This window comes from Piliocolobus tephrosceles, chromosome 5, assembly GCF_002776525.5.
Source record: "Piliocolobus tephrosceles isolate RC106 chromosome 5, ASM277652v3, whole genome shotgun sequence".
NCBI classification, from domain to species: Eukaryota; Metazoa; Chordata; class Mammalia; order Primates; family Cercopithecidae; genus Piliocolobus; species Piliocolobus tephrosceles.
In genome coordinates this window covers 58,702,217-58,773,973 of record NC_045438.1, presented here as the reverse complement: position 1 = coordinate 58,773,973, position 71,757 = coordinate 58,702,217, and the positions used below count along the sequence as shown (strand labels likewise).

Genomic DNA, 71,757 nt, shown 5'->3' with positions numbered 1-71,757 from the left:
GACCAGCCAGGCCAGCATAGTGAAACCCCATCTCTACTAAAAAATACAAAAATTAGCCGGGCGTGATGGTGCGTGCCTGTAATCCCAGCTACTTGGGAGGCTGAGACATGAGAATCGCTTGAACCCAGGAGGCAGAGGTTGCAGTGAGCTGAGATCGCATCATTGCACTCCAATCTGGGCGACAGAGAAAGACTCCATCTAGGAAACAAACAAATAAACAAAGAAAGAAACTTCTGCTGAACCAGCTGAGGGGTTTTCTATTTCCTGATAAGCCCCTGGCAACAGATGTAGTGATAATAAACTTCAATATTTTCCCATGCATCCTACTTTGCTATCAGTCATGCTCTTAGTTTAACAAAATATTTTCCTTCATTAAAAAAGAAATTCTGGAGAAGTTCCAGCTGACACATGTGGCTTTTGCGAGGTCATGATGGTAATTGCCATAAAGGAAATAATCATTTTTAGGATTTAGTATTTCAGTGAAATTGAGAAATACAGCAAAGGAAATGTAATTCTTGCTCATGGCTTGATGGATTCAGAAATGTGAAAAATGTTAAGTTAGAAGTCGTTAGCACAGGAGTTGGCAGAATCGAGCTACCAAAGGATCGTATTGTTCTTGGTCATTTGCCTTCTCATTACTTTTAAGGCAAAGACTAATTACCTGCCTATGGGAATCCAACACTTATCTCTCAGCCAAAATTTAGGGGCTATCATGAGGCATACTCTCATCCCTCCCTCTCCACAAAAATCTTGGAAATAAGAGAAATAAGATACTCCCTGAGAGTTAAGTTTCAAATCACTTGGACGGAATAACAAAGAAATACAAAGTCACCTTAAAAACAGAAGTACCCTCAGCCTGAGCAACATGCCAAAAACCCATCTCTACAAAAAAACACAAAAATTAGCCAGGTGTGGTGGCTCATGCCTGTAGTGCCAGCTACTTGGGAGGCTGAGGTGGGAGGATTGCTTGAGCCTGGGAGGGGGAGGTTGCAGTGAGCCCAAGTTGCATCACTGTACTCTAACCTGGGTGACAGAGGGAGACCCTGTCTCAAAACAAAAACGCAAAACAAAGCAAAACCCAGAAGTATTGTGAAAGCTGTAGGACTTGTCTTTGGCTGGACTGAGTATATCAAACTATCTGAAGCAAAATGCACTCATCAGAAAAGGCCACCAAAGCTCATCATCAAAGCAGACGTCAACAGTGCTCAATGAATTTCCTTGCAGAAGAACAAGCTTGAATTGCTTGGAAAGTTTCAATATCCTTACTGTGAAACAAACACCTCAGCTTATCTCAGCCTGATGCCATTAAATAATCAATTCTAATTCCCCATGTTTCAATTCTGTATTTACCAAGAAATATTTTTATAGTAATAATTTTCTTTTTTTTTTTTTCTTTGTGGTTTCTGGAAACTGTCTTTTTTTTTTAATTTAATTTTATTTTATTTTTATTATACTTTAATTTCTAGGGTACATGTGCATAACGTGCAGGTTACATATGTATACATGTGCCATGTTGGTGTGCTGCACCCATCAATTCATCTCGTCAGCACCCATCAATTCATCATTTATATCAGGTATAACTCCCCAGTGCAATCCCTCCCCCCTCCCCCCTCCCCATGATAGGCCCCAGTGTGTGATGTTCCCCTTCCCGAGTCCAAGTGAGCTCATTGTTCAGTTCCCACCTATGAGTGAGAACATGCGGTGTTTGGTTTTCTCTTCTTGTGATAGTTTGCTAAGAATGATGGTTTCCAGCTGCATCCATGTCCCTACAAAGGACACAAACTCATCCTTTTTTATGGCTGCATAGTATTCCATGGTGTATATGTGCCACATTTTCTTAATCCAGTCTGTCACTGATGGACATTTGGGTTGATTCCAAGTCTTTGCTATTGTGAATAGTGCCGCAATAAACATCTTATTTCAAAAGTAATACATGTTTATAACAGAAATAATCAGAAAATATGGGCCAAGCCCAGGGATAACATTAATGCCTTGATATATTTTCTTCCGTGCCATTTTTCATGCACATAAATATACAAATACATTAACAAAAATAGAAATGTTTCATCCTTACTGGGAGGTTTTTCAATTTGCTATTCACTTAGTAATGAATAATGAACAACTTTGTATATCAGTAAATATACCTCTATGACAACAGGTTCATAAATACATATTATTTTTGTATGGGGTCAATCCTATAATTTATTTAACAAAGCTCTCATGCACATTTCTTTCATTTCCATCCTTCTGCAATTATTAACAGCATTGTTGGAGACATCCTTGTAGCAAATCTTTGCAACTCCTTAACCATTTCCCTGCACAGATTCTCAAAGGGCATGGACATTCCAAAACTTCTGATAAATTTTGCCAGACTGCTTTCCAGAAAATAATGTGGTAATTGTTCCAATGTTTGCCAGTTTTATAGGTGATGAATCATTAGGCTATTGTTTTAATTTGTCGTGAGGTTGAAATGCTTTCATGAATTTATTAGACACTTGAATTTCTTATTTTTAAAATCTTCCTACTCCGTAATCTTTGCCTCCTTTTTAAACAATGGAATATCTATAGCTTTCTTGCTTATTTACAGAGGTCTTTATACAAATAAGAATATGAACTTTTGTGATCCATCGTACAAATATTTTTATTATTTGCCTTTTGCTGTGATATGGTGTTTTGCCTTAAGCTCAGAATCAGTTAGGAATGAATTTAACTTCAGGAAATAGAAAACCCAGCTCCACTGTCTTAAAGGGGACTTATTATCTCATGTAACAAGCATCTCATAGAGAGGCAGCTATTGGACCTGATTCAGACAGTTGACAACATGATGGCTCACATCCCTGTCCTCTCGTGGCCCTCCCGTTTGTCACCTTATCATCATTAAATGACCACCAGGTCTGTGTTCCAGGCAGAAGGAAGAAGAGTGGAGGAAGGGACAAGACCAGCCGACCCTTGCTTATGTCTCATTGGCCAAAACCGATTTCATGGCCACTCCCAACAGTTAGGAAGAGGCTGGCAAGGGCGAAGAAGGCATAGGATTAGGTGAGCAAACTTACTCTGTCTGCTGTAGAGCAGTGTTAAGACTTTATGTAGTCAAACTGACCTACATTTATTTCTTGGTTTCATGCTTTAAAAGTTCTTCCCAACTTATTTATTAACCTGTTTCAGTAGATATTTATCTATATTTTTTCTATTACTTTTATTGTTTCGTTTTGTCCCCAAATCATTTTTGAACTTTCTCCTCTGATTTGAAATACTCCACTTGTTCACTAAGTTATGAGATGCATTTAAGTGCGTTTTGGCCCTTAGTATTCTGTTATGCAGATCTAGATTCCTATTCTGGGCTATAGCTAGTACTTTAATTAATGCAAAGTACCATGCACTTTAACTTTGTGGGGCAAGTCCCTCTCATCATAGCGCTTTCTCAACAAAATGTTGACCTTTCTTGGATGTTTATTATTCAGATGAATTTTGAATCATTCTGATAAGGTTTAAAAATGATCTTATTTGAGGCAGGGCATGGTGGCTCATGCCTGTAATCTCACCACTTTGGGAAGCCTAGGCAGGTGGATCACCTGAGGTCAGGAGTTCAAGACCAGCCTGGACAATATGGTGAAACCTGTCTCTACTAAAAGATACAAAAATTAGCTGGGTGTGGTGGCCTGCACCTGTAGTCCCAGCTACTCGGGAGGCTGAGGCAGGAGAATCGCTTGAATCCGGGAGGTGGAGGTTGTAGTGAGCCTAGATGGCGCCATTGCACTTCAGCCTGGCTGGCAAGAGTGAAACTTCATCTCAAACAAAACAAAACAACAACAACAATAACAAAAGAAGATCTTATTTGGATTTCAACAGGAATTGCATTACATTTATAACATAAAGGAGAATAATTAACAACCTGTGTGACTAAGACTTCTAGGCCAGGTGCGGTGGCTCACGCCAGTGATCCCAACACTTTGGGAGGCCAAGGTGGGCGGATCATGAGGTCAGGAGTTCGAGACCTGCCTGACCAACACAGTGAAACCGTCTAGACTAAAAATACAAAAAAATTAGCCGGGCGTGGTGGCAGGCGCCTGTAATCCCAGCTACTCAGGAGGCTGAGGCAGGAGAATCGCTTGAACCTGGAAGGTAGAGGTTGCAGTGAGCCAAGATCGCACCACTGCACTCCAGCCTGGGCAACAGAGCGACACTCCGTCTCAAAAAAGAAAAAAAGAGACTTCCAGGGCAGAAGCATGATGGAGTCAAGTCTTCTTGTTTGTGTCAGAAAGTGTTGTGATCACCACATAGTGGATTTCTTCCCCTCTGTTTTGTATTTTAATGGGGTATAGCTAATGTATAGAAAAGTTAAAACATTTATTAAGATTTATTTTACAGCTGGAAACTTCACTGAATCCTCAATCATTCTAAAGGTTTTTCCTTACTTATTATTTGTCTAATTAATCTGCCAGAACCTCAAAGAAGGGTGTCCCCTGCAACTTTCTGATTGTTATCTGGCTTCCCATTACGGTTCTTTTGCCATACTTTTCATTACACTATATTAAGTTGGCATTCACTCATGAGCCTAATTAACGTAATTTTTCCCCTGAGAGATAAATCTACTCTTGCTCTGCTGACAAAAGAAAGTTTCAGAGACAGCGGAGCTGAGCTGGCCCATGTTGTGTGGCATAAGCCATCTTGCAAGTTCTAACCTGTCCCTCAGTGGAGAAATGTCTTCTACATCGCTTTGGACATATTAATACAAAAAATGGATTTATGAACCTGCTGTTGCAGAGGTATATTTGTTGACATACAAAGATGTTCACTTTTTGCTCAGAAAGTACCTAATTCCATTTTGGGGACGTTTCAAATTTTTAAATTTTAAATGTGTAGAGACATGGTCTACCCAATATAACTTCTCTCTGTGCCTCCTGAGAGAAGTACCAGTCTCTCCAACCTAAATATACCTCCTTCAATGATTTCTTCTTAGATAAGCTGGCTAAGGCTTCTCGCCTTCCTTGTCACTCCCTTCGCCTGCCTGCTCTTGGAGGACACTTCCTCCACAGTGGCCCCAGAACAGATGGGAATGAGCGGGAGAGACTTCTAGGCAGGCGCACAATGACCTCCGCTGTTTCAGCATTATCGCCAACTAAATTGTCCATGTCTTTGTCTCGGGAAGTGCTGCAGGTCAAATCTCTCCCATCCTGCACTGGTGTATTTTCTGAAAATTGGATTTATCCCTGTTAAAGTTCATTTTATGTGTGATTGACTTTTGTTCTTGTCTAGCTAAGTAATCTTGAGACATTTCTCTCATTCATCAAATAAGCAAACCTTCTTGTTTTGTGCCTTACAAAAAATTTAATAGCCTGCCTTCCAGCTCTAGCTCTAAGTTGCCTATAAATACATTGAAATGGCCAGGGCTGAGGAGAGACCTGTGGTGTGACCTCAGGTGTCTCCTTCCAGGTGATACGTAAATCACTCTTCTTCGGGCATAGGTGGTCAACCAGCTTCAAATGTAACCAATCTTATTGATAAGGTGATGAAAGGAAGGACTTTGTCAAAGATCGGCTGAGAGAACATTGTCCAGAGTTCCATGTGACCCATCTGTGATGTGGTCAGTTATGGGTGCAGCCACTACAATAGAGCAGCATACACCAGAAAAAACCAGGGCCTAGAATTAGATCTGACTCCTGGAGTGGAACACACAGTGGGCTGGGGTGAGACTGGGGTTTCAGAACGAACCATTATATTAGTAATATTAGGAAGTATAGCCAGCCACTCAGCTCATGGCACCCTATGGGCTTTTGCTTCTAGAGGGTGTGAGTGGCACATGTGGTTATGGGAACGGCATGTACTGCACAGGCCGCTGTGTGTGCAGGTGTGCATTGAGGTTAATGCATTACATAAAACTATTTTACATGAGAGAGGTGTGTTTCTCCAATTCTAGCAAAGACACCATACAGGCTTTCATGATATCCCCATGAAAGACAGTGTGGGAGCCAGAGAAAGCAAGCCTGGATAGTACCTTGAAGGATGGCTGTGAGGGCATTAGGAGAGGGAAGAGCAGATAGAGTTCCAGGAGAGAGGAAGTCATCAGGACATCGTGTGTTGCAGATTGGGTGAACCATCGATAAATGTGGTTCCCACTAGGCAGAGCTGCTGGCCTATACATTGGCTGTCTTTGGGTCTGGTGGTGACTGTGGTTCAACTCGTTTTGGTCAGGTAAGTGGGCCATGTGAGATGAAACACAGCCACTCCTGCAAATGGAACCATGCCTGGCCATTTTTCTGAGGATATGACTAGCATTCAACACATCAAATTTCTCTAGTACATGCTACTACCACAACCACAACACAATGGGTACCAGGTTACTGTAAGAGAAACTGTGTGTAAGGCAGAATGCACTCTAAAATCAGGAGTCACAATAGACCCGCTGCTGAATCTGTAATTAGGAGAACTTGAGAGAAATCCTTCTTGGATACAAGATGATCAGCTACATGACCCAAGGTCACTCTCATTTCCATAGTCATGCAACTCTGCAAAAGACAACCAAATAAGGATAAATATATAGCAGGGCTTGAAATAGTAAATCTAATTCTACTGTGTGCCAGTCTATTTTGGTCTCTCAACTATACCAATTCAGAATATGCTTTGCGGACTGCGTTTTTCTTCCTAATTGATTGGAATGAAGTAGATTATTCATGAACATTTTGGCTTTTCCCCGTAGCAAATAGCTCTCTTTATTCTCTCTCTCAATGTGAAGAAAAGCTCTGAATTTGACATGGGAAAGTGAGATATTATGTTTGGCTTAAGTAGAAGGAAAGCTTCAACCCCATCATGAAATTTGGTCTTTGCTATTTTGACCACTCTTCTGGTTCAGACAAATTTTCTGAGTGGAGACATCACTAACTGTTAGATCTTACCATGAGCAGCAAGAGAGAGGGGGCATTGCTCTCTGTCCTCAACAGGAAACAGTCTCATTTCTCCAAACTTAACTAGAAGCACAGAGTTTGGGAACTAGGAAGAATCCTAGTGACCAAGTAGGTCAGTATTTTCTCAATCTATATTCTAAGATGTATGAGCCACAAGATGTTCCTAAACAAAGAGTTGTTGGTCAAATAAGTTACAGAATCAATGCTTACTGTGCCCTCCTCTTGAAGACTCTGAGAGGCTCTGAAGCAAACAATTCTGTGAGATTTTGTTTTCCAAACTTATTTGATCACAGAATCTGTTTTTTTGGTTTTTGGTCCAGGTAATACCTAACAGCTTCTGGAACTGGCATGCCGTGAAATATACTTGGATAAAGTGCGGATCTATTCAATCCCTCCCTCACTTTACAGAGGAAGGAAATGAAGCCCATATTAAGAAACATGGTTGGGAGGCCAAGGCGTGGATCACCTGAGGTCAGGAGTTTATGACCAGTCTGGCCAACATGGTGAAACCCCACCTCTACTAAAAATACAAAAATTACCCTGGTGTGGTGGTACGCACCTGTAATCCCAGCTTCTCTGGAGGCTGAGACAGGAGAATCACTTGAACCCGGGAGGTGGAGGTTGCAGTGAGCCAAGATCATGTCAATGCACTCCAGCCTGGGCAACAAAGACCAAAACTCCATCTCAAAAAAAGGAAAAAGAAACATGGAGACAATCCTTCCTCGTCACTGACAGGGCTGGAAACTAGACCCTGGCTTCCAGACAACTGACAAGTCCAGACTCTTTCTATCACCTTGAAAGAGGCATTGTTAACAGCAGCTCTGATATATCCCCTAGCACATGTTCATTGTCTGGAATTTGAGGTAGCATTTATTTATAGTGCACTCAGCAATGAATCCATCAAATGCTTTGACTGTTTTAAAAGGGCATTGGGCCCTGAACAGTTGACCTAAATAAAACACTATCATCTAAATGATATGTAATTTACTAGATAGTAAATATTTTATCAGGCTGTATAATAACATTCTAAGAGGTTATTACTTTTATAAGCAAGATTAAATCAAAGGGGTCAAATCCCAATAAAGTGTTCCTAAAATATAAGTATACTACCCAATGGGAAGTAACTGTAGACAATTCTCTTGCAATGCAGAGAGGAAGAGTTGGTGAAGACAAAAATTATAAAAATGTGTCCAAGGGTCGTGTATATATTTTTCCAGAATAATGTAAATTCAAGTAACTTGAGCATGCTTGCACCTCTCAGAAGCAATATTTATCTGCCCCATTCTCTGAATCGTAAAGACACTTTGAATCTACACACATTTTCTCACTTCTTTAACCATACCATGGTTTCTAAGACTGCAGCCTTGGGTACTTTGGAAGCCTGTTAATTTTTTTTTTTTTTTTTTCTGACTTACTACACTTGAGATATGAGATACACTCCCAGCAGCTGGGATATTTTAAATTGGTTTCTAGCATCTAAATACAAGGTTTCCAAAGCCAATATTGGCCCATGTGGTACTTTTGTGTGTGTGAACCAGAAAGGTGCACCTTCCCCAGGGCTGCTGGATTCCAGCACCAGAGCACAAGGTTTTGGTGAACAAAATGCGGGCTGGATTCCCGACTCAACCTGTTCCATACCCCCCAAGATGGAGGCCCTCATGCAGATGAACAAGTTGCACCACTAAAGGCAAGATCCCTGTTTCTTTCCCTCCCTTTCCTTGAGCCTCCCACCCCTGTAAGGTTGAACTCCCATTCCTACCTGCAGACCCAGCCATCATCCTGACCTCAATCAGCACGTACTTCTGGACCTGAGCCTCTCAATTTGCCTTGCTGACTCAACATCAGAGTATGTCTGACTCTATCACAGTGATCCAGGTCTGATAACTGGGCTCCTGACAAACGGTCTCTTTTTCATTTCCTTGCTATTTTAGCTGGTTTTGTGTCTTGCACAATTACCAGTTACTATCTCTAGGTCTTCAGTTCTGCCTAGGGGCTGTGACTCTGCTACCCATGGACAAATTTCTTGGTGACACCAGTCTTCCTGCCTGAAGTTCTGAACTCCCTCCCTGCCCTGGATTCCAGGATGTCCTGTTACCTACTTAAAAATCCTTCCACTTCATCTCACAACTAGGTCACCTGGACTTAAAAACTCTCTTGCCATGACCCCCTGCGTTGTGTTTTGTCCCCCAGGGACAGCTGCATCTTGCTTTTGAGTTTTTTGTCTAGGCCTCAGTTGCTGAACCTACTTCTAGGAACTAGTCCCTTCCCCACAGGCCCCCTCTGAATTCCAAGACAGGACAGTCTGGGTTTGGTATATATGCAGACCAACCTCTTAAGCCCTCTATATCAACATTTACAGTAACAGTTGATATTCAGAGAAGTGACTTAAAGCACTGCATAGTTTTTAAGAAAGAAGTAAACCTTATTTTACTTATTAAGGCAGAAAATAGAAGACCAAGAAAGAATATCAACTGCAAAGGTTCAAACAAAAAGATGTTTTGATGAAATTCTGAGAAAATTAAGGGCTATGGAACTCTAAGCTTCAATGAGCCAAGGACTGTGCCTCTTTACTTCACTAGAGTGAAACAGCACTTAAGACCATAAGAAGTGCTCAGTAAATACTTGCTGTGTCAATAAAAAATAAAGTCAATCTAAACACAGTATTTGGTCAGAAAAGGTCTTACTACTTTATGTGGTCACTCTCATCATACATGTGATAGTACTTGTGTTTAAATCATTTTATAATTTATAGTCTTTAATATATCAAAATAGGATAGATTATTAACAATAAATACAATAAGCATAAGATGCCTTTAATGACACAAGTGGTTATCGCAGATTTTAATAGTAAATGTGAGTGTAACATATGTCCTTGTATATGAAATACTGGCAAAATGATAATGCATAGATGGAAATGTATTTGGCTTTTAGGAATGCTAAGAGTCTTTTCTATAACTGGGACATACACAGGACTAAAAATAACAATGCTTTACATTGCCAGAATACTCGACAGTTTACAAAATGCTTGAACATCCGTGATCTTATTTGATCCTCACAAGAAGATAGAGAAACATAGCTAAAGGAAATTATATGCATCACTCTTTTATAATATCTAGTGGCTTATGAAATATAACAGCTCTCGAAAAGATCTCTAGTCTTTCATTAACAGTAACAATTCAACTGATAGCACAGAAAGAGATACGAAAGATATACTCCACAATAAGAAAAATTGAATGGAGGAATATATAATGGCAACTCTCATTTACTGTAGTAAAAACAGACATATTATTCAGCCTGAGGCAGTTACAGAATATGATTCTAAAAGATAAGTAATGAGAAACTGGAAATGAGTAATGAGACTCAAGCTAGTTTCAGCTCACTCAAGAGGAGTTATTACCATACTTACCATTTCCACTGCACAGTATTGATTGTACTAATGCCATTTCGAAGGAGCTGTAGCTCTGGGGATTCAGAGCAGATATTGGGAAGAATTCAAGAAGCCTGAGAGCAGCAAACTCGAGGGTGCAGATACCACGGGGGCTCTCAGGCCAGCCCAGAGCTTCTCCTTATGACATAATGCATCTTGCTCTTATTCCCTCACTTTCCAAGAATGTTATCACTGGGTATCCTGCTGGAGAGTTTGATGAGTTACCCTGGAAACCTACATACCATTTCTATTTAAACGAAAATTCATCCTTTAAACAAGGTGATACATATTTAAACTATTTTGTTTTCCTTCCATTTTTCCCTTCTCACAAAAGTAATACATGTCCCTTATTAAAAATTTTGCAGACATTATGGAAATATGTAAAAACGTGGCTTTGGTCAGCATTTTACTTACTAAGGCAGAAAGTAGAAGAGATACAGATAGAACACTCACCTCCTCCTGTCAAAGTAACCTCTGTTAATAATTCAGTGTAAAGTCCAGATCTTTTCTTCTGTGCACACACTTAATTTGGCAATAACTTTTAAAGATCTCTGCTATATATATGAATATATAATATATGTATTATATATTTATATATATAATATGTTATATATGTACACATATATATATATACACACACACACACACACACATGTATATATAATTTTTTGAGACAGTCTTGCTCGGTCACCCAGGCTGGAGTACAATGGCATGATCTTGGCTCATTGCACCCTCCGTCTCCTGGGTTCAAGAGATTTTGATGCCTCAGACTCCTGAGTAGCTGGGATTACAGGTGCCTGCCACCATGGCCAGCTAATTTTTGTATTTTTAGTAGAGATGGGGTTTCACCATGTTGGTGAGGCTGGTCTCAAACTCCTGCCCTCAGGTGATATGCCTGCCTCAGCCTCCCAAAGTGCTGGGATTACAGTCATGAGCCACTACATGTGGCCTATATTTGTGACAACTATCTTATATCAAGTAGCAGTAACAATGATGTGACTCTTTTCAGATTTTTAAAATAATTCAGCCTCATACATTAAACATGGAGAGATTGGAGCTCTGAAGAAATGTTTTAAAAAGTGATGGGGAAAAAAGTCCATCAGAATTCAAAACCAGCTAGAGCTAGGGCTATCCAAATTCCGGGAACTGTAGAGCTAACAGGTTTCTAGCTGTCAACATCTGAAATAGGATCTACAGGAGCCGAAACGTTTGAAATAAGAATGTGGTCAAATGTGTCCCTGGCATGAACTTTCAGCTCACTAAAACAAACACTGAAATAGCAACAGCATCCGTCTCAGATAAACCTGCTTTCCCAGTAGCCTCCTCAGCTTGCAAGAGATTTCCATTACCTTTTTCTAGCAGGGTACCGTACTTCCATTGAAATATCAGTCCTGCTGGTGCTGCATGAAGCAAAAAAGCTCTGTGACTTTCTAATCTCTGGTTTCCACACTTGGAAATGCTGCCCTGCTATTTCAGAACTCAAGTCCCCACTCTGCAAAGAAACTGGGCTTGGACACGTATACATATGTAACAAACGTGCACATTGTGCACATGTACCCTAGAACTTAAAAGTATAATAATAATAAAAAAAGAAAAAGAAACTGTGCTTGGAATGTCTACAACTCATTTGTTTGGAGCTTGTGTCATATCTTCCCATAGTAACAAGTCTGGGTGGGATTGTGGAATTCTTAGAGCAGTGCAGTTAATCAAATTGTACCCAAAGTACCCAACTGAGTGTCCTGTAGAGATATGAGACCTTGGGGAACAATGTCTTTTAAAAATGTTTTCTTTCAGCATTCCAACTTGGGATGCCTGGAATTTGGTCTTATCCCAGGGCCAGGGACTTCCCGTCCTAGTGCGTGGCAGGTTTCCAAGGCTCTGGAAACACCATCTCCCAGGATCTGGCACACAGCAGTCACAGGGCAGGTGCCCGGGCTAGTGAGAAATGGGGCCACAGTACTCTCCACAAACAGGCCTTGACCGAGGAACTCACAGCTCCTCCTCTCCTTCATGTGTACCCCACAAAGATCCTCAAAATGCAAATTGCTCATCTAAGGCTGAAGTGTAAACCATTGGTTTGTGTCAATTGCCTTTTCAGCCCTGTGTATATTGGGAAAACAAGTTTTCAAGTAGAAAAAAGGAAGAGTGTCTTTTACTTTGGGGATTTGGAAAGAAGGTAGAGGTTTGTGAGCTGCAACATCCAGAACAAAGCAGACACCAGTTTCCTAGGATGTGCAGTTACTTTCAATGGAGGCAGGCTCTGGAATGCAGGACTCTGTAACTTCCCTAGATTTCAAGATCTATTATCTCCCTTCTGTTCCTTACAGTAAGTAGTGATATAAATCTTAAATTATTATTATTATCATCATCTTGAGACAGAGTCTGCTCTGTCACCCAGGCTGGAGTGCAGCAGCGTGATCTTGGCTCACTGAAACCTCTGCCTCCTGGGTTCAAGGGATTCTCCTGCCTCAGCCTCCCGAGTAGCTGAAATTACAGGTGCCGCCATCGCACTCAGCTAATTGTATTTTTAGTAGAGACGGGGTTTTGCCATATTGGCCAGGCTGATCTCAAACTCCTGACCTTAAGTGATCTGCACTTAACCTCCCAAAGTGCTAGGATTACAGGTTTGAGCCACTATACCCAGCTTAATCCTTAAAATAAAATAAAATAAAATAAAATAAAATAAAATAAAATAAAAGTTTCTGCCCTTTTTTAAGGGGACAGCAAAGAAGAGAGTGGAGGAGTCTGCACTTTTTCTCCCTAAGCAGTCTTGGGAAAACAGATTTCCAAGCGTTAAAGTGTATGGTGTGGGTTTTAAGAGGTGTAATCCATAAGGGGAAGGCACAGAGAAGACGTTCTCAAAGTGGAACCAGTGGCAACAGCATCACCTGGAAACTTAGACATACACGTTCTCAGCCCCCACTGAGTCACAGACTCTGGGAATGGGGCCCAGAAAGCTGAGTGCATAAGCCTTCCAGGTGATTCCAATATTCTCGTTCACACTTGAGGACCACTGGCACAGTGGATAAGGAAGGACCTGCTTTTAAGCCCTGTCTCTGCCACTTAACAGCTGTGTGAGCTTGAGCAAGTTAGTCTTTCTGAGTTTATGGAGAGAAATAAATGAGATAATGTACTTGAAGCACTTAGTGCAATGTCAGATATATAGAAAGCACTCAATACACGTTAGCAGCTATGGTCACTGTTATGTATGAGGGGAAGGAAAAAGGATAGGTCCTTCAACAAATTAGCACAGCATTTACCAGCTTAAAAGCCCTTTCAGATACTGACATTGTATTTCCAGGAAATCCAAAGGTCACATACATTCTGTGTGATCTCATCCACACAAAAATTTAAACAGAGCAGTAGTTTTTTTATCCTCAGAACCCCCACGGAGCTTTTACATTCTGTCCTGCCACCCGCGGGCCTTCAGAGCAGTAATCCATGGCAGACCTCGGTAATCCATCATTTTAAAAAATCCCCATAGGCAATGCAGCAAAATAGCTACTGGAATCACAGGTGGTAATAGTTAGAGGTAACATGTATTGAATATTTATGTGTGCCAGGTACTGTGCTAACTTCTTTATCGATGTTGCTTCATTTAATTCTCACAGCAATCCTGAGTTAGGTACTATCAATTTTTTTTTTTTTTTTTTTTTTTTGGAGGCGGGGGATGGAGGGCAGAGTTTTGCTCTTGTCGCCCAGGCTGGAGTGCAATGGCTCGATCTCAGCTCACTGCAAACTCTCCCTCCCGGGTTCAAGCGATTCTCCTGCCTCAGCCTTCCGAGTAGCTGGGATTACAGGCCCACACCATTAGGCCCCGCTAATTTTTGTATTTTTAGTAGAAACGGGGTTTCACCATGTTGGCCAGGCTGATCTCGAACTTCTGACCTCAGGTGATCCACCTGCCTCAGCCTCCCAAAGTGCTAGGATTACAGGCGTGAACCACCGCGCCTGGCCTACTATCAGTTTTTAAATTTTACAGGTGAGGAAACTGAGGTATAGAGGGGGGCTAAGTTACCCCAAGTTCACAAACCTGAGAAGCGGTTTAGGACCCGAGCCCAGGTTTGAGTTATTAACTGCACTTCACTGATGCAAAAATAGATGCATTCATTTGCTCATTCATCCAACATGCATTTGTTGTTGGTAACCAGGTAATACCTGAAAGCTGGGGGATATAAACTGAACATAGAGTCCTATCTCCATCCTCAGGAAGCTCATGCCCTCCAGTGCTGGGGGGCAGGACAAATGGCAGAGAGACCGCCGTATTTTACAAGATGTCATTGTTCTCTGAGAGGCTGAAAAGATTTTCTATCACCACTAGCCTCCGCCTGTCCATGGATATTTACAGAATGGGCAAACCAGCCTTCCAGCAGAAGACCAAACCTGCTAGCTGTCAACGTTCCCGGCAGCTCTGCAAGGCCTTCGAGAGGGCCTCGCTCTCCTCTCGGGGGTGGTACCTTCATTCGGTCATCCTGTAAGTGTTCCACTTCCCCAGGGAGGCCAAGCACTCACACCGCGGCGAGGGGACCCGTCACCGCAGAGCCGGGTGGCTGGCTCTCCTCCAGGGAGAAAGCCTGTCACTTACACCTTTCCTTACCACTGTTAGGAAGTTAACTAGAAAAGTACAAACAGAAGACCAAGGCCTGCGTTTTAGAATCGTGGAGTATTAGCGTTGGCCAAATCGTTGGACACAATGTAAGCATGATCAGGAAAATGAGCTCCAACGTCTCACAGCAGGCGGGGCCTGGAATCCTGGCGCAATCTGCGACCCTCACTGCCTCCTACAGTCGGGGCTGAGCGTTCCTTCAAACAGCCAAAGTAATCACTTAAGTCCAGCAATGATCTCCTTGGAGAAATAAAGTGATCCTCCCTAGGAGACGGCCTTGGAGGGCATCGCCCTCGGCGCTAGGCACAGCACGTCTTCCCTGCCTGGGCGCGGGAGGAGGGTTTGGCGACAGCGGCCGCACTCCGGACCCTTCTTCAGATTGCACAGGAGGAGGCGGCAGCGGAACCTTTCTCCTCCGCCTCGCTCTCGCTTCCACCCGTGCCCAGTTGGGGACGGACGCACTAGAGGCGACCTAAGCATGGAGACAGCGGGCGCTGGAACTGGGCAGCCGGCCTCTGGGCTGGAGGCTCCGCGGTCCACGGATGACCGGCTTTTCCTGGTTAAAGGTAAGGTGTGCTGTGGTGAGGTGCGGGCGTCGGGGCGAGCTAACCCCGGACCCTGGCTTGCGCTGGGGCGGGTATTCACACACACATCCCGCTTTGGGAGCCCTTAGCTTGGGCTTGCCCCTGAGTTTAGCCCGCGGAGTCTGGCGGCCCCAGGGCGGGTAGGTAGCTTGCTGGGTGGAGTCTCCCCTTGGGCGGGGCGGGGGGCAGATCCCGCCAACTATTCTTCCGGGCGTGCCATATTTCCCCATCACCTCTGCAGCTGTTCTCGAGCCTTGCCTTTTCTGATTGCCATCGTCTCTATCTCCCCGTGAGAAACTTCACGCCGTGGTCCCAGGGGAGAGGGGGAAGGGAAGCTGAGCCTATTCTCTGCGCTCGGGAATAATAACTCGGAATGACTCAAGGAACCGGAGGTCGTGAGGTCACGCGAGTTTCTCAGCCACTGGCATTTACTGTTAGCAAGAGCTGCTTAGCCATGGTTTCTTGAATTTCAAAAGTGATTTTGATTGTAACTCGAATAGTATCTTAAACTTACTTTTGTACGTCTTTTTAACCTCTTTTTATTTAATTTTTGAAATATCCCCCCTCCTCCCTGAAACTCTTGGCAGGTGGAATTTTCCTTGGTACTGTTGCTGCAGCGGGAATGCTAGCTGGATTTATTACAACATTATCATTGGCTAAAAAGAAAAGCCCTGAATGGTTCAATAAGGTTGGTGACACTGAAATCCATTCATAGCATCGTTATTGTTTTTGTTTACAATATGCAGCAGCTTTTGCATAGAAAAAATAAAGAAAATATTGATGGCTTTCCACATTGCTTTAAGATGTGAATTTACATACGCTCATGGATTCTAGAAATGTACAAATTAACCAACGGTCTTTATTTTCATTTAGAAAGATGTGCTTATGTGCTCTCTTAAATTTTAGCAGAACAAGACTTTGAAAGCTTGTCTGGTACATTTCCTATTCACAACATGACTTTAAATCTAAATTTGGGCCAGGTGTTGTGGCTCACGCCAGTAATCCCAGCACTTTGGGAAGCCCAGAGGGGTGGATCACCTGAGGTCAGGAGTTTGAGACCAGCCTGGCCAACATGGCAAAAACCCATCTCTACTAAAAATACAAAAATTAGCTGGGTAGCCTGGCATGGTGGTGCACTCCTGTAGTCCCAGCTACTCAGGAGGCTGAGGCAGGAGAATCACTTGAACCCAGGAGGCTGAGGTTGTAGTGAGCCCAGATCGCACCACTGCACTTCAGCCTGGGTGACAGAGCAAGACTCTGTCTCAAAAATAAATAAATATTCACACAAATAACTGTGTAATTACAATTTGATGTGTGCTATGGAGGAAAAGTGTTATGTAAAACATCATAAAAAGTTTCCTTTCCAACTTACATTTATGTTTAATAATCATACTTAAGCCTTATTGATACCATAATGGCAAGAGACCACATTTAAAGTGTGCTTGGATCCCCTCTGAATACTTATATGGAGCTTCCTAAATCACTGCTATGGACCTTGTGGGTCATTTTCTCTCTATGTTACAGAATGTTTTCAGAGCAGAAATATATTTTGTGGTAGAAACCAAAGTAGTGCCTTAACAGTAGAGTTTTGGTTGATTTCTAAATCTAAGTTATGTTAATCCTTGGCTCACTGATCATTTTAATAATCTAATGAAAACTAGGGATTCTCTGGGGCTGGGGGGAGCACGTACACATATTCACAACTTTCCATCCTATTTTGTTGTTCTGAGATTTGATCATCACAAATGCCCTTCAGGGTCTAACAGTATTTCAAACTGTGGTCCACAGAACCCTGCTGATCCTTGATCCTTGGGTCCATGAAGTCAGAACTATTTTCATAATGATAGTAAGATGCTTGTACTAATGGTACAGAGGCAGTGGAGAGTAAAACTACTGATACCCTGATCTAACTAAGGCAGTAGCACCAAACTGTGCTGAAAGTCGTTGTGTTCTTCATTACAAAGTACCTGTATTTTTTAAAGCCAGCATTACTTAAGAATGCCCTTGTTGAAGAAATAAAATAATTTTATTAAATCATGACCCTCGAATAAACCTCTTTTTAATATTCTGTGTAAAGAAATGAGAAATACAAGGCCAGGTGCAGTGGCTCATACTTGTAATCCCAGCACTTTGAGAGGCCGAGACGGGCAGATCACAAGGTCAGGAGATCAAGACCATCCTGGTTAACATGTTGAAACCCCGTCTCTACCAAAAATACAAAAAATTAGCCGGGTGTGGTGGCGGGCGCCTGTAGTCCCAGCTACTCTGGAGGCTGAGGCAGGAGAATGGCATGAACCCGGGAGGTGGAGCTTGCAGTGAGATCATGCCACTGCACTCCAGCCTGGGCGACAGAGCGAGACTATCTCAAAAAAAAAAGAAAAAAGAAAAAAAAAAAAAAGGCAAGAAATGGGAAATACATAAAGCATTTCTATTTTATACTGAAGTAGGATTTTTTTCTCTAGAAAAGCAATTGAATTGCAAGCTGAACTAGCCACTTTTTTCTTATAGAATATCATTTTTCCTTGAAAGAACAACTGACAAACTATGCTTATTCAGAAGTGGGTATTTGGCAGACATCTTAATAATAAAATGAGCTTGTCTTTTCAAGCAAACAGTTGTCAGTATTTATTGCCACTGATAAAATTCAAGCTTTTGAGTGAAAAATTAGATTTTAGAAAACTTTCATCTGTCATCATGAGCTTAACAGTTGCTCAATATTTAATGGTTTTTCCAATGAGATTTTATGGTGATATTAATGATGTGTTTTTTAAAATATTATTTTAATAAATGGTGTCAACAATTGAAAATCTGTATAACTTGAAAGATCTATATAACCAGTATCTTCTGAATGAGCATGATACCTGGGCTTAAAGTCCATTCAAAGTGGAAAATAGACTAATGGATTTTAATAAGAAATTACAAAAAAATTTATTGTTATGACTCCAGGTTCCATGTTGCAACTAATCCTTCATAAGTTATTTGTTTTGGTGTATTATCAGAGAAGGAAAAGCTATTACAATATTCTTCCCTTTTCCAAAAATGTGACCATATATCTGTGTGAGGCCACATTTTATTTGTTTATTTTCACCAAAGATAATATCTTACAACAGACTGAATACAAAAGCAGATGTGAAAATTCATCTATCTTTTATTAAGCTAGACATTTAAAGGAGTAACAGGCCGGGTGCACTGGCTTACGCCTGTAGTCCCAGCACTTTGGGCAGATCACTCTAGGCCAGGAGTTTGAGACCTGCCTGGGCAACATGGTGAAACCCTGTCTCTACTAAAAATACAAAAATTAGCTGGGCATGGTGGCATGCACCTGTAATCCCAGCTACTTGGGAGGCTGAGGCACGAGAATTGCTTGAACCCAGGAGGTAGAGGTTGCAGTGAGCTAAGATCATGCCACTACACTGCAGCCTGGGTGACAGAGCGAGACTCTGTCTCAAATAATAAAAAATAAAAATGTAAAACATTGTCTCTCTTTGCACCGTTTTGTTTTGGAAAAGTAATTTTTCCTAAAAACTAGACTTGTATTAATCTAGAACGATTTACTATTTTTAAATGACTAATACAAATTAAGAATTTCTTAATTTTAATTTCTGATATATTAAATATTGATAAATACAACCCACCTAATTGAAAGTCTTTAGGGCCCAAGTGTAAAGGGATCCTGAGACCGGGAAGTTTGAGAACCCCTGTTTTAGATGGTTCTATCTTCCTCTGGGAAAACACTGGAATTAGAGTATGACCACTTACCCAGACTCTGTTTCAGAGGTAAAATGGTTTGTAGAAGAACTCAGAGATTTTGGAGCACACAGTTAATGCGTGTATACTGAGCAAGCACCAGTCTAAGAATGTCACTTAGTATACTTCACAGTTGCCACCCGGAGGTCTCTTCTAACATGAATGATATCTAACATTTGAGTGCTTAGCATGTGGTGGCTGCTCTTCTGTGGGCTTTACTCACTGAACTCCCCTCACAGCCCTAGGCAGCACTGTTACGTGTGGTCCCCATTAAAGGGCAGGAAACTGAGGCACAGATGAATTAAGCAACTTGCCCAACCTGGTACTCTTCCCATCTTTGGATACTTCTAGGGAAGAAATGTTACAATTTTTAGTAATATTGCTATTTAAATAGACTTCTGTCCATTAGCCTGGGATTCTAGATATTAAAACAGATTCAAATTGTAACCCCAGAGGACTTTAAAATGATAAACTTGTCAGTTGGGGACTGCCTACACCGCTTTTATTTTGGGATGATAGCTATCCTTTTAATGTCCTGTTTTCATCGTCTTAGCTGTGTCTCATGCAAAACGACTGGGAGTTGAAAAGCAATAATAGATGCTGAATGGACTTTCATTTTTCTTTGTAATTTCCTGAATAAACAGAAAGAGGAAGGTGCAAGATGAAAGTGGCCAAGTAATCTGCTCTTGAGCTTCTTTGGTCGATCTATTAAAATAGATCAACATTTTTGTTAACTAGTATATCTTGCATTTGTACATCGGTCTCATAATTGGTAGACTAAATGAGGTGCCATAAGAGAAACTAACGTGTATTATATGTCTATTTGGTTAAAATAACCGAAGAAAATACATAATCACATGCAAAGTCTATTTATCTGAAATATCTGGTGTCCCTGCTTATCTTAACATTATGGCAGGAAAAAAATTCATAAAATAACTGAGTTATTTTAATACCCACTTATGTAATGAGTAGATAAAAAGGGCAAGTCGTTCATCTTTCTGATACAGTTACAACTTCTGGAAAGTTATAAAAGTCGATATTTTAAAAAATGTATTGCACAATATGAAAACACAGCCAAGGCCGGGGGCAGTGGCTCACGCCTGTAATCCCAGCACTTTGGGAGGGGGAGGCGGGCGGATCACAAGGTCAGGAGATCGAGACCATCCTGGCTAACATGATGAAACCCTGTCTCTATTAAAAATACAAAAAATTAGCCGGCAAGGTGCCGGGCGCCTGTAGTCCCAGCTACTCAGGAGGCTGAGGCAGGAGAATGGCATGAACCCGGGGCGGGGCGGAGCCTGCAGTGAGCCGAGATGGCGCCATTGCACTCCAGTCTGGGCAACAAGAATGAAACTCCATCTCAAAAAAAAAAAAAGAAAAAAGAATTCATTTGATTTACATAAAATTCATCCCAGGATTAGACTGAAGAAAAGCTAAAACTGCGAACCGTATTTGTAAGTATGTCGCCGACCTTCTGACAGACTGAACACTTTGCTCGTGGTAGTGCCACACATGTCAATAATAGGTTAATTTTATCACCTGCTTTTTCAAGGGTTCTGGTAAGTGGTAGACGATAAGGGGCACCCGTATCTTCAGGCACAAGAGGTATTATAAATACAGAGTTCTCATTTAGAAAATAATTTTTCTGTTTCATCTTGGGGATTCTGTATACCCTAATTGCAATATGATTTGTTAATTTCAACTTCCATATACAAATGCCTTAATTTTAATTTAAGAAAAATAATGTGTTAGTGAGGAATAGTGTAGCCATATCTACATATGTACACATGTATGGCTCGCACATGTGGCTATATCTAAAGATCCTTTAACACAGTGTTATCTTTTGGCAAGTCAGTGTTTTCCTATAGCAAGTCAGCCAGTGTCCATTTTGAAAATTTTGAACCATGGTGTCTGAATGTCATGTGACATTCTTCCCCAGAGAATAAAGCTTGTGATTAGATTGTTTGAAAGTGAATAATTAAACTTAATAAAATAATTTAGAAAAAATCTTAATAATGACAGATCAACGTCTAACAATCAAGTTTCCACTAAGATTCATTTTTGGATACAGGCAACTAGTAATAACTCATTTCAGGCTGAGATGGGAGGATTGCTTTAGGCCAGGAGTTGGTACAAGAAAAAAAAAATTAGCCAGATGTGATGTCGCACACCTGTAGTCCTAGCAACTCGAGAGGCTGAGGTAGGGGGTGGGGTTGGACGGGGGAATTGCTGGAGCCAGGGAGTTTGAGGCTACAGTGAGCTGTGATCATGCTGCTGCAGTCTAGCCTGGGTGACAGAGTGAGACTCAAAATAAATAAATAAGAAATAGATTGAACAATATAAAGGAAGTTATTGTAAAAAAGGAAAAGGACTCTAGTAAAGGGAAATGTATTTCCAGATGGAAGACAGGATGTTAAAAATTTGCTGTCTCTTATCAGATTAGGTTTAATGTCATTCTGTGAAAATGCCAATGAATGGGGGATAGAGAAATCTTGACAAAATGGTCTAGGATTTTTCTAGAAGAATTAACAGGCCTGGTGCCTTACATACTCAAATATTTGTGAGTCAGAGAAGGCATGCAATCATTAAGTAGCAAAGCTAGAATTAGAACTTGGATTAACCTAGCTTCCTAATATCATGTTGCTTGCACAGAGAGAAATTTGCAAACACCCCCAGAGTGCTTATTCTTTCTGCACTGATTGTTTTTACTTCAACTTTTCTGTCTCATTTCAGGGAAGTATGGCCACGGCTGCATTACCGGAAAGTGGGTCTTCCCTTGCCTTGCGAGCTCTGGGCTGGGGCTCACTGTATGCATGGTGTGGGGTTGGTGTGATTAGCTTCGCAGTCTGGAAAGCTTTAGGAGTTCACAGTGTAAGTAACTACAGTCTTGTCACTGGTATCTAGATGTTTATTCTGCTGACTGTGTTCTAAATTCTCCTGGTTTTCAAATTTATTTGCATGTAGTTTGGTCACTGTCTAGGGAAATGATGACAGAGTACGTGACTAAATTCTTACTAATAACTAGACAGCTTCTTATTACTAATAAATAAAATTTTTGAAGGTGGTAAAACTTCAAATAAATTAAGTCATGACTAATTTATAGCTAATGTTCTATATGAATTGACATTAGGGCAGGTGCAGTGGGTTATGCCCATAACCCCAGCACCTTGGGAGCCTGCGGCAGGCAAATCACTTGAACTCCAAAGTCCAAGACCAGCCTGGGCAATGTGATGAAATCCTGTCTCTACAAAAAAGTCAACCGGGTGTGGTGGCATGCACCTATAGTCCCAGCTACTCGGAAGGCTGAGGCAGGAGGATCACCTGAGCCTCACAGGCTGAGGCTGCAGTGAGCCAAGATCACTGCACTTCAGCCTTGGCAATAGAGTGAGACCCTGTCTCAAAAACAAAATAGAATAAATAAATAAATTGACATTAGCTGTTTGTTCAATAAAATTATTAATTTGGAACAACTTTCTATGCTGTTTGACATCATATATATATAATCTTTGTAAAAGAGTTAAAGCATTTTAAAATTAATTATTTAAATTATTAATGTGTTATTTACATATTTTTGGAAAAAATCCTAAAAGCTTGTGTGTGTGTGTGTGTCTATGTTTGTATATATATATAAAATTTATACCGGCCGGGCGCGGTGGCTCAAGCTTGTAATCCCAGCACTTTGGGAGGCCGAGACGGGCGGATCACAAGGTCAGGAGGTCGAGACCATCCTGGCTAACCCGGTGAAACCCCGTCTCTACTAAAAAATACAAAAAAACTAGCCGGGTGAGGTGGCGGGCACCTGTAGTCCCAGCTACTCGGGAGGCTGAGGCAGGAGAATGGCGTAAACCCAAAAGGCGGAGCTTGCAGTGAGCTGAGATCCGGCCACTGCACTCCAGTTTGGGCAACCGAGCGAGACTCTGTCTCAAAAAAAAAAAAAAAAAAAATTTATACCTCAAGCTACAGAGCATTACATTAAGAATGACTGCCTTCTTTTTTTTTTTTTTTTTTTTTTTTTTTTAAACAACTGATCAAAAGTTCTGTGGACCGGACCCTTCATGACCGGTGAGAATTGGCAGTAGTTTGAGATAGGTGGCAGTGGTAAAGTTGATAAAAACAGATTCTTGATATATTTTGAAGGTCAAGTCAGCAAAGATTTGTTGTTGATTGGATGTGGGGTGTGAGAAAGAGTGAAGTTGGATGTCATCAAGACTTTTGGCCTGAGCAACTGAAGGATGGGTGGGGAGCAGTGTGAGAAGAGGAGGCATTGGGAGATAATGTCAGGAGCTCGATCTGTGACTTGTGAGGTTGACACATCTGTTTGATAGCGAGATAGAGAGCAAGTAAGCAGTTAGATATAGAAGTTGAGAGTTAGGGGAGAAGTACAAGGTGAAGATTTGAATTTGAGATTCATCAGTATATGGGTAGCATATAAAGCCATGAGACTAGATTAACTCACCAAGGCAGTAAAGGTTGAAAGAGAAGAGAAGAGGTCTGAGGAAGGAACTCTTGGGGACTCCTAAGGTTAAGAGGTTGAGGAATGAGGGGAAAGTACCCTGCTGAAGAGGGAAATCTCCTTGGCCTGGTGACTCAGACACCAGGTGAAGAAAACATTTCAAGGAGAAGCGACTGCCTGTTGTATGCTGGTGAGAAGTTAGGTAAGATTAGGCCGGGCGCGGTGGCTCAAGCCTGTAATCCCAGCACTTTGGGAGGCCGAGACGGGCGGATCACGAGGTCAGGAGATCGAGACCATCCTGGCTAACACGGTGAAACCCCGTCTCTAATAGAAAATACAAAAAACTAGCCGGGCGAGGTGGCGGGCGCCTGTAGTCCCAGCTACTCGGGAGGCTGAGGCAGGAGAATGGCGGGAACCCGGGAGGCGGAGCTTGCAGTGAGCTGAGATCCGGCCACTGCGCTTCAGCCTGGGCGACAGAGCGAGACTCCGTCTCAAAGAAAAAAAAAAAAAGAGAGAGAAGTTACGTAAGATGAGGACTGATAATTCACCGGGTTTGGCAGTGTGACAGCCATTGGTGAAATGGTGGAGTAAAGTCTGAGTGATTCAAAAGGGAATGGAGGAGAATCAGAGGCAGTGTGTCTAGGTGAGTCTTGAGTTTTGCCACAAAGTGAAGGAAGGAAATGGAGTCATAGCTGGAAAAAAGAATGGGATCAAGAGATAGTTTTTTACTTGTTGTATTTTACATTGGGAGAATTAACAGCATGTATATGCTGATGAGAATGATTCAGCAGGGAGGAAGAAACTGGGGCAAGTTGGCAGGGTTGCAGGAACAACCTCATAGGCATTATTGAGCTTTTCATATTTAGTTTAATCTTAAACAAACATAAACATTGCTGTGCTTTTCACTCAGAATACACTGATAGACAGATGATGGTGCTTTTCTCCTAGTCTAACCTTTGTTTTTAAATTTTATTTTTATTTTTGACTTTTTGGAGACAGGGTCCTCCTCTGTCGCCCAGGATGGAGTGCAATGGTGCTATCTCAGCTCACTGCAGCCTCCTGGGCTCAAGCAACCCTCCCACCTCAGCCTCCTGAGTAACTGGGACCGCAGGTGCGTATGCCACTATGCCTGGGTACTTTTTTTTAAATTTTTTGTGGAGATGAGGTCTCACTATGTTGCCCAGGCTTGTTGCGAACTCCTAGACTCAAGTGATTTTCTGCCTCAGCCTCCTGAGTAGCTGGGACCGCAGGTGCATATGCCACCATGCCTGGCTACTTCTGAAAATTTTTTGTAGAGATGAGGTCTCACTATGTTGCCCAGGCTGGTTGCGAACTCCCTGGACTCAAGTGATCTTCTGCCTCAGTCTCCCGAAGTGCTGGGATTAAAGGTGTGAGCCACTGCACCCGGCCCTCACCTTGATTTTCGAGTTGACTTTGCTGGCTAGTCATTGTTTGTAATACTAAATTAGAGATTGCTTGAAAAGACAGAAAATCTGTGACTGAAGATTTTTCATGATTTTTGCTCTTAACCTCAATTTTGCTTTTGACCAATATAAAACCGCTTTTTCCATTTTAGGCATTGTACAGACATTTTAGACGTAGCAGATTATTTAATCTTCATAATAACTATCTAGCAGATATTAATATCCCCCATTTTATAAATGAGGAAATTGAGGCTCAAAGAGGTTAAATCACTTGCCCAAGGTCACATAGCTTGTAACTGGCAGTGTCAAGATTTAAACCCAGGTCTGAATCTTCAGATTATTAAGTAGTACTTAGTAATAAAGTTATTAAGCTTCTAGTTTCTATAAAAATGACAGTCTGCTAGCACTTTACATGAACTGTGTGGAACTGATGTGTGATGTTTGCAGTGCTGAGTAATGTGGGTCACAAACTTAGTAAAATGTTAAGGTGTTTGAAAATACGAATAGTCTCACTTAGAACAGTCAATCCCAGTTTTCATAAACCAATAAAATTAGATTATCTGAATTATACACTTGATAATTCAATGTTTATGGGCTAAAATAATCCAACCGTGCTAGAGTAATCCAATTTTTTATTCATAATTATTATGGAATTTCATTTCACATAGAACACATCATTAAATATAAACATACATTTGTATTTCACACAGTGGTATATCATTTAATCAGAGGTTCCAAAGAAGGAGAGGTATTGGAAGCTATGTTGTTACCAAACAAAGTAGATACGTTTGCCCAGCATTGAAGATGGGTAGAATGTGAACTTCTTTGTTTTTTGGCATTAATACAAGGATTGCTGCCTAAATAGGATATTTTGGGGAGAAAAAATATTTTCTGGTTGGTACTACTGAATATAAGAATATGTGGAATCCTTTTATATTGCATCTTTATGTCATCCAGTGATAAGTAGGAAATATCTACTCAGTCTCTGCTGGGTACCTGGGATTGGGTTAGGTGCTGAGACCACAAAGAAAGACAGAGTTCCTGACATCTTTATGTCTAACTAAGAAGAGAGACTGCATATACACTCTCTCTACATATAGATCATTAGGCATATCAGTTTGATCTCCATGTCTGAGAAGGCCCACAGAAAAATGAACCCACTGATACCTTTTCAAGGACACATCTTTTAAAGGCAGTAGTGTTTGCTAATTTGCTGGTTTGTTCATTCTAAAGTCATTTGTGGGCTTCCCCTGAGCCATACACTGTGCTAAGACAGGGCTACCCTGTAAAGTTGTAAGCATTTCCTGTTGACTTTCTAAGCAAATTCTTATGGTATGACCCTGCTCTGAGGCTTGCAGACAGCAATGTGGTATATTCAGCTCAGCATTTAGAGAGTTTTGATGATAATTATGAGGTTACCCTGAGTCAAGTAAGAACTTCTCTCACTGTGTATGTACTGTCTCATCTTTGTATGACTAAGAACAGTCTCAGAATATGTTGAACAGAGATGGTCCAAGTCTTTGCACTCAATAAATAATTGAGATGATCATTCTAGATAAATGCACGTAAATCAAAATCAACTCCAGTGTTCAATAATTGTAAGTAGCTAGCTTGAATTGTATTAAATCTCTGATAGAAACCCAGTTCCAATACAAAAGAGTGCCATCTAATGGCTAACCTAGAGCATCTTGATGAAAGTCCTTGTAGTTCCTATTTTAATTCACAGCTACATCTGCTGGCCTAAAAGGGAACATGTTTAAAATGCTTAAAGTGAAAATTCAGTTTCTTAGAAGTATTTTGGTTTTATTGTTTGTTTATTCATAATTATTCTGCAATTTCATTTCACATAGAACACATATAATAACATTAAATATAAACACATGTGTATTTTACACAGTGGTATATCATTTAATCAGAGGTTCTAAAGAAGGAGTGATAGGAGAAGATGTCGTGTTAGACCAAGGCAGGTAAGTTTGCCCAGCATTGACAATGGGGAGAAATCAGTGCCAGTTCAATATCTACCCTGCTCCCCTGCCCAGCCTGGCCAGCAAGCACAGCCTGACTATCAGTTTGTGTTCATCAATTAATTTCAAATATGCTGTTTTATTATTTGATTATAATTAAGATAGCACTAATTTTATCACAATAACTTAATTGTGGAAAAAAAGATGAATGTTTCCTTTGGGTTTATTGTCTCCTAAATCAGCTGTGTACATGATCATGAGAATGCACGCTGGGGCACTACGATGAGGCCGAGTGAGTGCATGCTGGGGTACTATGATTCGGTTGTTTTTCAGGACAGATAGTTTAAGTTTGGAGAATAGTTGAGGCAAATGCTCTAAGGAACTCTTGTACTAAGTGGTAATTCCCAAACTATCAAAGAAGAAAAAGAAACCTTGCTGTTTACGTATAGTTATTTACATGTAACTCAAGAGCAGTGACTTTTAAACTTTTTTACCTTTTATTATTTATAGTAGGTGTTGATACTTGAAGGATTCTGAAGAGGTTTCCGTTATTTATAGGTAGACTACCTTGACTTTTTTCCTCCCCTTAGAAGGAGAAACATGAAATATCTAAATAATTCCTAGTTGGTATGATTAGAACTTTTATCAAGGGAGTATGCTCTATGTCTGTGGACCTGTGCTTATGTTTGTAGGGAGGTGGTTATCTCAAAGGACTGGCAGAATTACCATTGCTAACCTTTACTGGGGCTTCTAGAGAATGCATTCATGATGCCTAGTATAGCAGGAATTTACAGATAATTTATAGTTCTTGTCCTCACAGGAGCTGAAACCTCAATTGTAATAAAAACTATCAGCAAAAATGTTCTTAGTTATTGTGAAATACTTTAAATTGTCCAGTTATTTAACTTTTAAAATTAATGTATAAATGAAGGGAGTTTTTGATTTGTTTTTTACCCCTTTACTATGGGATAAGAAGTATTTGTTAGCTGGGCGGTGGCTCATGCCTGCAGTCTCAGCACTTTGGGAGGCTGAGGCAGGAGGATTGCTTGAGTCTAGGAGTTTGAGACCAGCCTAGGCAACATAGCGAGACCCTGTTTTTACAAAAAAAAGTTTAAAAAATTAGCCAGGCATGGTGGCACGTGCCCGTAGACCCAGCTACTCAGGAGACTGAGGTGTGGGAGGAGCACTTGAACCTGGCTGGGAGGTTGAGAGTGTAGCAAGCCAAGATCACACCACTGCACTCCAGTCTGGGTGACAGAGACCCTGTTTAAAAACAAAGAAAGAAACAAAAAACAGTATTTATCTTTATATATATTGAGGACCTTTTTATTCAAAAAAGAAAAAAAAGACAGCCTTGGGTATTTTTTGTAAAAATATGTACTCGTTTAAAAAAAAAAATCAATGTGGAAAAGTACAAAAAAAAAGCAAAAATCACCAGAAATTCTACTAAGTTGTAATCATAATTACAGTAGAAACATCATTTTGGACAATCTTGTGTAGGCATATTCATAGAATTGTATAGAAATGCTGTTTTACTGCCTGCTACTCTAGAATCTTTTTTCACTAAACAGTCACAGGAACATCTTTGCACAGCAGAGTATATAAATCTCCATCACTTTTAATCACTGTATGGAACGCTATTGTGTATTATAATCTGTTTAATCAGTCTCCTGCCAATGGCATTTAGATTGTAATTTTTCACTATTAAATACCATGGGGAATCAGTAGGCATACATCTTCTTGCACAAAAGATATTATTGTTTGTTGAGTCAAAGTGCATTTTTTAAATGTTTTTGATAGTTGTTGCTAACCAGCCCTCCAGAAAAGTTTATACCAAATGCATAAAAGTTTCCTGGCATCCTTGCCCTGCTTGCCTTGCTTCTATTACTCTGAAACTTTGCCAATCTGATTGATAGAAAATAATCCACTCCCACCCCCAACTGTCTTTCTTCCTGTGTTTCTCCTGAGTCCTTGCTGCTAGAAAGGCTTTTATGGAAGTGACTTGTGATTGGAGTTTTGCACAGCTTTCCAGGGCCCCGTCTTGCCTCCTCGTCTGCTGATAGATGTTGCTGCTTTTTCAAGAGCCCAGACCTCCTTTTCTTGAAAAAACAAAAAGTAAAACATGTAAATAAAACAGATATATTTTAAATATGTCTCTATAAATGGACATTGTACTTTCCTATTATAAGAGAGAATCTTTAAGGGAAGTAAAATTGTATCTTTCCTCTAGGACAGTATTGGATGTACTCTAATAAAATGTATTTTCTCCAATTCTTTTTTGTAGCTGCTCCTAGGTATAATTTTGTTTTGTTTTGTTTTGTTTGTTTGAGATGGAGTCTTGCTCTGTCGCCCAGGCTGGAGTGCAGTGGCGTGATCTTGGCTTACCGTAAGCTCCACCTCCTGGGTTCACATCATTCTCCTGCCTCAGCCTCCTGAGTAGCTGGGACTACAGGCACCCACCACCACTCCTGGCTAATCTTTTTGTATTTTTTTAGTAGAGATGGGGTTTCACCGTGTTAGCCAGGATGGTCTCGATCTCCTGACCTCGTGATCCGCCCACCTCGGCCTCCAAAGTGCTGGGATTACAGGCGTGAGTCACCCCGCCCGGCTGCTCCTAGGTATAATTTTTATGATAATATTTAGGCTCACTTCTGAGTAACCTTGTGACCAACTGGAGGGCCTTAGCTAATAATTATAATCAAGTTTCTTTTGGCTCCTTGCTAATTTGTTTCACTGGTAGTCTGATGTTTCTCTTACAAGTATATTTATTCCTGCTTTATTTTTACCTGTTCATCTCGAAGCAGCGTTGTAGAGTGACTGCTAGAACCCCATATGTAAATAGTAAAACTGTGAAAAAGCTTAGAAATATTTAACTCTGACGATCTCTAAGGAGGGAAATAGACTTTACGTGCTGTGTACTTTCATTGGCTTGGATCAAAGATTAAAAGCAAACCTGAGTCTCTTGGCCAATTGTTTAATGGCAGCCACTTGTGAGGGATCTGCAGGAGAAGTCTGAGAAGCGGCTGAAACATTTCCTTCTGCCTCCTTGCTTAATCTAATTTCAGTGCTTCCAGAGATCTCTACCAGCTTCTGCCCCCAGGAAGTAAGCCTCAATTCCTTGTTCTGATTACCATACGTCAGCGTATTCGGCCTCGTTTCCACTTCTTCTTAGTGCTCACTAGAACTCCCAGAACAGTCATCACGATCCTGCAGAGGTAGTTCCACCTGTCACACTCTTGGGCCTTCAAACAGCTTGAGGACTGAGGAATATTTTCCTGGAATCATTTTTAAATGAATTGGAAGTAGCACTGCACATCAGTGAGTAGGTTCAAGTCAGAGGTGACAAGAACATCTCTATAACCCTTTTCCCCATTCTATTGCAGCTCTAATAGGCTTAACATCGTAGTGGAGAGAGGCACTTGATGTATATGTGGACAAGCAGTTTAGTGACAGAGAACCCAAATCACAGGGATTTGCTCTGTTTAAGGTGGAAGATAATGACCAATGTACTTTTTTAAAAAGCCAAGCAGGGGAAATCAGCTGTTTTGGCATATTTCCAAAATACCTCTTTCAAAACCCACCAGTTTCCTTGTATAAGTAAAATAGGGCCCCAAGCATTTTATCAAGTGGGAATGTGTGACAAGGACTAGGACAAATCAGCTCTGCCATAAAAGCTTTTTTGTTCTCAGACTTGACACAGATCAGACTTCATCACCTCAATAATGTTCCCAGCCATATCCCACAGGAGGAAGGTAGCCTTGATTTCACTTGGGTTTTCTTTTTCTTTGTCCTTAATTCTTAGACTGAGCTTACAAAATTGGGCACACATGAGCAGATCTCTCTAAATAAAGCATTGTGAACTGGAGATCTGATAGCATTTGCTTCCCCCTTAAGCTCCGTTTTAAAAGCTACTTAGGATTGGTTAGTCACTTACAAATATCTAAAACTGTGGGATAGTACTACATTAATATACGGTTGATATGTACAGTTTGTAAGTATTCACTTACGAGTATATCAGAAAATGATGTTCTCTGAAATGGATTTTTCTACCTGAAATGCTTCTAACAATTTTAAGAAGAAATCATTTTCTAATGTGCTATATCTTTTTCCACTATGTAAATTGTGCTGAACATAACTTAACTTTTTCTTAGTGACTCAGATCTATCATTTATTGTTTGCTTCTTATACTGAGAGATTCTGGGCTTTTATAGTCATTCCTTTATTCTTTTTATGAGTTTTCTCGATTCCAGTTTGGCTGTTGTGACTTCCGACTGTCCCATTTACTTGTGAAATACTGCTGCTTTATTTTACACAGTTATGCTTAAGGTTCTTTTTTTTACCCCCTCTCATCTCTTCTCCTTTACAGGTTCCAGCCACTCTGATGCCCTCATTTACACCCTGAGCTCTAGGCTCATGGGCCCACTTGACTGGACACAGGTGCTTGGATGACCTGCAGGCATCCCATGTGTCCCTCAGTGAACTGTCATTTGTCCCCAACTACAACCTACTCCTGAGTCATTCTCCCTGTGAATAGCAGCATCACCCACAAAGCTGCGCAGAGAGAAAAGCCAGGTGGCCATTCCTGACCACACTCTTTCTCACCCCTGCATCTAATCAGTCACCAAACCTTGCTTTTCCCCGACCCCCACAGCCACTATAGTTGATGGCACCTTCTTGCTTCAGATGATTCGGACAGCTGTCTCTGTTCTCCCTGCCTCCCCGCCTTGCCTCTCTGCAGCACTTTCTCCACCCTTCTGCCAAAGCGCTCTGGCCTTCACTTTCTCTGGACTTACCATGCACATTGCCTTTTTTCCTGTTACCAGGGATAAAAGGTCGATGCTGTTGCCAGAGGCCCACCCCTGCCATTTGGGCATTAGATCCTGCCCCTTGTCATCTACAAGGGACCTTGCCCCCATCGTTATCCTCAGCCTTAGCTGATTGTCACGTGTTCCTTCTCTGCTGCGGTGTGTACAGACATGTTCTAGTTTATCCCACCTCTAGAAGTTCTCTCTAGATATTCCTTAACCTCCTCCAGCTACCAGCCCATTTGTCTGCTACCCATTACACAAAAAAACTTCCTGAAAGAGTTGTCTGTGGTCACTGCCTCCACTTCCTCCCCTTCCTGCTCTCAGTCCAGCTCCTTGCCCCAGTGCTGCACTGGAACTGCTATTAAGGTTGCCAGTGCCCTCCTTGGTGCCAGATCTTACTTTATCTTCTGTTACTTGCCCTCCCAGCAATGTTTGGCACAATGGAACCCCAACCCCCGCCTCCTAAAACACTGTGGCTTCCAAGATACCTTCGACCTCACTGGCCAGTTTGCCTGTTTCTTGTGCCAGCCCCTCCGCTGGCCAGCCTCTCAACATCAGTGTCCAGTAGCTCCTACTTAGACTCTTCTGTCCTTAGCCCCTTGACTCTTTCGTCCAGTCCCTGCCATGTTAAAACAAACAGTACAATCTGATGCCATCCACAGATATAGCCCCAGTCCTGACCTTCAGATTGGCCTCTCAGCTTCGTATTATGCACCCACACAAGTATGTCACAAAGGCGTGTCACATGACCCATGTCCCATCTAGAGTGCTTGATTTCCTCACTTTGTTCCCAACTTGCTCCTCCCTTGGTTTTCCCCATTTCATAAATGCCACCAATGTGGCATTTTTTAAAAAGTACATTGGTCATTATCTCCCACCTTAAACAGAGCAAATCCCTGTGATTTGGGTTCTCTGTCACTAAACTGCTTGTCCACATATACATCAAGTGCCTCTTCCACTTCAAACCAAAAACTTCGATGAGAATCCTCTTAGATTCTCTCATTTCCCTTCATTCCCTTCATCTGATGCATGCAAGTCCTGCTTGTCAGCTCTGCTGCTGAACACGGCCTACCTCCTTCATCTCTCCCCATCCATTCCTCTCTTGCCTGGTGTTTTAAGTTGCCTGTCCAGTTTCCCGGCCTCTTCCTTATTCCCTCTAGAATTTTTTTCTCCACGTAGCAGCCAGAGATATTTTAAAAATGTAAGTCAGATCATGCTCCTTCCTTCTTTAAAACCCTTCAGTGGCTTCCTGTTGAAGAAGGTTTACATGATGTAGCTCACCAACCTCACTGACCTCATCTTGAGCCACCACAGTTGCCCACCTCATCTGTCCCCACTGCACTCCAGCCCTGCCAGCCTTCTTATTCCTTCAGCACACAGGCCTGTTCCTGCCTAGGGCCTTTATTCTAGCTTTGCCTAGGAAACTCCTTCCCCAGGTCCTTGTATCACTGGCTCTTTGCTGCTGTCCAGGGTTTCAACCCAAACTTAATTCACCTCCTCAGAGCAGCTTCTCCAGGTGTCTTCATTCCCACCACCCAGTTACTCTCTGAAATTATCCTATTTTCTTTTCTTTGTAGCACCTATTGCAAAACGAGATGATATTGACTATTGTCTTGTTTTATCAGTCTTCACAGAAAGAATGTAAATTCTGAGAGTAGAGACTTTTATCTTGGTCATTGTTATATCCTCACACCTGTAACAGTGCCTAATGCATTGTAGGTGTTTAGTAAGTATTTATTGAATACAATCTGATCACATCACTTCTACCATTTCATTTCAGTGGCTCTCTCTCTCTCTCTGTCTCTCTTTTTCTTTTCTTTTCTTTTTTTTTTTTTTTTGACAGAGTCTCGCTCTGTCACCCAGGCTGGAGTGCAGTGGCACAATCTTGGCTCACTGAAACCTCTGCCTCCTGAGTTCAACAATTTTCCTGCCTCAGCCTTCTAAGTAGCTGGACTACAGGGGTGCACCATCACACTTGACTGATTTTGGTATTTTTTGTAGAGACGGGTTTCACCATGTTGGCCAGGCTGGTCTGGAATGCCTGAACTCAAGTGATCCACCTGCCTCGGCCTCCTGAGGTTTTTGGATCAAAACAGGTGTAAGTCACCGCCCCCGGCCTAATGAATTTTAATTTCTTTGCTTTCCATGTTTTATGCCACATTATAAGTTTTCCTTTTTAATGATTAACACAAGTGGCTCTTTTACATTGCGTCAAAAATTATGTATAAGATGCTTTCAAAGAACAAAAATGTGATTGGGATTATTTATTAGAAGAGCTTGCCAATTCATTTCATATTTAAATACCATAAACAGGAAGTTGATCCCAGCATTGCTCTTTGAATTGACTTTTTGCCTTTATTCTATCCTTTGTGGCCCTCTGTCTTTCCTCCAGTTTTCCCAGTATTGCTGACAAAGTGAAATATTTTCATGTGCTGGGATTTGCAGAGACCCCCACATGAGAATTACTGAGCAATAGAATTAGAGCCCACTTATTTATTTTGAAACTACAATTTGCATTCTATGATTTTTCAAATCACAAAGAAGACTTTCAAAATAATTGTGTTTATATAATGTTCCCCTTGCATGCTGGTGAGTTTATGGCCTATGTCAGATCAGCTTATAATAATTAACACTGCTTTCATTGTATCCCTTTTTCACCCTTAAACCAAGGGTTTTGTGTGCTGATTATTTTTTTAAAGGTTTCCAAAGAACAAAACATTTTAAATAACTTTAAAGGATAAAAATAGTCTTTCTGCCACTGCATATTTGTTCTCATGCATTTCTAACACTGTAATAGGTTTTTGTTTTTGTTTTGTTTTTTAATGTTTTAACTTGGTAAAAGTGGGTATTGGCTTTGAAAGTAGCCACAAAATCTGGTAGCTTATCCAAAGCTTTACTTGAAATATATGCATCAACTTTCTGAAGATGCCCCAGTGGGTGCCGCTTTTACTTACCCTCATTTTACTTATCCTTATTTTCAGAACTCTCTCTAAGGTCTGTAGCCCCACCTTTCTGTCACTCTCACCTTTTAGCCCACTCTCCAGCCTTACTCACTCAGCTCTATGGCTACTCACTCTTTTCTACTACATTTACCACATCCCTATTCATGTGCCCAGCTCTGTTCTAGAGGGCAGGAATATGCAGGTAAATAAAAGGTGATTCTTCTTGCAGTGGCACATTCATAAGTATTTTACATTTAATTGTGTGTGATAAATCCTATAATGGAGAGAGGTACAAAGTACAGTGATGAAATAGGCTTTTAGAAAGCCAGTTCTGCTTAGGGGACTGGCAAAGATTGGTGAGAGAATGCAATGTCAGAACTGGACTCCCAGAGAGGAAAAGGAGGATTTGAGATCTGGGTGTGAGTCCAGGTAAAAGGAATAGTGACTTAGTGACAACCATTCTTGGCCCAGGGACTTGCTGCTTGTTTTCATTTCCTGCTTCCTCCCTCCTAAGTGGTACAACCAAAAGTACTGAGGTGTAATCCTGCCATTAGCTATAATACTGTACTGTGGTTTGAATAGATAATTTGAGTCAGGTTTTCAATTCAGAAGGAATAATGAGCCAGCTAAGATAGGAAGTCGCTAGGGAGCTGTCTAGCTATACTTGGCTTTCCACATCTTTGAGTAGACCTAAATCTGCTCTGGAGGTCACATACATCTCTTTGTTAGTGCTTTCCTTTTTTATCTCAAGACTTACTGTAAATAAAAAAGCTGCTTTGTTTGGTGTGTTTTTATTTTGAACAGTTATTTTCCCCCTCAAGGTTGATTTAGTTATGGCTAAGGGGAAAAACTGAAGAGGCAGCTATTATAGAGATTGTATTTCTGAAGAGGTTCAAATTCTAGAAAGAAAATGACTATAGAAAGTAGCCATGCAGCAAAGAGTCTTTATGTCCTTGAATTTCATGTTCAAGAACACTTATCTTGGAAAATGACTTGACTGTGAAAGGAATCATTATAGGTGGATGGGGGGAACAGGCACCAGGTTAAAACATTTCAAGTTATGACTGAGATAAAAGAAATGACAGCTATCAAAAGTTGTTGCTTTTAAAGGATTCCTCTAAAACACTGGCCACCATTAAATAAAGATGACCCTTTTAAAACTGCAGTTTTTAATTTGACAAATGTTAACCATAAATCTGACCACCAGTGCTAAGAGGATTCATGTACCTAGTGCTCTTACTATTTGGTGTGTCATGGAGTTTGTGGCTCTGTCATCTGAACAGGGTATGTGATCCCTACTGATAGGGAAAACAGCCAGGAGGTCACCCTGAAACGATGTCAGGAACTCAGCTGATGGCACACCTTTCCCACCCTCACCAACTCCTTTGCTTATTGTTCCTCTCCTCCTGGACTGCCTTTTTTCTTCTTTTGTCGAGACAGAGTCTCGCTCTGTCGCCCAGGCTGGAGTGCAGTGTCATAAACTCGGCTCACTGCAACCTCCGCCTCTCGGGTTCAAGCAGTTCTCGTGCCTCAGCCTCCTGAGTAGCTGGAACCATAGGCACACACCACCATGCCCGGCTAATTTTTGTATTTTTAGTAGAAATGGGGTTTCACTATGTTGGCCAGGCTGGTCTCGAACTTCTGACCTCAAGTGATCCATGAACCTCAGCTTCCAAATTGCTGGGATTACAGGTGTGAGCCACTGCGCCCAGGCCTGGACTGCCTTTCAATGGCACAAATAAAAATAGCTTTTTGGCCAGGCACGTTGGCTTACGCCTGTAATCCCAACACTTTGGGAGGCCGAGACGGGTGGACTTGAGATCAAGAGTTAGAGACCAGCCTGACCAATATGGTGAAACCCCGTCTCTTCTAAAAATACAAAAATTAGCCAGGTGTGGTGGCAGGTACCTGTAATCCCAGCTACTCAGGAGGCTAAGACAGGAGAATGGCTTGAACCTGGGAGGCGGAGGTTGCAGTGAGCTGAGACCATGCCATTGCACCTGGACAACAGAGCAAGACTCCGTCTCAAACAAAAAAAAAAAAAAAAAAAGGAAAAGAATAGCTTTTCAAGTCCAAATATAAAGTATTCGTTTTGTCAGCATTCAATATTCTAAAACAGAAATCTTTTTTTGCTGATCTTGAGGAGCTACATGTACCAAGGGGTCCCATTCCAGAAGAGCACACTGCTTTTAAATAAAACAAGAGGGAGAGCTTTTGAGGAACCATTACATGGTCAGAATGCTCTTTATAAGTGAGGAAAAAGTACCATCATTTTTATTGGAGCTTTTGTAATTTACTGGGCTTATTAGAGTATGCATTTCATCAGATGTGAAGTTGACACCTGCTCAGAAATTTTAAGGGAATTTAGTTCTTAAGATTGCCCAGAGAAATGCAGAACAAGTAAGGCATACTGATGCCACATTGTACTAGATCATTTATTTCACTACTTTGGTCAATAATCTGGTTTATGCATTGGTTGAAATTTGCCATTTTGAGGACATTTAAGAGATACCCTCATTTTAATTGAGGGCTGCATTGCCAACTTTCTACCTGAGAAGTCGTTTTTCTTCGGGACGCACAATCAAAGGCTTTCCTCTGGCATGAGAAAGGAATAGCATTCTCGCCTGGTGAGCTTTTAGTGATGGAATGACTCCCAGCCGGCCCCTACCCTGCTCAGTCTCCTGCTGACTGTCCCAGTGTGGGTCCTGGCCGGGACTGGCACCAAGGCAGTGGGATCCTTTATAAATAAGCCTCCAGCGCCATACACCAGATAGCAGGAGCCCACTTCTGGGACAATGGGAGATGGTGCAGGCAGCCACCCGTACGCAAAGCACAGCGCCCTATCCTTCCCGGCAGGGTCATGGTTCAGAAGATGTAACCTGATTTTCATCTGTAGTTAATAGAAGCATTTTTCCTTGGCATTCGTACTAAAAATAGAAAACTAGTAATTTCAGGGATCTGGGTTAACCTCTTAAGCATGTGTGCTATCGATGAGAATACTCTTTGTAAAACTAACTCCAAAAATCACTTGCTAGAGAAGCGGCCCTTCACCGCCTTAGTCTGAGCACCCACGGAGAGCATGTGTTGGAGGCGCTGGCAAGGCCCACGCAGCCGCAGTAGAGGGCCAGGGAGCGGGTTGTGCGCACCCGCTACAGAGGGCTGAAGGTGCTGCTAACAGCTCTCTTGGCGTTGCAATGTCCTGGTCAGCAGGTTTTTTTCCATTCTCTCCCTCCACTTCTTGAGTGAGCAGCCATGAGTTAGACTGTGCCTGTTGTGCGGGCCAGAGAGTGAGTGAGTTCAGCAGAAGCGAATTTCCTGTGCCTGGGGATGGCCCTGTGACGCCATCAGGCACTGTGCGTGCCGCTCAAGGGCGCCTGGCTCTTCACCCCCTTGAGCAACATGGCGACTGTGAAGAGTGAGCTTACTGAGCACTTCACTTCCGAGGAGCGCGTTCATCGCAGTAAGGTCTCCATCGTAGGAACTGGATCGGTGGGCATGCCCTGCGCTATCAGCATCTTATTAAAAGGCTTGAGTGATGAACTTGCTGTTGTGGATCCTGATGAAGGCAAACTGAAGGGTGAGAGGGTAGATCTTCAAAATGGCAGCCCTTTCATGAAAATGCCAAGTACTGTTTGTAGCAAAGATTACCTTGTCACAGCAAACTCTAGCCTAGTGATTGTCACAGCAGGAGCATGCCAAGAAAAGGGAGAAACGCGCCTTAATTTAGTCCAGTGAAATGTGGGCATCTTCAAGTTAACGATTTCCGGTATTGTCCAGTACAGCCCCCTCTGCAAGCTGATTATTGTTTACAATCCAGTGGATGTCTTAACTTATGTAGCCTAGAAGTTGAGTGCATTTCCCAAAAACCGTGTTATTGGAAGCGGCTGTAATCTGGGTACTGCTCGTTTTCGTTTCTTGATTGGACAAAAGCTCGGTATCCACTCTGAAAGCTGCCGCGGATGGATCCTCAGAGAGCATGGAGACTCAAGTGTTGCTGTGTGGAGTGGAGTGAACATAGCTGGTGTCCCTTTGAAGGATCTGGACTCTGATATAGGAACTGATAAAGATCCTGAGCAATGGAAAAATGTCCACAAAGAAGTGATTGCTAGTGCCTATGAGATTATTAAAATGAATACTTCTTGGACCATTGGCCTATCTGTAGCTGATTTAACAGAAAGTATTTTGAAGAATCTTAGGAGAACACATCCAGTCTCCACCATCATTAAGGGTCTCTATGGAATAGATGAAGAAGTATTCCTCAGTATTCCTTGTATCCTGGGAGAGAGTGGTATTACCAACCTTATAAAGATAAAGCTGACCCCTGAAGAGGAGGCCCACCTGAAAGAGTGCAAAAACACTTTGGGAAATTCAGAAGGAGCTGAAGCTTTAAAGTTGTCTAAAACTACCATTCTGAAATTGTTGAAGAGATCATAGATACAGGATTATATATCAAAATTTTGAATAAATGTAAATTCCTAAAAGATGGAAATAGGAAAGTGGGTAGAGTGACTTTCCTATTTATTTAGTCCTCCAGCTCTTTTATTTAGCATCCAGGTGCTGTATGATACTTACAATTCCTAAAGAAAGTGTTTTTGGTACCCCTGATGTAGCAGCACTTGCCTTGTTATATATGTAGTTGGCATTGGTTCCCAAAAAGTAGGCTGTAAGTATTTATTGTGTTCTAGAAATTCTGATTATTTTCATTAGATATATGCTGTTTCTTCTTGCTGGCTTATACCTATGTTCATTTATATGCTGTAAAAAAGTTGTCACTTCCTCTACGATGTAATAAACGTATGTACATACAAGTTTTTTTTAAATAATGGATCCATCTGGAGACCGCCTTCATTTCCTCTGGGACAGACTTTCAGCTGGGTCGTTAAAAAGGCATGAAGTGGGGACTACAGCTGCATATTGGATGTGTGTGTACATGCGCACACGTGTGTATGTGTGCATACCAGTAAAGCAGAATCATTCGGTTAAGATATGAAAATAGTGATCTGATGGTAGCTGTTATAAAATGGTTAATGCAATAATGCAGAAAGCTTTTAGAAAGAGGCTTGACACTCAGAGGTGTTATTGTTACTGTTGTTTGTTTGGCAGGGAAAGGAAACTTCCCTAAATTTTGCAGTTACTCAAAGCTGGAGGCATCATGCTACCTGACTTCAAACTATATTACAAGGTTACAGTAACCAAAACAGCATGGTACTTGGTACCAAAACACATATATAGACCAATGGAACAGAACAGAGCCCTCAGAAATAATACCACACATCTACAACCATCTGATCTTTGACAAACCTGACAAAAACAAGAAGTGGGGAAAGGATTCCCTACTTAATAAATGGTGCTGGGTAAACTGGCTAACCATATGTAGAAAGCTGAAACTGGATCCCTTCCTTACATCTTATACAAAAATTAATTCAAGATGGATTAAAGACTTAAATGTTAGACCTAAAACCATAAAAACCCTAGAAGAAAACCTAGGCAATACCATTCAAGACATAGGCATGGGCAAGGACTTCATGTCTAAAACATTAAAAGCAATGACAACAAAAGCCAAAATTGACAAATGGGATCTAATTAAACTAAAGAGCTTCTGCACAGCAAAAGAAACTACCATCAGAGTGAACAGGCAAGCTACAGAATGGGAGAAAATTTTTGCAATATACTCATCTGACAAAGGGCTAATATCCAGAATCTACAAAGATTCTGGGTGAAGAATATGAACAGACACTTCTCAAAAGAAGACATTTATGCAGCCCACATACACATGAAAAAATGCTCATCATCACTGGCCATGAGAGAAATGCAAATCAAAACCACAATGAGATACCATCTCACACCAGTTAGAATGGTGATCATTAAAAAGTCAGGAAACAACAGGTGCTGGAGAGGATATGGAGAAATAGGAACACTTTTACACTGTTGGTGGGACTGTAAACTAGTTCAACCATTGTGGAAGGCAGTGTGGCGATTTCTCAAGGATCTAGAACTAGAAATACTATTTGACCCAGCGATCCTATTACTGGGTATATACCCAAAGGATTATAAATCATGCTGCTATAAAGACACATGCACACGTATGTTTATTACGGCACTATTCACAATAGCAAAGACTTGGAACCAACCCAAATGTCCATCAATGATAGACTGTAATCCCAGCACTCTGGGAGGCCTAGGCGGGCAGATCACGAGGTCAGGAGATCGAGACCATCCTGGCTAACACAGTGAAACCCCATCTCTACTAAAAAATACAAAAAATTATCTGGGCATGGTGGCGGGCACCTGTAGTCCCAGCTACTCGGGAGGCTGAGGCAGGAGAATGGTGTGAACCCGGGAGGCGGAGCTTGCAGTGAGCTGACATCGCGCCACTGCACTCCAGTCTGGGCGACAGAGTGAGACTCCATCTCAAGAAAAAAAGAAAATGTGGCACACATACACCATGGAATACTATGCAGCCATAAAAAAGGATGAGTTCATGTCATTTGTAGGGACATGGATGAAGCTGGAAACCATCATTCTCAGCAAACTATTGCAAGGACAAAAAACCAAACACTGCATGTTCTCACACATAGGTGGGAATTGAACAATGAAAACACTTGGACACAGGAAGGGGAACATCACACACTGGGGCCTGTTGTGGGGTGGGGGGAGGGGGGAAGGATAGTATTAGGAGATATACCTAATGTACGTGACGAGTTAATGGGTGCAGCACACCAACATGGCACATGTATACATATGTAACAAACCTGCACGTTGTGCACATGTACTCTAGAACTTAAATAAAAATTTAAAAAATGAAATACAAGTCCAGAAGTGTAGTCTCCTAAGCGTACTGGAGACGATGCAGGTAAGCAGCAGGGCAACCCCATCTGCGTTCATTCTCCCAGCCTGGGTGTGGAAATCTGCTGACCTTTACTGCCTGTGGCTCTTTGTCAGCATGACCGAGTTCATGTGTTTAGATAGTTCAGAGATTTCTGCTGATTGCAAATCTCATTTTCCTCTGGGAAGTTGGCAGGGGAAATGGAGTGGGAAGTAGGTAGGAAAAGTAAGTCTGTTATTTATTCCCCACACCCAGAACGTCTCTGCTGCTTACATAGGTTTGTCCACTGAACCAAAGACTAGAAGGATATATACCAAATATTAATAATACTGTTTTTATTCTGGATGGTACAATAAGGGGTGATTTTAGTTTTCTTTCTTGTATTTTTCTATATTTCCCAAGTTATCTATGTTAAACACATGCCACTGTTGTCATCAGAAATTTTTTTAAGTAAATGTTTTATTGAATTTGATGAGAAAAAAATTTTTGCAGTTACTAAAAATAAAGCCTGACTGAGTGAAAATCATTTTAGAATCACTCCTGAGAACCTGACCTGTTAGCACATTAAATCAAGAAGCATGTTAGAAATTGTTCTTACTGGGCTGGATCTTAGCTTCAGAGTGGCCCTGGCTCTTAGAGGCTCCTGGGTTATTCCTGCTGTTCAGTTTATTTCATGTTTACAGAAAGCTTTTGCTTTTGAATTTGTGCCTTATTGTTAATTACTATCATAAAAATTGGCCATTTTGATGCATATTTCAGGGATTGTATTTCTCAGAAAGTTACATGTTTGCTTTGTATTTCTAAATCAATTGACTTTACTAGATTCTGGACTTTATGCATGTGATACAGTGAAAGTTGGGGAGAAAGTAAAAATGTTTGTCTGACATTTACCTACATGATAGTATTAGTAGCTTAGAAAATGGAACGCTGAGATGTAAAAATTCACATTCGCTTTCCTAATGCAGTTGAATACTTAAATAATATGGTATGTTCAAGTACATTTCATCCCAGGATCCATGTGGATAGCAGCAAAACTAGTCAAAAGTGAAAATATCAGTATCTGCCCTCTAAACCAGGCCAGTCCTGCTTAGTTGAATTTTATCAAACAAGATGGTGATGCTCCAAAATACTGACCCTTTTCTACCCCAACCAGAACTCCCATACTGCTTTATTGAAAACATCTACACATGTTGATTTCTCAGGAAGCAGTGTCATGTAATGGACTCACTGATGTGCTGGGCTCCTTGAAAGTGGGAAGAGTGGTGGTTCAGTTCTAGGCGGTTTTAAGAACTTTTGAGAGCTCAACTGTGGAATACCTGCACCCTCTTATCCAGCCTTTGAGTTTTTATTTGTGTTTTAGCCAAATATAGTGTACTGTTATAGGGCATCAGAGCATGCCTTAAGTCTATTTTATAATTCTCTTCACCATCTTTGCCAGCTAGGGTAGGCTGGGTTATGCTGCAGTAAAAAATAGTCTCCAAGCCTGTGGCTTAAAATAACAAAGGTTTGTTTCTCACCTGTGTAAATCCCCCATGGGTTTCAGCAACTCTAGGAAAGCTGTCCTTCGCATGCTGGCTCAGCACCTCAGATTGCTTTGATCTTTGGCACCACCATAGCAATACAGGTTTCCATTATTGCTATGGAAAGAGAGTTGAACTCCTGCGATGAAGTGCTCAGCCTGGGAGTGACACACATTCTTTTGCTCATATTTCATTAGCCAGAACTAGTCACATGGTTACCTAACTTCAGGGAGTGGGGGAAGTATAACTCCCCTGTATGCAAAAATAGATGAGTACTGGCTACGTGTGAAAGTATATTATACCATTCAAAATAAAATGGCCACCACTACAAGAGGCATATGTGCTTTTTACATAATTTTTAGTGAAAGCTGGTAAATGGGTAGAAGTTACGGGGTACTTTGTCTTCCTAGGTCCCAGAATCAGAGAGGTCTGGGCATCAGCCAGGCAGTTGTACTCATAAGCCATGTCTCTGTGGGTGAGTTAACCTCTCTGACATTTGGTTTTTCGTATGTAAAGTGGTGGTAATAATTTCTGCCATATAGAATTGTGAAGATTAAATAATAGCCTAATGCTTTGTCCAGTGCCTGACACGTAAGTGATCCGAAATGGCAGATATTATTCCTGTTCAAGTAACATTTTTACAACCTAACTATACTTTTTAATCTCCTTTTACCAGTAGTATATAGTTTTATTCTGTTGTATTTTATGAAGAAGCTGAATTACCAGATTGTTGAAAATTACCATTGACTCTGTAATTATTGCCATTATCCAAAGGTTTTTTCATCAGTAGATCCTATAGAACTGTCATCATTGTTGCCCCTAGCATTGAGGTCGGTAACAGTCCTGCACCAGCAAGCGAAGACATAGCTAAATTTGCCAGACAATAGCAAAAACATTTCAAAACTGAGAGCTTGTAATTCCAACAACTGCCTATTTATTAGAATTGATGCTTAAGGATTTTCTGAAATTAATTAAATTGGGGACATAACCTGAGGCTTTTAAGTAATTTGTCAGCACACTGTGTATTAGACCAAATGTTTTCAAGTGTTTTTCCCCTACCGAGACATGCATGGTAAATGTGCAGAGTGTCCCCTGTGCATATTCAAGCAGTATACAGAGTGAGCACATGGGCTGTGTGGTCGGATCTGCTCTTACCAGCCATGGCACCGAGCACTGAGCTTCCATCACCATATCTTTAAAGGAGGGATGATATTTGTCCCACTTGATTGTTGGGAGGGTTAAGTGAGAAATATGCCTGGCATACAGTAAGGACTTTCTAAGTGACATCAGTGGTTGACCTCACTCCTGGCCTACTGGCTATATGACCCTTCAAGAAGCTATTGAAATGTGAATGAGAATAACATTATTAGAGGCATAATCCTGAATCTGTTTTAATATCTAAAAAGTCCATTGTATCGACAAAACATCCATATTTGTGACAAAATACTCGTAATACATTTTCCATTTGTCATAACACTCTATTTGAGCACTACTACCTCAGACAGTGGTACTTCCTGTGACTATTACAATGCAGCACTGTTGGACACTAAAGCACTGGGGCTTAGAAATGAGGATGGTGGGCCCATGGCACTGGGGAGTACCATTCATGTCTTGGTTTTGGTTTCTTTTGAGATGGAGTCTCACTCCGTGGCCCAGGGTGAAGTGCAGTGGCGTGCTTTTGGCTCACTGCAACCTCTGCTTCCTGGGTTCAAGCAATTCTCCTGCCTCAGCCTCCTGAGTAGCTGGGACTAAAAGCATGCGCCACCATGCCTGGCTAATTTTTGTATTTTTAGTAGAGACGGGATTTTACCACGTTGGCCAGGCTGGTCTCGAACTCCTGGCCTCAAGTGATCCATCCATCTAGGCCTCCCAAAGTGTTGGGATTACAGGCGTGAGCCACCACACCCCAGTCATGTCTTAGTTTTTTTTGGAAAGCACCCCCTGGAGGTGTGCAGGGCACAGCAGCACTGCTTGGAAGGGTAACCCTGTTATCCATAGCATAGGAAAATTTTCCCTGGTCAGAGGAAAGAAGAGAGAACTACAGTTTGGAAAATGCTTGGGAGTAAGACGGAGTTGCTGGATGGGTACTCTAGTTCCCAGCATACCCCTCACCAGACTTCTGGGATACGGGGCAGAGGAACAGTTCTATGGCAGTAGCTGTGATTATCAAGGAATTCAGTACATTTACTTTATAACCAAATTTGTTTAAATGCACTCAACCCCTAAATCTTTTTTCAAGCACATCTTTAAACAGGGAAATGTTCTGTTGGCCTCATGTGTAGAGAATCTTGGTAAAACCAACACCTTTTCTGAACTGCATATCAGAAATTGATATAGGTGGAAACTATGTGAAGGTTTTCGTCTACTATCCATGTAATATGAACAGTATGAGCTGAAAAGCCTTCTGTAGAGCCCATTCTCTAAAACCACTTGAGGCCCTGTTTATATCTTAAATGTCTGAATTTCCATTTCCACAGCTGTAAACTTAGAGAACAGGGATAGATGGTACCCTTTACCCCTCTCCATTCCTTTCCCTCATCTCAGATCTGTCTATTCCTAGTTAGTTACTTTTCAGATTTGAGTGCTTCTAGTGATACAGTTGCCATGACCCTGGGCACGAGTAAATAATTTAATATTTGAGAAATTAGAGGAAAGAAAGCAATCAGGCCAAAAGGAGGAAAGGAAAACGTAACCCTGCCGAAGGAGAGCAGGACTGCCTCTTACTCTCCTCCCCTGGCCTCACCTACATTTCCCAGCCTCTCCCTTGTCAGCAGCTGACCACGTTCCGGACCACTGGAAGGCAGACTGGTGAATGATTTGGTTCATGTCTTGGCTATATGACATCCCATTTGAAAACTGTCATCTGGCTTAGTTGTAAAAGATGTTCAACCAGAAGAGTGAAGAGAAAGAACCAGGCAGCACATTGCCGACCCTGGCCAGAGAGATGTCTGTTTTTCAACTACAAAAGTCTATGCAAAGTTCCTCAGTGGGAGCGATATTAATGTTTTGGACAAAGCAATTAATTCTTTATGGAAGAGGGAGTGGGCCAGAGAGACATCCATGAGCTGTGGGTCTTCAAGATTAGTGTCTGGGTCCAGAACACTGAGATGGCTGGCACAGATACAGACAATATATAATACAGAAGGAAGACCTTCCGTATCTTCCAGTGACAAAATATGTAAACTAAAATGATATATTGCTATAAAGTAATATACTTAACAGACATTCCATAATATTTATATTCATGTGAGCTTTGTTCTTGCAATACAGCACACATATTTCGATAATACAGCAATGATAACAGCTAATGTATATTGAACATTTTCCATGTGTTAGACCCTGTGCTTTATATGTATCATCTCCCTTAATCCTTAGTTCTCACAACTCTTTAAGCAGGTAATTACTGTCTCCATTCTACATATGTGGAAACTATGGCTTAATAGAGTAAGCAGTTTTCCCAAGTGATGGAGCTAGGATTTGAACAGAGTCCATGCTGTTGACAGCAGTGCTACAGTTTGCCGCAGTGCTAGGAGTAAAGGCCTAGGATTTTCAAGTCCCAAACCCCTGAATCTGGAAAAAAGGTAAAGATTCAGCCTCAAATTGAAATAAATAAGCATCGACGTTAAAGAAATATTAGCTGATTCTCAAAATAACCACTCTAAGAAATGACTTGCATGTTGCAGATGAGTCCAGGGTACTTCACAAACCTGATCAAGGCAATCTCTATCCTTAGGAATATATGACGGGCAGATGGCTGATGAGGAAAAATTGGAACGCAGTGCTGTGGTGCTGCTGAAATATCTTTGTAGGAGGACTGTATAGATTAATCAGGATGAATCAGAGACTGTATTACTAGTACTGTCCAACGTAAAGATCACCTAACTTCCATAAGTTAGTGTTCCCACCTTATGGAGTTGTAGACCTTAGGTGGACCCAGGTGCTCCAGGTAAACTGTAATACTGTGTGACACTGCATGTTAAGATCTCTTAGGCTGGGCGCAGTGGTGCACGCCTGTGATCTCAGCACTTTGGGAGACCGGAGTCAGAGGATTACTTGAGTTCAGGAGTTTGAGACCAGCCCGGGCAACACAGCAAGACCCCATCTCTACCCAAAATGCAAAAGTTAGCACATGCCTGTAGTCCCAGCTACTTGGGGGTGTTGAGGTGGGACGATCACTTGAGCCCAGGAGGTTGAGGCTGCAGTGAGCCATAATCGTGCCACTACACTCTAGCTTGGATGACAGAGTGAGACTCTGCCTCAAAAAAAGAAAAAAAAAAAAATCTCTTGTTCCCTTGCTGTGACTCTTAGATTCCAAATCAACTTCTGCTTGTAAAACTCCTACCTAGATTTAAAACAAACAAACAAACACTGTCTGGCACATAAGAACATTCCGGTTTATCTACCATTCCTTGATTTATTCTTCGCTAAACTCCTGCTAAGTTTCTTCTCTCTGTCATTTCTCCCTGTGAAAATTCTAGCTTTGCATGACCTAATCATATTTATTTATTCAGATAGAAATCCCATCCTCAGCCGGGCACGGTGGCTCACGCCTGTAATCCCAGCACTTTGGGAGGCCAAAGTGGGTGGATCACAAGGTCAGGAGATCAAGACCATCCTGGCTAACACGGTGAAACCCCATCTCTACTAAAAATACAAAAAATTAGCCAGGCATGGTGGTGGGCACCTGTAGTCCCAGCTACTCGGGAGGCTGAGGCAGGAGAATGGCGTGAACCCAGGAGGCGGAACTTGCAGTGAGCCGAGATCGCGCCACTGCACTCCAGCCTGGGCGACAGAGCCAGACTCCGTCTCAAAAAAAAAAGAAAAAAAGAAATCCCATCCTCAACAGCATCTTTATATAGGAAAGTCAACAATACACACTCTTCTTCTGGGAGGGAATAATTATTATGGAGGGTTGACAGTTTAGGACATGTTACCTTGCAGATTAAGAGTGGTTTGTTTGTTTGGTTTTAAAGAGATGGAGTCTTGCTGTGTTGCCCAGGCTGGATTCAAACTCCTGGGCTCAAGCAGTCTACCCACCTCAGCCTCCCGAGTAGCTGGGACTACAGGTGTGAGCCACCATGTCCAGCTAAGAGTGAGGTTTTATGTTATTTAATAATAAATTTATACTCAAAAGAAGAAAGGAAGTACATTTCATTTTCTTTCAAGATACCTAGAATATATATAGTCCCTATCTTTTATTAATGCTCCTTAGCTGTGTACCTGTGAGCGGTAAAGTACTAGCGAGTCAGTACAGGTGCCATCTCTAGTAGCTGTTTTCTCCTTCTTTTAACATTTGATAACTGATTATTTTTCTTCTTTTAGATGAAAGACTTTCGCAGTAAAATGCAATCAATATTTCCAACAATTCCCAAGAACTCCGAGTCGGCTGTTGAGTGGGAGGAAACATTGAAATCCAAATGAGATGAGCATGGATGAATTTCAAAATGCTTGTTACAGAAAGGGGTGGCTCCAGAGATACCATGACAGCAAAGGGACTGGGACTAATTTCTCCAGGAACGTGGGCAGATTGCTGACTGAACCAGTGCACTGGATAGCGTTCGGCCTTCTTGTCACAGGAGAGTATGTGTGTGCGTGTTGGGGGAGGGTAAAGTTTTCCCAAAGTTAAGAAGACTATTTAAAAGTAGTAATTACAGAAATAACTTCCTTATGTGGAGGGGATCCCACAGGAAATGATTCTGTTTGTAACAGTTGAAACAAGTTTCATACCTAAAGAAAGTTTATAATAAAAGTATGATAGGAAAATATTTATAAAACAGACCCCCTAATAGCAATAGTACTGCAATGTGTCTAATTAAAGGAGTTTTAAGAGCCTTTCTTGTCAGTATGTGACAGAACTTGGAAGTCTTATTCTGATTAGCCAGACTACAAAGTGACAGTCACCTGGTAAGTCTTGTGTGGTGGGAAGTGGGTGTGGCTCTCGTGTCCTCATGTGGTCTGTGATTTACAGTGAGCGCACGCATGCTAGTTTACCTGATGCCCTCTCTTGAAGGCCCTATAAATTCTTATACTTAAAAAGCCAGTAATGAGTTGTGATCACCCAAAAAGGCACAGTTGGGGTAAAATAATGATGATATCAGGGGTAAAAATATGTTTTTGAGAAGTTGTTCTGGATCTCTGAACACTGACAGTTTGTCATTTTGTCTCAGTTGTCAAAGTTTTAAAAAGAGCCCAATTGTCGTCTGTCTTCAGTTTTTTTTTTTGAGACGGAGTCTCGCTCTGTCGCTCAGGCTGGAGTGCAGTGGCATGATCTCGGCTCACTGCAAGCTCCGACCCCCGGGTTCATGCCATTCTCCTGCCTCAGCCTCCCAAGTAGCTGGGACTACAGGCACCCAACACCACGCCCGGCTAATTTTTTTTTTGTATTTTTAGTAGAGATGGGGTTTCATTGTGTTAGCCAGGATGGTCTCGATCTCCTGACCTCGTGACCTGCCCGTCTCAGCCTCCCAAAGTGCTGGGATTACAGGTCTGAGCCACCGCACCCTGCCTGTCTTCAATATTTTTAACCAGAAAGTCACCTGAGTATTGAGTCCCAATATAAAGTATTTGGTACCACCTCCCTAATGAAGCTGTTAGGGTAAATTCTATGTGCACCCCCAACTCCCTCATGTCTTCCACAATCTCCTACAAAAAAACAGGTGGAGAATAATGTCTTCATGCAATTATTTTTACTGCAATTGCATTTTAAAATATTTTCAAGAAGAGAAATATTTTAATATGTCAGTATGTCCAGAGAAATAACCTGTAGTTAAATATCAGTTGTGCAGTTTCTTCCTACTTGCCTAGGCTGTAATTAGTCAGCAATCAGGTTTAATAAAGGACGTTTGAAATTTCTGTTATCACGAAACCTTTTATTCTAAGGGAGATTTTTAAATGAAATGACAAGTACATAATGTAATACTTTTCTCTAGACCATGTTACCCTGTTAAAATTGCTGTTTTGTTAATGAAACAGGTGTAATCAGCACCTGGAATTCATATGTAATCTGTTAAAAATCCAAGACTGAAAGGAAAGGATTGTGAAATTGGTCAGTGAATGCGGGTAGCAAAAACTCTTCACCGGCCTTTCCTTTGTAGTTAAATCTCCCCTGAGAAGAGATTTGTAGCCTTTGAATGAAACGAAGGAAAGGAAGGAGCCAAAGGAACAGGTTTTCATCCACACAATTAGTCTGAATCTAGGTCCCCTGAACAGAGTGGGCACCGCCTGATCCTTTTGTGCTTCATAAACGTGGGTTTCCAAGCTCATGCATGAGATGGCCCTCAAACCTTGTTACATTGGTGCACTTTACCCATCTGATGTCGGGGGAAGAAAGAATGGGCACTACCTAAAACTGTTTACAGCTAGAATCTGAGTTTTATTTTTTGTAGATGGAGAATGCCTCGTGGTTTCTAAAGATCTCCACTGGGTGGAGAAAGGAGGCTTGCCCGCCTGTCTGGAGTGTTAAAAGGAGAAATCATTGTTAACTGTGATTCTATTTAATGGATTCCTGCCTTGTAACCTCTCTAAGGGTGGGGACCCCTCTCAGGGCCTTGTAAGCTGGTGCCAGCACCGCTGCAGGGGCTGCTGCACGTCAGGCGGATGGCAGCTAGGCCCTAGGAAGGAGCCAGGGGCCCTGGTGGGGGCGCTGCTTTCCCACCGGGCTGGCGCAGAGGAGGCCTAGATGTATGTTGCTGAAGGAGTGTCCGAATACTAGAGTGGCATGCCTCGTGTCTACAAAACCCTTATACGTCACCTCTGCTGTCCTTGACCAATGGCAGGGGGACTCCCATGAGAATGATGATGAATCCCCTGCAGAGGGGAGGCTGGCAGGGACAAATTCCCTAGAAGAGGAAACGAGCTTCAGCTCTAATTGCATCTTAAAAGCAAAAGTGAAGTAACGCACAGATGGAAATTTAACAAGAAAACAAGCAGTATGACTCAAGTGGTGTTTTCCACAGTCAGAACTTGAATATCAGTGGATTTCATCATTTGTCTATTTCTTTTGTACCAGAGGCATATTGTTAAATTGGTTAATGGAAAGGAAAAATGTTTAACAGATAATGTTATTCTTTATGAGACGTACCATCTGTGTATTGAGCTCTGAATGTCCCTGGATATGGAAGAGAGGAAATGTGATGGAATTTCAAGTTTGCCTTCTTTGCTGTCTTTATCTTGGGTAGAATATGACAAACATAATCACATTTATCTCCTGAAGCATAAAGAGTTTTAATCACCCTATTAACCAGGATGACATTTTTCACAGACTTAAAAAGGAATAGAACAGACATTATCTCCCTATAAGCAATCCATTTCATGGAGGCTGAGCACTAGAAATGCTTTAAAGGATGGATAACGCAGACCATTTCCATTTCCTGTCTAAGCCAACATTAAGGAGGCTTTCAGTAAGGCTGTTGCTTCCACTGGGTGAGTGTTAAGCTTTACACTTAGAGTCTCAGCACCCAAAAGAGCTATTAGAGAAAGCGTGGGTAGGGGGGAGTGGCTTCCGAGACCTCAGGATTCATTCAAGGGAAAACATGTATCCTGGTAAGTTGCTGCTGCCCTATGAAAAGGAATCCATGGGCTGCTATTATATTCAGAGTCAAGAAAGTGTGGTTTCAGGACAACCTGAGAGTGGAAAGTAGGGGACGGGAGCTGCCTCCCAAGAGGCCGGCAAGCCCATCACTAGGAGGACCATGGCCCAAGGGCATGGAAGCAGGTGGCTACTGAGAGGGCCATCGGCCATCCCCACCACCACCCTCATGCCAGGTCGTGGGCACAGGCTGGCATTGAAAAGGACACTTCACCTGCTTAGTCAAAAGGTGGCATTGAATCATCTCGGCTGTCACATGTTTTGTTTAGTTTCATGGGTAGTATGGGACCAAACTTGCAAATTAATCATTGCAACCTAAGGGGAAAATAGAAGAAATTAAGGTGGCGGAGGGAGCCCATGGGGACAAAAGTAATTAAAATCCATTGAATTTAGCTATTTCACTTGGGGCAACATTTAATCTCCAAGATTAAATCTTGGTTTATGGGGAACATTGTATATTTTCATCTCATTTTTATGTATCATCTTTAAGACAAATCATTAAGTACAAATGAAAATCAGGTAACGTACAAAGGCAGTTCATCAAATAGTTAAATTTCCTATGAAAGTGAGTAAAATACATATTTTTATAATACCATGTTCAAGTGAAGTGTTTTTCCTTTCTGCCAAGAGTCATTAAATGATACAGCAAGTATTTGGGTCTCTCTTGGTGTTATCAGGATTAATTGCCCAAGGCTGCGATTTTGTGAGCATAGAAAACGAAAGCAAGCATCTCTCACAAGCAGTGACATGAATCTGTAATAATGAGTGAGGCTGTTAGCAAATTTTGTCTGATGGCAGATAACTCAGTTTTGGAGAAAATTAGAATCACAGCTACCAAGAAGCACATACCATTTAAACTTTCCTACCCAAGTATTAGTGAAGTGATTTAGGACCTTGATTTATGTTTCTTAGATAAGCTGGCTTGAGGCCTTTGCTTCATTACTGTTTGACGAGGCATGATCACTTACTTTAAAAACAAAAAAAAGGTGAACGTATTAAATATACTTACAGACATAACGGTAAAGGTTATTCTTAATGGACACTCCTAAGAAGCTAAGTCAGGCAAACTGAGAACGCTTGGCGTGTTCATAACACCTATTACCTGCTCATCTGGAAACACTCAAAAAATGGACCTTCCTGCTGCCTCTGACACCTCAGGCTTAGAGTGGCCTTCCAGGTTTGCAGTCTAATAGGTGACCCTCCACAGGACACCTCCAGGCAACGTCTACATTGCCAGGCCCTGGGTGAGTCTCCGGCCCTCCCACATGCATGCCCTGCCTTCAGAGGACAAGTTGGCAAAACTGAGTTTCTAAAAGAAAGCTTGAATTTGGCGGTCTGTACAGAGTTGTGCCAAACTGCAGTTTGCTCCTTTGCTCTGCCAAGCTGGGTGATGAGAATGTGTTTATTTTATTACTGGTAGCTTTCTTCTCCAACTGACCCTGTTGTAGGGGCTGAATCCCCCACCGTGTTTCCTACTCTGGAGCAGAGCCTATGTGGCAGACCTCTCCATCTAGAGCCTTTGGGGAGTGTTACCAGGGGGTGGACTGTCCCTGCAGCCGCCATCTCCCTGTGTCCTTCCATCTCCCATCAGGCCATGGCGGCCACAGCTACTCAGATCCTTCCTGCAGTCAGGACAGAGGTTACACAGCTAAGACAACTCTAGTGACTAAATCTCATAAAAACTAAAATAAGACCTCTTGTCAGAAGTTAAGGATTGAGGAAACCTCTGCACTCAGCTTGCTCGTGGGCCAGCTCTGGTTCTCTTTTCAAAGACTCGTGACAAATGGTTGTAAAGTATCTATGAAATCAGCACATGACCAAGTGTCTCAACTCCCTGTTTCACAGAGATGCCTGGATGCGGCATGTGATGCAGTGAGTGACAGGGAGGCTTGGCTCTGCAGTGGAGAGTGCCAGCAGGAGGGCCGGGTTCAAGTTTATCTGGAGTGGGAGGTAAAACTGCGCTTCCACCTGCCAGGGTGTGGCTCTGCAGGAACCCAGCCTGCATCCCAGGTTCTGTCTTTCCAAGTGTCTCCCACATACAGAGATCTTCCCTGGGAACTGTGAAAATGTAAGGGCTCGGAGTTGGGGTGGAATCTATATGCTTCAGTGAGCATGGTTAGCTTTCACTTCTCAATATTGTAAATGTTACTGAAGGAGCTGGAGTGAAGGGCCGGGTTAGAAAATGCAGGGTCAGGTGAGACCCTAGAGAAACATCCACAGCGCTGATGGGAAGAGGGCATTCACCTTGGACTGTTTCTTCAGGTTCAGGACTAAGCCCATCATAGCCCTTAGCAGACTCGAGAAAGAAGAAAGGAAGGGAGGGAGGAAGGAGAGAGAGGACAGAAGGGAGGGAAGGCAGGAGAGAGGAAGGAAGGGAAGGGGAGGGAGGAGCTCCTCCCTGGGAAGAGGACCCAAGCGTCCACTTGGCTATGTGTGAGACCAGGTCCTGGGAGAGTGGTATTTGCCTTCTCTGTGCTGGCCACATTTGCCTTCACCACCAAAGCTCAAGAAAAGGAAAATCACATCAAAATGAACATGAGGACAAAGTCATTTCAGCAGGGGGTGTGGTTGGGTGTGTACTGGGCTTTTACATTCAGAGGCTGCAAGGTTAGGTGTTTCTAACTGCCAGCCCTATGAACGGATAGTTTAAAAATGAAAAGCCATCTGGTAAGATCCCATTGCACTCACCAGCTCTGACCTACTGAGCAGGAAGAAAGAAATACACAGATCTGCAGGATGATCCGTACAGACAGATAATACTCAGTGGCCCTGCATCCGACCGAGAAGGTGGCGGTCTTGCTGCACAGGACGCGTCAGTGCCCTGCTCAGGTACTGGAGGCACGATGGAGGGCATTGTCCCTAAAAGCAAAGGACCTCAAAAAAAAAAAAAAAAAAAAAAAAAAAATCCCTGCACTTCTCCCTTCCTTTTAGAAACCTCACTGTCTTCCTACTTGTAGTATCAGCAACACCACCTAGAAGTCAGGCTTCGTCCTTGTCTCCGGGGGTGGAGAGTTTTATTTTGTAGCCAGAGAACCTAAGTTAAAGTTTTCCAGAGAGTGCCTAGGATCAGGCAGGGCACACAGAAATATCTTGGGCCAGGGTCGCCTGGTCACATTTATCAAAGAAACTAGACAGAAACCAACCCACCATCCGCTTCCCAGTGAACCTAATATGCCCTAGAAAGTCCAGTAATTCCACCTAATCTACCCAATTTGTGCCTTTGATATGAGCTTCAGCATTATATCTTACTTTTTCACTAGTCACTAAATCATTTTGAGTGGAGTGTCATCACACGTTAATTACCTAGCCTGACAATCCCCAGGGCAGCTGGTTTTCTTGGGCTGTGTCTGCCAGGAGGCAGCAGGAGTTATTAGAAAAGTTCGGGCTGCCAGGTTAATATCATCCCTTCCAGTATCAATATGTAATGTCCTACTCCGTGCCTGGGCTTTAAGTACCAAAATTAAAAACAGCTGTCTCAAATACATGACAGGCTGAGAATCTTATGACTATTGTATGTGACTCCAAACTTCTAAATCACTGCTCATAGTAACTGCCCTATGGCCAAAGAGCTATGCCATCTCAAGGCTTGAGGCTGGGAACTCAGTGCCATGCTGTTGAGTGGTGATATCCAGCATTGGCTAATGACAGGCAGGCCAAAGGGAGGCAGAAGCCTTCTTAAAGACGGTGGCATCCCCAGTAAGGACAAGGAGCTAAGTCACAGTACTCAGGAAGTATGCAGCTCTGAGTGCTGCCTCAGGAAACCTTTCTTTGGTTTTTAATTTTCCATTTGTTTCTTTTTCTTTCTTTCTTTCTTTCTTTTTTTTTTTTTTTTTTTTTTTTTGAGACAGAGTCTTGCTCTGTTACCCAGGCTGGAGTTCAGTGGCACGATCTCGGCTCACTGCAACCTCCGCCGTCTCCCAGGTTCAAGCAATTCTCCAGTCTCAGCCTCCGGAGTAGGTAGGACTAGAGGTGCATGCCACCATACCCGGCTAGTTTTTGTATTTTTAGTAGAGATGGGGTTTCACCATATTGGTCAGGCTGGTCTCGAACTCCTGACAGGTGATCCACCTGCCTCTGCCTCCCAAAGTGTTGGGATTACAGACATGGCTTCCCAGGAAACCTTTCTAAAGCCATTTGGTAGCTTCCTGTCATGCCGCTAAATACAAGTTTCCTCCAATCAGGGAGCAGCATTGCTGGGGTGCTGGCTTCCCCGAGCTGCAGCTTCCTCCTCTCATTTCTCTTTATTTGACCCTTGGTTGCCAGAAAAAGTTATCACACCTCCTTCTGGGCCTCAGCCTTCGGACTCAGCTAGACTTTATCTTCTTGCCTGACAGTTCCTCCTCCTGCTGCACAGAACACCTGGAAAAGCAAGATGTGAATTTGATTCCATTCATCAGAAAAGGAGCATTCATGGTCCACTTGCTACAAACTGTGGCGTCTCCCCACCCTCTTAGCAGGAAGAAGGGCAGGACAGGGGCTCACATCCCTTGGGTTTTTGATGACTTGTCATATTTCTCTGGGTATCCTGCACCCCCACTTCCAGATCTTTCTTCTGATATCCTTTGGGGTCCCCTAGGTGGGTCCTATCCCAGAACCAGCCCCAGCTTTCCCGAGAGGAGAGGGTAAGGCAGATGGACAGCCTCCTGGCAGGTTCAGTTGGCCTCAGCCTTTTTTCCTTTCTCTTTCAGAACAAGGACATGTTGACCAGTGACGTGGTAATGTGTGTCCAATTAAACGTTTTTAACCTATTCTGCTGTGCTGACAATCTGCCAGCCACATTTTTCCCTTCAGATAAGTTGCTGATTTTTTTCCCAGCAGGCAGCCTGCTCTCTGGAGCCCCGTGCTCTGGGCCCTGGGGAAGGCCTGTGAGTTCTGCCCAATGCCCTTTGCTCAGCTAGGAGCGTCCTTCCTGGACCTGGAGCGGTCACTTCCCAAACCTCGTCCATTTCCCACTAGTTATTAGTCTATTCAGCACTGCGCTCTGCCAGAAACATTTTCTCTGCAGCTAACACTCCTTTATGACAAACCTGCCATTATAAACATTTGAAACACCCTTTACAATTACGAGCACCTGTGTAACAGGCAGTGCCACCCCTGAAAGGGGGTCCCCAGGGTCACTGGTGGGTGAAGGTGAGATCTGTGTCCCTTCACTCCAGCTCCTTTGCCACCTGGCCCCAGCGCTCAGTCCTCCTCCGGCCTCCCAACCATGATGGTTAATTCTAGGCATCTGCTTGACTGGATGAAGCAGTACCCGGAAACCTGATGACGCATTATTTTGGGGTCTGTCTGTGAGGGTGTCTCCAGAGGACACTGGCGTGTGAGTCTGAGTGGAATAAGTGGGGAAGATCTGCTCTCAATGTGAGTGATACCATCCGATCAACTGGGGGCCCACAGAGAGCAAAAACATAGGAAAGGCCAGTTGGTGTCTCTCCCTCTTGGAGCTGGGGTGCTCTTCTTCTCTTGTCCTTGGACATCAGAACTCCAGGGGCTCCAGCCTTTGGACTCCAAGAATTACACCCATGGCCTCTGGATTCTCAGGCCTTCGGACTTGGACTGAGCCTCACCACCAGCATCCCAGGGTCTGCAGCTTGCAGATAGCCAGTGGTGGGACTTCTCAGCCTCCCACAAATGTGTGAGCCAATTCTCCCAACAAATCCCTTCTCATCTAGCTAGCTAGATAGGTGTAGACAGACAGATACTATTGGTTCTCTCTCTCTCAAGAACCCTAATACATATCCTTAATCTCCAGCCGGGGCCCCTCCACCCACAGGCACACCACTGACAACCGGGATGGCTTGGGACAAATGACCCCATGAGGGCCTCCTGTCTTCATCTCTGAAACAGGTGCATGCACTCCTGTGGCATCACATTGTAGGGAGGGTTAAATGAAGGTTCATGCAGCACCCCAACTCCTGAAAGGCCCCAAGCTGCATTGCTGGCCCACTGGATTTGATGTTAGTCAGTTAGCAGAATAGCACCCCAAATGCACCTCCCACAGCACACTATTTACACCATCAGGGCAGCTTCCTCCCAATGCTTGGGCCTCCAAACCTTGCCCACCCTTCACCTGACACCCAACTTTAGCCTGAATCAGAATCAGCTGGGGAGCTGGTTAAAGCACAGGTTCCTGGCCCAGAGTTTCTGATTTCTTCGGTCTGGGGTGGGGCCGGAGAATCTGCATTTCTCTCAAGTTCCCCGAGGCTGCTGTTGCTGGAGAACCACTGCCCTGTGGTGTGGTTCTGATGATGGCACTTTCAACATAATGTGTCACAGGAGTGCGTCTTTGCTAATCATTCACTTGCCAGCACAGACAACCTTGTGAGACCTCTGTAGATAGTGGCAGTAACATGGGTCCTGATTCTCCCAAATCCAAAATGACTGCATTCACTGGACTGAAAAATGCATCAGTGGGTGTCACCCTCCGTGGCTGCCTCCCTCTCCTGTTACCTCTAAACTCCCTCTCCTGCAGCTGCAGGAGCTGTACTTTCACCCGGGCAGCCCTGCCCTTGTGAGCACCCAAGGAGTGGGCAGAAGCACAGGCACATGACAATACGAGACCTTGGACCCTTCAGGAGCCATGCGGAAAGACATGGGGAGCACTTAGGAGGACCCCCCTAAGGGTGCAGTCCACAGGTTGTTTTTGATATAATTGGAGAAGCAGACAAGGTCACACTGAGTTAACCCACCAAGACTTTGGTGTGGTTGATGACCCCAGAAAGGGAGAGGACAGTGCAGACAAGAGTCAGAGAGAACAACCTGGAAGAGGCCAAAGAGGAAGGGGCTTTGGGAGATGGGCTGAGATGGTATGAGACGGAGTAGGAGCAGGAGAAGCCCAGAGGAGAATAGAACAGAGGAGCAGGAGAAGCTGGCGCCAAGAGCAAGACTTGGTGGCACAGTGAGCCTGAGACCATGGTGCCGTTGGTGATGGGACAGGCAGGACGGAGAGAAGGAGATGAGTCAGAAAGGTAGGTTAAAGGCTGGGTGTGGTGGCTTATGCCTATAATCCTAGAATTTTGGGAGGCCGAGGCATGCGAATCACCTGAGGTCAGGAGTTTGAGACCAGCCTGACCAACATGAAGAAACCTCGTCTCTACTAAAAATACAAAAACATTAGCTGGGCAGGGTGGCACATGCCTGTAGTCCCAGCTACTCAGGAGACTGAGGCAAGAGAATCACCTGAATCCGGGTGGTGGTTGCAGTGAGCTGAGATCACACCACTGCACTCCAGCCTGGGCAACAGAACGAGACTCCATCTTGAAAAAAAAAAAAGTTTGGTTAAGGCCCATGGTTAAGGCCAGTTCATAAAAGCATGAAAGGCCTTGACTGGCCAACTAAAAGGTTTGCACTTTGCCTATAGCTACAAGAATATAAAGTTAATGAAGTTTTCTGAGCTTGTGACATATAAAACTGGTGTTTTCTTTCAATCATTTGTTCATTCATTTAAAGCACAATTATCAAGTGCTTGCCCAGCACTAGGTGGGGACATAGCAACAATTAGACAGTCCCTCCTTTAAGAACTCCCAGTAATCAGAGGGGGCAGAGGAAGGTCACTGTGACTGGAGAATGGACAGGAAGAGTAGAGGCCCTGGCAGTCCCTGGGGAGTGCCACCTTGGACTGCCAGTAGGAGGCGGCTGGGCCTGAGCCAGGAGGACCAGAGCTGTTGGCTGTGGGTCCCCAGCAGCTGGGGACAGGAAGGGTGTGCACTGTGGACTGTACAGTCCATAGATCCTATTGGCTCTAATTTTACTCTTCTATCTCTCTCTCTTTTTTTTCTTTTTTTGTTTTGTTTTGTTTTTTGATTTTGAGACGGAGTCTAGCTCTGTTGCCCAGACTGGAGGGCAGTGGTGAAATCTCAGCACACTGCAACCTCCGTTCTCAGGTTCAAGCAATTCTCCTGCCTCAGCCTCCGGAGTAGCTGAGATTACAGACCCGCCACCACACTGGCTAATGCTTTTTGTTGTTGTTTATTTGATTTTTTTTTTTTTTTTGCATTTTTAGTAGAGACAGGGTTTCACCATGTTGGTCAGGCTGGTCTCAAACTCCTGACCTCAAATGATCTTCCCGCCTCAGCCTCCCAAAGTTCTGGAATTACAGGTGTGAACCACTGCACCCGGCCACTTTTCTGTTTTTAAAAGAAAAGAAATGAGAGTGGATGGCAGAGCTGTACCTGAGCAGGGCCCCACACTGTCTGTCCAGGGGCAGATGTTGGTTTGGATGTCTGGGTGGCTGTGGGTGCAGCACCTGCACTGGGCCTATTCCTGGTCCGGTGCAGGAGGGTGAGAGCTGGGCCACATGCACTTCCCGTTCACTGCACTGGAGAAGCTGGGAGGCAGCTCGGGTTCCAGAGAAGGGGCACCAGGTCTCACAGCACCTCCAGGCCTCCACAGTGACCTCTGGCCACTGAGCACAGGGAGCTGCCAGCCTAGGGTCTGATCCTGTACTTGGGGGTCCTGTGGGAGGGAGAATTAGGTAAGACCCACTTAGAGAGGAACAGTCACTGATCCTAATATTGATAATAACGACAGCACCTATGCAGCATTTACCATATATCAGGCACCGTTCTAATACATAGATTAACTCATTTAATCCTCACACTCTCCGCGAGGTGGACCCTGTTATATCCTCATCGTACAGAGGAGGAAACTGAGGCCTCCATTCGCACTATTTATTCATAGTGTATCCTGGGGTCACATGGCTGGAATGCAAATCAGGTGATATTTTTGCCCAAGGTCACACATCTAATAAATGTCACAGCTCGGATTCAAACTCACATCTGGCCTACAAAGCCCCCACACCCCATTGGCCCAGGCAGCAGACTAGAAGGGAAAGACGACTGTAGCCTGAAATTGAGCATTTGCTAGGTCTGGGGCAAGAGTGAATGCAGGCCCAGGTCCCGGACACCTTCGTAAAAGTTATGCGCAACAGTCATCCACCAAGCTCACAAGCTGGGGAGTGAAATGTGCTCCGTCTCCTTCCCTGACAGACAGCTTCATGGCAGCACGGACAGCCAGGTTCATTGGAATTCTCAGACTCCTCAGAGGCCCACCAAGACACAACGCGGGGAGAGCGGCCAGCCCGGGCTGCGCCCTTTCTCCTCCCTCAGCCGTGGCTCCACCCTGCACCACAAGGCTTCGCTTGTTTTGTTGTTGTTGTTTTAGTCTCTGCCTTCATTGATTCTTTTTTTTTTCCTCTTTCCAATATTTTTTATTGAAATGACAATAAAATAAAAAAAGAACAGTGATCACTGTAACCAAACTTTTACTTTACAAATATAAAAATATAACCAAAACTTGTTTCTTTTATACATTTCCGTAAACGTAGTATCAGAAAAGTTCTCAAAGCCAAACTATAAATGACGCTTGTATACTATGATGTGAACACAATAACCAAAAGTTTAAATTTCTAAATACATGACCTTTCCCTCAACAGAACAGCATAATCAATATATTTTCCCAACTTATCTCTATTTTTACGATATGATCTTTTTCATTCTTTCATTTGGACAACTGACATTTATTAAGGATCTGTAGGCATCAGGCATTGTGGTAAATCCCAGAGAATCAAAGATAAACCAGATGTAGTCCTTGCCCTCCACAAGACCAAACTCTAAGACGAGAGAAGATACCAGAGGGGAAAAAAAAAGAAAACAGAAAAAAAACTATAATAAAGAGTAGAAAGTCATGAGAATTTTAGGGGAGGGTTGGATAAAGGGCCAAGAGAGCAGAGAAGAGAGAGAAATTGCTTCTCCCTCCCTCCCTTTCTTCTCCCTTTCCTTTCCTTTCCCTCCCTCTCTCTCTCTCTCTTTCTTTCTTTCCTTTCATTCTTTCTTTTCCTTTCTTCTCTTTTCTTGTTTCCTTCCTTCCTTCGTTCCTTTGTTCCTTCATTCCTTCCTTCCTTCCTTCCTTCCCCCACTCACTCTTTGTGGCTTGCCTTCTTTCCTTCCTTCCTTCCTTCCTTCTTTTCTTTTCTCTTTTCTTTTCCTTCCTTCCTTCCTTCCTTCCTCTTTCTTTCTTTCTTTCTTTCTTTCTTTCTTTCTTTCTTTCTTTCTTTCTTTCTTTCTTTCTTTCTTTCTTTCTCTCCTTTCTTTCTCTCTTTTTTCTGTCTTTCCCCTTCCTTCCTTCCCTCCGTCTCCCTCCTTCCTTCCTTCCATCTGTTTTTTTTTTTCTTTGTCTCACTCTGTTGTCCAGGTTGGAGTGCAGTGGTGTATTCATATCTCATGGAAGCCTCAAATTCCTGGCCTCAAGCAATCCTTCCGCCTTGGCCTTCCAAAGCACTAGGAAGGATTACAGACATGAGCCATTGCACCCAGCCCAATCTGGTTCTTAAATGTCAAGCTCTAAATCCACAGGACCTGAACAAATACAGGTAAGAAGCCCTTTTAGAAGGGAAAAATGGGCCATCAGGGTGGCTCACACCTGCAATCCCAGCACTTTGGGAGGCCGAAGTAGGCGGATCACCTGAGGTTAGGAGTTCAAGACTAGCCTGGCCAACATGGTGAAACCCCATCTCTACAAAACATGCAAAAATCAGCCAGCCGTGGTGGCAGGCACCTGTAATCCCAGCTACTCAGCAGGCTGAGGCAGGAGAATCGCTTGAACCTGGGAGGCAGAGGTTACAGTGAACCGAAATTGTGCCACTGCATTCCAGTGTGGGCAACAAGAGCAAACCTCTGTCTGAAGAAGAAGAGGAAGAGGAAAAAGGAGGAGAAGGAGAAGGAGGAGGAGGAGGAGGAAGAAGAAGAAGAAGAAGAAGAAGAAGAGGAAGGAGGAGAAGGAGAAAGAAGAAGAAGGAGGAGGAGGAGGAGGAGGGAAAAGCGTTAATCTGCTGTAGCCTACCTAGCCTAGAGGAAGACCATGTGTTTTCATAGTGGTGTTGCTTTTTCACAACCTCTCAAGTAGCATTATAAATATAAATGGCAGAATTCCACAGTGAATCAGAAATAACAATGATTATAGTAACAAGCGTGTGGACAACCCAGCCTGCAGTCCAAATTCCCCTGCCCCTCACTGGCTGCCCTGCCCCTCCTCAGGCCCAGAGGCATGAACACATGCAGGGCTAGCCACTGGAGAGGATGGACCCAGGGCAGAGGTCAAGCCTCAGGGGTCTCAGGGCTGACTGAACAGGAAATGACAGGCCCTGGCCTTGTGGATTCTTCACTTCAGGCTGAGGCAGCTGTAGGGGTAGGCACTCTGCAGCGAGGGCTGGGCTGGGCCCCTTGCCTGGGGCCTGGTGCGGCGGGTGTCCCACTCCAAAGCCCAGGCTCATCACACGCAGGAGAGCTGGACCCTCTTCATCACCTAACTCAAAGGCCCTTGTAGGAGTCACCAAATGAACACAGTACTGGAGACCTGCTGATACCCCTTGGAGACTAATACATGGGTTACGATTTTCTCTTCTTTCTTCAGATATTGAAGTGCATGCCACCCTTCACATTTCCATCTTTGCTTTGGCCATCAGAAAACTCAGAGCTAAATTTAATCTTGCATCATAATAATCTTACCACCTTCTTGACTCCCTCCTTCTTCGGCATGAGTTTTCAATTTTCTGTTCCCATTTTAGCAATCTTATTGTGCGTGTATCTTTTATTGGAAGCTGCCTCCAATCCTTTTTAGAAGCTGACAGGGTATAAATTGTAAATAAAAATAAACACTGCTGAAATCTTCCCATGGTAGCTTTCTTATTTCAGGAGGTATCTGAAATCCTGACTTGACTTTTGTGATAAATTCAACACAAAACATCTCGTGCATTAACTCAGTTTTAAGTTTCTGCTTCTGTAAAAGATCCTGGGTTGCTATAATCCTGAGCTCTGAAATGAAAACTTTTCAATGGCAAATGGTAAATGTTTAGTTTGTAAACATTTACCTCAAATGGTGGCTGTTTGCGACACCCCACTTTCATCTTAAGCATTGTTTAAAATTTGGGGATTATGCTTAGCTAGCTGGGACCAGCTGGAGTGGGAGGCTGGGAAATGTGGAGTCACTTTTGGCTGGAGGAAAACAGTTGGAGAATTTATGCGCTCGTATGGCGATTCCAAGTCATTCCTTATTATCTGCCATGAGTGGGACCAGAGGAGAGAAGGGCATGCCTGCTGGTTGGAGTGCAGGAGAGGGAAATGAAGGCTCCGCTGTTGTGGGTTTAACTCTAAAGAGAGTTCCGGTTCTGACTGGAGACCCCTGAGCTTCCCAAGTTAGAACAAAGGAAGTTTCTTATCTCAGGAGGGGGTAGAAGACACCATGAGAGAGAGCCTAGTGCACACCTTTGTTTCAGTCCTTTCTTTTTTGAAATCTAACTCTGTGAGATTAAATACTTGTTATTTAGGGCTATTGGTATGTAGCAGTTGTAATAGAGAACTCTACATTGTTCAGAAGAAGCAGTAGAGACACACACACACATACTCCCCTCTCCGTGCAGCCCCCGTACCCCCTCTTTCTCACCTCTCCCACAGCCAGCCTCGCCCTGCTCTTCGCCTTCCCCACCCCCATCCTCTTGGGACACTTAGGCGTCATTCTTCCAGCACCGATCCTGCTTATTTACCAGGGTCGTGTCTCCTCAGAAGGTCACATCCAGGGGATGCCAGAGCGTGGAGGAAGGGGCCTCCTCCCCAAGCTCACCTCCTCAAAAGAGGCCCAGACTCTCCACATCTTCTGAGCCACACGAGCAAAGTACCTGCCACCTACAGAGGCACTGAGTCCTAACTGCAGGTCATATTTTGAGAGAACAGCACTCTTGCTGAGTCTGGGAAACTAAACTTAAAAAGTGATGGCAAAAGTCATAGTTCCAGAGAGGCTGGCATGGGGCATTATTCCACTGTGGACAGCGACATTCAACCCACTTAAGTAGACAGATGCACCTTTTCATGTGTGGCCATGATGGGGCACTGGGATTTTAAACCTTTATAATCTACTTTCCCCATTTTTCCTCAGTGAACATGGCTCGCTCTTCTAACTAAAGAAAGTGAAGGAGGGGTATTTGTGGGATGGTTGTTTTTTGAGAATAAAATAATCTTTGCCTACAATACATGGGTTGATCTAACACCCCAAGCAGTCCCCAGGCCCCATCCCTCCCTGGGGAGTAGAAGTGCTTGGAATCCTCCTTGCTGGGGCTCCAGGCTGGGCTCTGCCTTCTAGGACCACTCCGGTGAGGTGAGATCATGACAACTTTCAAGGTTCTCTCTGCCTTGGGAGTGAAGCCCTGTGGACTTTGCACGCCCACCTGGAACAGGCCTGCTGTAGGTGGAACTATGTTCCCACAAAAGGTATGTTAAAGTCCAAACTCCTGGTGTTGAAGGTTTCAGTGTTGAAGACTTCTTTGAAAATCAGGCCTTTCCATTTTCATCAAGTTAAAATGAAGCTATATATATATATATATATACACACACACATACATACACATACACACACACACTTTATTTTTTATTTTTATTTATTTATTTTGAGAGGAGGACGGAGTCTCACTCTGTCACCCAGGTTGGAGTACAGTGGCATGATCTCAGCTCACTGCAATCTCCACCTCCTGGGTTCCAGCGATTCTCCTGTCTCAATCTCCTGAGTAGCTGGGATTACAGGCACCGCCACCAGCCTTATTTTTTTTATGTTTAGTAGAGACGGGGTTTCATCATGTTGGCCAGGCTGGTCACAAACTCCTGACCTCAGGTGGTCCGCCTGCCTTGGACTCCCAAAGTGCTGGGATTACAGGCGTCTTGGTTTTTGTTTTGTTTTCTTTTTAACGGAATCTCACTTGGTCGCTCAGGCTGGAGTGCAGTGGCATGATCTCGGCTCACCGCAACCTCTGCCTCCCGGGTTCAAGCGATTCTCCTGTCTCAGCCTCCTGAGTAGCTGGGATTACAAGCGCCTGCCACCACGCCTGGCTAATTTTTGTATTTTGGGTAGGGATGGGGTTTCACCATGTTGTCCAGGCTGGTCTTGAACTCCTGACCTCAGGTGATTCGCCCTCCTTGGCCTCCCAAAGTGCTGGGAGTGCAGGCGTGAGCCACAGTGCCCGTTCAAAATGAAGCTATATTTGATGAGAGTGGGCTCTACTCCAAGACCACAGTTGTCTTTGTAAAAGGAGAAAAGACAGACACAGGGACACAGGGCCATGTGGCCACAGAGGCAGAGACTGGAGTGACGGGAGACAAGCCGCGAACACGGAGGACCCTGCAGCCTCAGAGGCCAAGAGAAAGGCATGGAACAGATTCTCCCCCGAGCCTTCGGGGACCTTGACTGTGGACTTCCCGCCTCCAGAACCCCGTCTGTTGGTTGAAGCCTCCGGGTCTTCGCGGTGCAGAGGAGTGCCAGGCCTCCAGAGCCTCGCCTCCCCGCCGCCCGCGCCCGGCCCCGGGCCCTCCCTCGGACGCTGCCTGTCCGTCTGCCGCCGAGTCCCACCGGGCTTCTGCCGGCACTGCCTGTTCACCTGCTGTCCCTCCCATCCCTCCCGGCTGCTGGAGGAGCTGGGTCCGCGTCTAGCTCCTCAGTCCTCCCCGCGCGCTCGGCGCCCTGCACGGCCCACGCTGGACAGATGTCCCCGCCCGCTCCCCGGACGCCCCCAAGGCCCCTGTATTCCAGGCCGAGCCTCCGCTGCCGCGGCTTGCCGGCTCTCGGCGGTCCCCGCGGCACTCCCGGGGCGCCGCTCGGCCGTGGTGCTCGCTTCGCCCAGCAGAGGGCGGCCGAGGCGCGGGCCTAGGCGGGGCTGTCGCCGTCTCTGCCTGGCGGGCGGAGCTAGGCGCTGCCGACCTGACAGCGAGGCCCGGGGGCGCGTCCCCACAGCGGCCTCCCGCCCCGTCCGGGACCAGGGCTGCGGGGTGACCCCTCGCTGGAGGCCTTGGCTGCCTTTTGCTCTTTTGTTTTCTGTCTGGTCCCCTGGAACCGGGGCCAATGGAGGCTCCCGGAAACGCGCAGGCGACATCTGCCCGACTGTCCTCATCAGAAGCCCACGCAGCCCGTCCCGCCCACACGTCCTGAAGGCGTGGCTGCGGGTCCCGTGATCCCCGGGTCTCGCGTCCGGCCGCGCCCACCGGGCATCTCCCTGGACGCCCCCAGGCGCAGAGGCTGAGCCTCCTGCCGGCTGCGGCGTCGGTTCCCGGGCGTGGCCGCCGTTCCCCTCCTGGGGTCCCCCCTGTCCCCCGCGCGTGCTCCCGGGAGAACTCAGTCCTCAGCCTCCGCAGCCGCACCCTCTCGGAGCCCCTCATTTACCCACCTGTATCCCGCTCCCTACCCCGGAACTCTCATCACCCAGGGGCCGCCCTCTGCATGGTGGGTGCCAAACCAAAAACCAGATGTCGGCTTTTCCTGGTGCCTTTTTGAGATCTAAGTGGTGTTTCTGGCGGTTTGGGTTTTAAAGTGCCATTTTCTGTTTACTTTCTTTACTTTCTCTAATGACTTTTTTTCTTGTTATAAGTAACAACATGTTCAAGGTCAAAAAATGAGAAAACATAAGCAAAAAAGGCACCTGAAATCTCAGCTTCCATCAATAACCATAGGAACATTTTGGTGTCTGCTGCCACATTTTCCCGTCTGCATGTGGTTGTGTGTACGGTGATACATGTTATTTTTCCAAAAGAGGGATCCCTCCCATCCATCTCTGCAATCTGCTTTTCCACAGAGCAAGGCAATGAGAGCGTCTCTCCGTCTCTCGGTAAACCACAGTGAAGACACACCCCGCAGGGGACAGGAGCTGGGCCTGCTGGGAGGGCGAGTGTGGGCGGGGCATAGCCGGAAACCGAGCCTACCTGAGGCCTGGCCCAGGGGAGGGCCCTTCCTGAGAGCCTCCTGGGGGCCCATGGGCCCTGTCACCTACGTCACCTTGGTTGGTGAGGTCTCATCCCTGGATGCAGCTACCAGGCTTCAGGGTGTCCTTTTTAAAAGAGTACCTCAAAGAAGAAAATCCCATCCTTTCCTCTAGTCCCCGGAGTCCATCTGCAGTTGAGGACGGGCGCGGTGGCTCACGCCTGTAATCTCAGCACTCTGGGAGGCCGAGGCGGGCGGATCACGAGGTCAGGAGATCGAGACCATCCTGGCTAACATGGTGAAACCCCGTCTCTACTAAAAATACAAAAAAATTAGCCGGGCATGGTGGCAGGCACCTGTAGTCCCAGCTACTCGGGAGGCTGAGACAGGAGAATGGCGTGAATCCGGCAGGTGGGGTTTGCAGTGAGCCGAGATCGCGCCACTGCCCTCCAGCCTGGGCAACAGAGCAAGACTCCGTCTCAAAAAGAATAAGAATAAATATAAAGAGTACCTCGAAGAAGAAAAACCCATCCTTTCCTCTAGTCCCCACAGCGTCCATCTGCAGTTGAAACAACTCCACCTTTTGTAGAGTGACTCTTTCTTGTGTGGATTTAAATATAAAACAAATCAATATTGACCCCAAGGAGCCCCAATCCTCCCTCCGCCTCCGGACAACTAAGGTGCCTCCAGATCAGCAATTCTCAATGAGAGGCTGGGGGCAGGGGTGGGGCGGCGGAGTTTTGCCTCTCTTCCCCAGGGGACCCTGGTATTGCCTAAAGACATTTCCCCATTAAGAGGATGCTACTGGCACCTCGTAGGTGGAGGCCAGGATGCTGCTAAGCATGCTGCAATGCACAGCACAGGCCCCCACGAAAAAAGAATTCACTGCTAAAAATATCAGTAGTGCCCAGATTGAGAAATCCCGTCCAGATGTTTCTCGACACTCTTCCAGGTCCCAGGAGCCCCGAAGGCTTGGTCGCCTACGGCACCGTCCAAGGGGTAATGGCCCTGGCTGATCACTCCTAAGCCATGTCCATTAACCCAGGACTCGAAAGGACTGATGACCAAGAAGGGCAAGAGGTTGCAACTGTAGTCTGTGGAAATGAGAGGCCCTGGGCAAGGGGGCGTCAGGGGAAGAGATGAATTCAGTAGGTGGGGCTCTGTTTCCTTTTGTTTCATTATGCGTGGATTCAGGCTGTTTCCTAAGGCTCTGGGGGAGAGATGTGCCTCATTTATGAGTCTTTTATTTCAAGACAATTCAAGATGTCCCAGCATTTCAACCCTCTGACTGCAGAACCCCACATTGCTAGAGCTCAAAGGAACCTTAGACATTTTCTGCTCCAACTGTCTTGTTTTCCAGATGGGAGCCAGACCGAGGTTGATGCACAGCTTCAGTGCCTCAGTTTCTTTCTCAGTAAAATAACAAATAATGACGGCTCCCTTCTGCCAGGCCCCACCCCCACCTCCATGCCTCAGGCACTGTCACACATTATGTGTGATACACAGATGCTGGGAAGGAAGTTGCCCCTCCCATTTCCCAGGTGACAGTGCTGGGCACTCAGACTGTGGGGAACTGACCTGTGACCCTACAGCGAGCAGGTGGAGGAGGGGAACGCCAGCCCCAGGTTTCTCTTGCCCTAAGACTGGACCAGGGTTCTCAAGCTTGGCTGCCTGTCGGAATCGTCTGGGGAGTTTTAAAAACCCTGATGCCTGTCACACCCCCTACCCCTGTCATGGATGTGATGGAGGCCAGGAAGACTCAACTTTAAGAAATAGTGAAATCTTTGAGTATCTTCTTGGTACCAAGCCCATACTTTTTGAATTGAGAACCATTAGGATTAGCTCCAAATGAGTTTTCTTTCCATCTGAATATTGAGACCTGTGTTTTCTGGCTGCTCTTTCCTCCCTGGGTGTTTGCAAAGTTGAAAAATCAGCTAAAAATATACACAGGGGCCACACAAGGCAGGAAGAGTGAGCCCAAACTTCCTGGCTCTGTGCGGGTGACCAGGGCCAGCTGCTTCCCCAGGCTAAAGGGCACAAGGCACCACATCTCCCAGGGATATCTGCATTTTCAGCAGAGACTCTGGAACATGGAACGGTCTTCAGATGAACAGTATATCAGAAGGCAGCATTTCAGGCACCAAGAGGCCGAGGGAGGTGACTGGGTCTGCAGGGGGCTGTTACCTCACCTGCCCACCCCTGCACAGTCTCTCCACAGCCCCTCTGTAAGTCTATCTGCTCATCTCTCTCTAAACTGCCTCAAATCTGAGACAAAGCATACAGAACTCTCTAAGCAGGTTGGCTTCTCTTGAATTGAATGTACCGTCTGCATTTTAGTCTCACTTTTGGTTATAAGAGCGCTTTGAGCCTTGCAGAGCAATTGGGCAGCTGGCAAGCTCTGACTGTTGGCATTTTGTGTCATTGCGGAGAGGCTAAGTGAGTGCCAGTAGGCAAGAAGGGCCAGGCTTCTGACTCAGGGTCCCCATTTCCCACCGCTCCGCCGCCCCCCTTAGCTGCTGGCCTCTTTTGTCGGGGCCTTGGTCATGTCTGAAAACAGGTGCAGGCTGTGCCAACATTTTGCGATGCTGCTGACTGGGTCACCAGGGACACTGTGTTCACACATCTCATGGCCCCTCCCGCCTTCAGCAGGGCTCCTCCCTGCCCACCGCTGGGCGTTGACATCACTGCTTTCTGCTTCTCAGTTCATCCATGGCTCCACCTCCACAGTACAGCTGCTTCTGAATGGTCCATCTCTGTCCTAGCATCGGAAAGGTTTCTTTGACCTCAAAACTTCCTATTTTCTATATGTCTCCAAAATTTACATCTCTGGCCCAATCATATTATAACATTACTTTTCTCAGCTGGTTAAATGGTTTTAACATGTCTTTAGCTCTCATTTTATTCAATTTTTATTTCTCCACATTCTCCAAGCTCTACTTTGACAGAAACTTTTACATAAAAAAGGTCTGATCCGTTCTGTAAGTGTTTCTGTGCGTGGGTGTGTGAATGTGAGTATGTGCCTCACCTCTGTACCGATTCTCAAGTGTGGCCCCAGAGCCATCACCTGGGAACCTCTGTCTCAAAAAAAAAAAAAAAGAAAGAAACGCAAATGACGAAGCACAAAGCCAGACCTGCTGAATCAGGAACTCTAGGTGGAGTCCTGGAGTCTATGTTTTAACAAGCCCTCTGGGTGATTCTCTTGCATGATGAAGTTTGAGACCCACTTATCTATTGTTGTTTTATAGGATCTGCTCCTTACCAAGGAAAGAGGGAAGTTGTGCCTCTGTTAAGACAGAAACGTGTAAATAATAGCATTCTTGACACCATTGCAGGAGGTCAGCAAACTTTTTTCCTGCAAATTTCTTCATTCACTATTTAACTTACAAAATGTGTATGTGTGCCTGTGTGTGTACACGTGATGATGGCTAGTGATGGAGGTGGAAGTGGTGGTGTTGTTAGTGTTGTTGGTAGTAGGAGTAATATTATTGTTACTCCTATGGCGGTGGTAGTAATGATGTTGATAGTGATGATGGCAGTGGTTGTGATGGTAGTGGTGGTGATGCTGGTGGTATGGATGGTGTTTGTGGTGGTAATAGTGTTGGTGTTGTGGTGGTGATGGTGGTAGTGATAGCGGTGATGGTGGTGGTGACAGTGATAGTGATAGTGTTGGTAATGGTGGTGGTAGCAATGGTGCTGGTGTTGGTGGTGATGTTGCTGGTGATGGCAATTATGGTAGTGATGGTTTAGGCAGTGACAGTGATCATGGTCATGATGGTGGTGGTGATGGTGGTGGTGGGGATGGTGGTGATGGTGGTGGTAGGGATGGTGGTGTTGGTGGTACTGGTGTTAGTGATAGTATTGTGGTGGTGGTGTTGGTATTCGTGATGATAGTTTAGTGTTGGTGTTGGTGAGGGTGGTGGTGGTGGTAATGGTGTTGGTGTCATTGGTGGTGTTATGGTGATGGTGGTAGTGGTGGTGGTGATGCTGTTGGTGGTATTGGTGGTGTTGGTGTTGGTAGTATTGATATTGATGGTGTTGGTGGTAGTGATGGTGTTGGTACTGATGGTGGTAGTTATGGTGTGTTGATGGTGGTGGTGGTGGTAATGGTGCAGAGATGGTATTGGTGGTAGTAATGGTGTTAGTGTTGGTAGTAGTGTTGGTGGTGGTGGTGACAGTGTTTTAGTGCTGGTGGTGATAGCAGTGATAGCAGCGGTGGGAATGGTGGTGGGGGGATGGTGTTG

At 43.8% G+C, this 71,757-nt stretch overlaps 1 protein-coding gene and 2 pseudogenes across 3 annotated transcripts; all 3 read left to right on the top strand.

The window, feature by feature from the left end:
* Window positions 1–15,291: 15,291 nt before the first annotated feature.
* Window positions 15,292–49,045, top strand: TMEM242 (transmembrane protein 242). Of its 3 annotated transcripts, none has more exons than XM_023206073.1 (4): window positions 15,292–15,501; window positions 16,107–16,207; window positions 22,000–22,137; window positions 48,526–49,045. In XM_023206073.1, the coding sequence occupies exons 1-4, from the start codon at window positions 15,414–15,416 to the stop codon at window positions 48,622–48,624; spliced, it is 426 nt and encodes a 141-aa protein (XP_023061841.1). In that variant the 5' UTR covers window positions 15,292–15,413; the 3' UTR covers window positions 48,625–49,045. The 3 variants fall into 3 exon arrangements, with proteins under 3 accessions (XP_023061841.1, XP_023061843.1, XP_026310185.1); XM_023206075.1 differs by lacking the exon at window positions 48,526–49,045 and adding an exon at window positions 31,474–33,720 and having other exon boundaries at window positions 15,318–15,501; XM_026454400.2 differs by lacking the exon at window positions 48,526–49,045 and adding an exon at window positions 23,302–24,033 and having other exon boundaries at window positions 15,318–15,501.
* Window positions 38,110–39,665, top strand: LOC111538597 (annotated as a pseudogene).
* A 1,382-nt stretch (window positions 49,046–50,427) lies between the features above and the next one.
* On the top strand, window positions 50,428–50,519 carry LOC111538680 (annotated as a pseudogene).
* Window positions 50,520–71,757: the final 21,238 nt, after the last annotated feature.

Excerpts from the sequence above, each read along its gene's own strand:
- TMEM242 (XM_023206073.1), top strand. The coding sequence starts at position 15,414 with ATGGAGACAGCGGGCGCTGGAACTGGGCAGCCGGCCTCTGGGCTGGAG. Across the intron at positions 16,208-21,999 it reads GCCCTGAATGGTTCAATAAG|GGAAGTATGGCCACGGCTGC; the intron begins GTTGGTGACACT and ends GTCTCATTTCAG. Across the intron at positions 22,138-48,525 it reads AAGCTTTAGGAGTTCACAGT|ATGAAAGACTTTCGCAGTAA; the intron begins GTAAGTAACTAC and ends TTCTTCTTTTAG.